Source organism: Myotis myotis, unplaced genomic scaffold, assembly GCF_014108235.1.
Source record: "Myotis myotis isolate mMyoMyo1 unplaced genomic scaffold, mMyoMyo1.p scaffold_m19_p_9, whole genome shotgun sequence".
NCBI lineage: Eukaryota > Metazoa > Chordata > Mammalia > Chiroptera > Vespertilionidae > Myotis > Myotis myotis.
In genome coordinates this window covers 55,916,142-55,978,674 of record NW_023416401.1, presented here as the reverse complement: position 1 = coordinate 55,978,674, position 62,533 = coordinate 55,916,142, and the positions used below count along the sequence as shown (strand labels likewise).

The 62,533-nt window shown below is 49.6% G+C and overlaps 2 protein-coding genes across 5 annotated transcripts in view; both read left to right on the top strand.

Annotated features, from left to right (window-relative positions):
• Positions 1-23,037, top strand: part of BPI (bactericidal permeability increasing protein) — a 30,804-nt gene extending 7,767 nt beyond the window's left edge. Inside the window, exons 4-15 of the mRNA XM_036322947.1 lie at positions 1-88; positions 1,321-1,384; positions 6,294-6,357; positions 7,667-7,758; positions 9,794-9,970; positions 11,063-11,122; positions 12,404-12,571; positions 13,562-13,629; positions 15,732-15,774; positions 19,534-19,597; positions 20,553-20,629; positions 22,158-23,037. The exon at positions 1-88 is cut by the window's left edge and continues 74 nt beyond it. Coding sequence (XP_036178840.1) covers positions 1-88; positions 1,321-1,384; positions 6,294-6,357; positions 7,667-7,758; positions 9,794-9,970; positions 11,063-11,122; positions 12,404-12,571; positions 13,562-13,629; positions 15,732-15,774; positions 19,534-19,597; positions 20,553-20,629; positions 22,158-22,196 — 1,004 coding nt within the window. The 3' untranslated portion in view covers positions 22,197-23,037. The remainder of the gene's footprint in view (positions 89-1,320; positions 1,385-6,293; positions 6,358-7,666; positions 7,759-9,793; positions 9,971-11,062; positions 11,123-12,403; positions 12,572-13,561; positions 13,630-15,731; positions 15,775-19,533; positions 19,598-20,552; positions 20,630-22,157) is intronic.
• An 8,677-nt stretch (positions 23,038-31,714) lies between these two features.
• LOC118663569 (lipopolysaccharide binding protein) lies at positions 31,715-54,556 on the top strand. 4 transcript variants are annotated; one of them, XM_036323336.1, is made up of 15 exons: positions 31,728-32,020; positions 33,829-33,943; positions 35,307-35,435; positions 38,374-38,529; positions 39,142-39,205; positions 40,452-40,515; positions 42,324-42,415; positions 42,957-43,133; positions 44,434-44,493; positions 45,295-45,462; positions 46,690-46,757; positions 47,292-47,334; positions 49,366-49,429; positions 50,229-50,305; positions 52,450-54,556. In XM_036323336.1, exons 1-15 carry the CDS (start codon positions 31,897-31,899, stop codon positions 52,492-52,494), a joined length of 1,446 nt encoding a protein of 481 aa, XP_036179229.1. In that variant the 5' UTR covers positions 31,728-31,896; the 3' UTR covers positions 52,495-54,556. The 4 variants fall into 4 exon arrangements, with proteins under 4 accessions (XP_036179233.1, XP_036179230.1, XP_036179232.1 ...); XM_036323337.1 differs by lacking the exons at positions 47,292-47,334; positions 49,366-49,429; positions 50,229-50,305; positions 52,450-54,556 and adding an exon at positions 46,239-46,271 and having other exon boundaries at positions 31,722-32,020; positions 46,690-46,740; XM_036323339.1 differs by lacking the exons at positions 46,690-46,757; positions 47,292-47,334; positions 49,366-49,429; positions 50,229-50,305; positions 52,450-54,556 and adding exons at positions 46,239-46,271; positions 46,616-46,681 and having other exon boundaries at positions 31,722-32,020.
• Positions 54,557-62,533: the final 7,977 nt, after the last annotated feature.

The following is a 62,533-nucleotide window of genomic DNA, read 5'->3' as shown; positions in this document are numbered from 1 at the left end:
CCGCTTCAGGCCACTCCACCGTCACCTGCTCCGGCTGCAGCAACCACATTGACAGCATCCACGTGCACGTCTCAGGCAGCCACCTGGGGTATGGCCTCCTGGGGCTGTGGGTGGCAGGGGGACGTCAAGGAGGACTGTCCTAATCATCCCTGAGTTTAGAAAACATGCCCTGAGTGTCACCGCCCTGCCAGGCCTTGTTTAGAGGCCTCGGGTGTAGGGGAGAGGACAGGAGCCCTCTGAGGGAGCAGACACCGTCCCTGCCTCCGGGGGGCACTTGCTCACTGAGCATGCATTCAGCAGACTTGCTGAGCTCATGCTGTTGCCCCAGGCTCTGTGCTGACCGCTGGATGTGCAGCGCGTTATACAATCCTCACCACAAAGCTGCAGGCATGTAGCCAGCCAGCCAGCCAGCCAACACATATCTGCTAAGAATCCTGTGCACCAGGCTTATGCAATGTGCTCAAGAAACAGCAGTGGCCAATACCAATGTAGCAATAGCCACCTAGCTAGCAGCGATTGGAAGCTCACCGTAGTTGGCGCTGTTTGAAGCACCTGCATCCCCTCATTCAGTCCACGCAATGACACTGAGGTTAATCCATTTTCAGGGGAGACACCCCAGGCTCAGAAAGGATAGGAAATAACCTGAGTTTTCATACCTAGTGATGATAGAGAAGGGATTCGGCCCAAGACTCTCTGGCCCCAGATTCTTAGCCACACAGTCCCTGTTCTCTTGAAGCCTCCAGCCCAGTGGGGAAGACAAACATTAATCAGATCATTACATTAATGAGTAGCTCACGGAGAATTGCAAAAAGAATTGAGAAAAAAAAAAAGAGGTACAGAGTGAGCAAACACATGGAACAGGAGGATCTGACTAGTCTGGGGGTTGGCCAGTCCTTCCTTGATGAAATGACATTTGAGTTGAGATGAAAAGAATAAGTAGGAGTTAATGAGGTCATTGCTGGGGACAGGGATGTGTTAGCAGAGGGAACAGCACGTGCGAAGGCCCTGAAGTGGGAGGAAGCACAGGACACAAGAGGATCTGGCAGAGCCGTGTGGCTGGAGTGCAGAGGGGAAGGGGAGTGGCCAGGAATGAGGCTGAGACGGGGCAGGGGCCCGGCCACGCCCCTATTGAGGAAATAACCTTATCAACAGGCCCCTGCCCACAGGGGCAGAGGTGTGTAATGGGTGAGTGCATCCCAGGGACCAGGGTGCCTATGCCTTATGGAGGGGGGAGGAAGGCTTCCCAGATGAGGCAACCTTCTCGGGGCGGCCCAGGGACACCTGGGAACCCTCATGCATGTCCCACATGTCAATCTCCAGGTGGCTGATCCAACTCTTCCACAAAAAAATCGAGTCTTCGCTCCAAAAGGCCTTGAACGACAAGGTAGGAGGGGCTCCGGTCAGAGCGGGAGGGGCCCTCCGTGTCCACACACTTCATGCATCACTGGACACTTCTGCCCTCACCAGACCCCCTGCAGTCCTTCCAGCCCTGTGAAACCACAACTCCAGCTCTAAAAACCAGGCATGTCTCTTTTTCTGAGGAGTCCAGTGAGAGGCGAAGAAAGGGTCATCGCCCCCACCCACAGCAAACCGCCACCTCGGCGTGGATTACCTCTGTTCTCCCCCAACATTCGTCCCTGCAAAGAAACTGCCATCCTCTCCCCACCAGCCCTCTCCTCTCTTAGCCCTCTGGCCTCCTTCCCCATCCCCGGCCCACTTCGAACCCCCTTCCTGGTGTTTCCCCCCCGAAAGATGTGCAATTGCTGAGGTGGCCAAGCTATTCTCTGAGGCTGGAACTGGTATGAACGGCAGGCACTGGCCAGTCCTCCAAACCTGCCTTCACCCCAATTCTCCTGGCCCCACACAACTTCTACAGCAGAGAAAGGGGCCCTTCATTGGGCTGGTTTTCCATTAATAAGCCATCAGCTTCCAGGACACCCCGAGCCTGTTGCACAAGCCAAGTAAGCTGGGCTTCAGGGCACTGGAGAGCCAGGGAAGGTTCCACCTGCCTGACCTGTGCTTTAGAACAACCTCTCTGACTGCGTGGGAATGGCTGGAGAGGCCAGAGTGGGGGCAGGAGTTTCGGGGAGGCTGAGGAGGCTGTGCAGTCTTCAGGTAGGAGACGTTGGTTTCTCAGTCAAAGGCACGACAATGAGATCATTTACCTGAAGGCATGGTCAAAAGTTGTGTTTTGTTTTGTTTTTTTAAATCAATGCATGGTTACCAAAATATGTAACCGTGGATTATACAATGGCTTTTAGAGTCAAACTTTTTGGCTTTTAATTCTGGCTCTACGGCTGGATGAGGTGTATGAACTTGAGCAAAGTACTTGACCTTTCTGAGCCTCAGTTTCACCATCTGTAAAAAACCTTCGTCAGCAAGGAAGCAAGGATTACTGAGACAATGCAGGCAGTGTGCTTCCCACCAGCCTTGCAGACCCATCATTCAACTCTCTTTGCAATTAAGTGATAGTATGAGGGGAGTGTTGGCATGTATTCAATATTCAGAACTATTAAAACAGATTATTTCTTGGTAACACCTTAAGAGTGGCCCCTTGATAGCAGCCAAGCTCAAAAGCAATAATACTGCTGCTGCTGGTGAAGATGATAGTGGGGAAGATGGTGATAGTGAAGATGGTGGTAAAGATGTGGAGGTGAAGGTGGTGGTGGTGAAGGTGAAGGTGAAGGTGGTGGTGGTGAAGGTGGTGGTGAAGGTGGTGGTGAAGGTGAAGGTGAAGGTGGTGGTGAAGGTGAAGGTGAAGGTGGTGGTGAAGGTGAAGGTGGTGGTGGTGAAGGTGAAGGTGAAGGTGATGGTGGTGAAGGTGAAGGTGGTGGTGGTGAAGGTGAAGGTGGTGGTGGTGAAGGTGAAGGTGGTGGTGGTGAAGGTGGTGGTGAAGGTGAAGGTGGTGGTGAAGGTGAAGGTGGTGGTGGTGAAGGTGAAGGTGAAGGTGATGGTGGTGAAGGTGAAGGTGGTGGTGGTGAAGGTGAAGGTGGTGGTGGTGAAGGTGGTGGTGAAGGTGAAGGTGGTGGTGAAGGTGAAGGTGGTGGTGGTGAAGGTGAAGGTGAAGGTGGTGGTGGTGAAGGTGAAGGTGGTGGTGGTGAAGGTGAAGGTGGTGGTGGTGAAGGTGGTGGTGAAGGTGAAGGTGGTGGTGGTGAAGGTGGTGGTGAAGGTGAAGGTGGTGGTGTTGAAGGTGGTGGTGGTGAAGTTGATGGTGGTGATGGTGAGGAGGATGGCCTACATAGGCAGCATGCTTTCAATGGGCTTGGAACTATGCAGAGAACTCTGTACAAGAATTAGCATTTAATCCATACAAAATCCTTACAAGGGGGTGTATGTCATGATTATCCCATTTTAGAGATGAGTAAACTGAGACACACAGAGAAGAAGTGATAGTGTGGAATGCAAGCCCAAGCCACCCCACCTCAGAGGCAAAGTTCTTAATCATAACAAGAGATTGTTTAGAAGAGGGTACTGGCCTGAATGAATGGACAGATGGACGAAAGAATAAATGAGGGGCCAGGCTGTCCATGATGCCAGGAAGGGCTGGAAAGGGGGAAGAGTGAGCTGGGGAATGGAATTCCAAGAAATCCAGAGTGAAGGGTGGTACAGGAGGGAAGAACAAGTCTGTCAGGTTTGGGGGGGGGGGGGGGCGGTGGAGCCAGGGAAGAGGGGCAGCAGCAGGGAGCCAGGCTGCAGCTGTGATGTGATTTGCTGTGGTTTGGAGCCATCTGGAGGCACATGGGCGAGCAGCACTGGAAGCCAGCGGCCTTGGGCAAGCAGCCCAGGTGTCCAGTCGGCCCCAGTTACCAGATTTGCTGTCCTTCCCACCCCTGGGCCACTTGGAGAAGAGGCACAGATTCCTCAGAGAATGAAGTTCCAAGTCCTCTTGGGACACGCAGTCTTAGGTGATAGAAACACACTTCAGGAAACCAAGTTTCCTCCCTCCTTTATCCCTTTCCTTTTCTCTCCTGATTCCCTCCCACCTTGCCCAGATAAAATAATTTGATTGACTAAGGCAGCGGTTCTAAACCTGTGGGTCGCGACTCCTTTGGTGGGTCAAACGACCCTCTCACAGGGGTCGCCTAAGACCATCGGAAAACACATATATAATTACATATTGTTTTTGTGACTAATCACTATGCTTTAATTATGTTCAATTTGTAACAATGAAATTGGGGGTCACCACAACATGCGGAACTGTATTAAAGGGTCACGGCATTAGGAAGGTTGAGAACCACTGGACTAAGGGGAAGAAGAGGAGTGTGAATGCACTCTGGACAGATGGCGGTGGGGACAGCCCTGAGGAGGAGTGAGAACCTGAGGGGCTTGGCTGGGACAAGGTGGCCTTGGGGGCCTGTGGCCAGGAGGCAGCTGGGCCCTCAGGCTGGCGCTCCGGGGAGAGGTGTGGGCAGCTCACCCTGGACTTGGGCACATGCTGGGAGCAGGGAGGAGGTGACTGCTTGGGTCCCCTGCCCCAGGCAGGTGCTGAGACAGAGATTCGGGTGCAAGACATTAATTGGGAGGGGACCCCACACAGAACAGTGAGGGGGTAGAAGGGGCTGGGCATTTTGAGTGGACTAGCGCTGGGGTTGGGGACACTGGGGCTCAGTCCTGTGGGCGATTCTCAGAAACCGCGGGGCACACACCTCAGAACCGCCCCTAAGGGGAGAGGAAGGTGGGGTATTTAGCCACCAACCCTCAGCCCTCTTTGGTTGGGGCTGTTTCTGGCACTGTGACTCCTTGGCGCTTGGGAGCAAGGCCAGGAGAGTTGAGGGGTGTGGGGAGCTGTTCAAACAGGTGAAGGGGACGCGGTGGGCCTAGCAGCGGCCTGGGTGTTCCTGGCAGGGCTCCGGGGAACCTGTGAGCGGACACAGGGAGCCCAGGAGGAAGGAGCTCCGATATGCAAGAGGGAAGAGGAGCTCACAGGGTGTCCGGGGAAGAGCGAGGGAAGGCACAGGCGGAGAGTGGGGGGAGTCCTGGGTCCTGGGACGCTAGGAGGGCATTTCTGGGAGACAGTGACCCACCTGCCAGGGGCTGCCCAACAGTCAAGAAAGGCGAGGACCAGGGAGACTGAGGCAAAAGTCACCAGACACTTGGGGCAAATCCCAAACGTGAAGGTGGGGGCTCATCTGACCCCAGCCTGCCCCCAGCCCCTATGCCTTCAGTTAGGGAAGCCCGAGACTTTTATCCTGTTTCCAGCTATGTCTGGCTTGGAAATAAAGAGCCCCAAATATGATGTCATAAAGCAACTGCCACTTTATATAATCCTCACAGGTCAGGGAATCAACAGGCTCGGCAAGGCGGCTTAGCTCGTCTCTCCTTGCTGACTGGGTCCCATCAGCGGAGACCCAAAGCTCAGGGCTTGGTGCCTGGGCTGGAGACCCTTGAAGGCTCCGCTCAGCTGGGACTGCTGAGCCGAGCAACTACCCTTGGCCTCTCCATGCAGCTAAACAGCATGTCCCTGGGTTCCCGGAGGAAGCGACCAGAGAGGCAGCATTTCAAGAGGCCAAAGTGGAAGCTGCACAGCCGTTTATGGCTGGTTTCTGAAGTTACACAATGTCACTTCTGCTACCACGCCCCCCCCTGTCCCCCCCAGATTCCAGCGGGGAATTCACAGATCTCACCTCCTGATGGGGGGCGGGGTGGGGGGGGTGGCAAGAATGGAAAATAGAAGCTGTCACGCTCCATTTTACAGATGGGAAAATACAGGTCTAGAGAAATGAAGTTACTCCCTCGGTGGCAAAATCAGCATGTGACCCAGGACTTTTCTGACTTGTGCTTATTTCCTTGAGAGTCATGTGAGGGGCAGGGAGGTCAGGGAGTGTCCGTCTGGCCACACTCAGCAAAGGTGAGTGTGCCCAGGCTTGAGCAGAGGTCTGTCCCCTGCTCCCAGAAGCACAGACCGGAGAAGGCTGACACTGACCACCTCCTGTTTCTCACCACCTCATTCCACAAAGGATCTGAGGCAGCAAAAACAAATGGATAAATACAAACAAACAAAAAAGTCCCACGTTAAAATAGAGAAAACATAAATACCCAATAAGAAAGTTCCACACTTGAGTAGTCAATAAAATGCAGACATGCAGGTCATCCAGTCATATACAGTTACTATTTCCAAGCTACATGGTGGACTCTGAGCTTCCTGGTGGCCAAAGAGAAAAGGGAAACTGGATTAGTTACATGATTTTCAAGGAAACATTCCAGGAAAGCAAGGCATGTCCAGATCATTATTCTCAAAGAACGTTTTTACACTATGGGAAGTCCTCCCTGATCACTTCTTTTGTTCTCGCCAGATCTGCCAGGTAGTGACCAAGTCTGTGTCCTCCAAGCTGAAACCTTTTTTCCAGACAATGCCAGGTGAGTGCTATATGGGGTCGAGGAGACCGAGGTAGAAGGGGTTGAGGGGTAGGGAGACAGGAAGAATGTGATGGAGCCTGGGCCTGGGTGTGAAGGGGCAGAACAGATTAATTTCACATGGCAATTGACACTGGATCCCTATTGGGCCAGGTCCTGTGGCAAGTCCAGAAGGGAGGTGGAAAAACACCCACTCATTCTCCTATCCCCACAACCAAACGCCCTCAGCTCTCTGAGGCCAGACACACATACTGTCCTGAGATCTGAGACTGATCACTTTGCCTCTCTGGGCCTTAGTTTCCGTATCTTTAAAACAGAGACAATTCTGTCTGTCACCAAGTGCTTGGCAAACTGTGAAGGCCACAGTAGGTGGGGGAGGACTCCCCTGGCCGAGTGCTCACCGTGTGCCTTGCACCGGGTAGAATTGTCTCTCCATGTCCTCACCACACCCCACAGAGTTTGCATATTCTCCCAATTTTACCACGAGGAAACTGAGACTCAGAAAGGAGCCGTGACTTGCCCTGGACCCCCTCCCTGGAAGCCTGGTGTGGCAGACACATGGTTTATGCCCACTGATGATGCTTTACCTTGCTCCAGGCACCACCCAGCCCCTCCAGGGACAGAGCCCATCATGGGGATGTTCAGTGCAGTTGCAATGTCCAAGGATTGGCCTCGCCAGGCAGGAAAAATATGTTGGGTTTGAGTCCCAGTTCCGTGCCATCTTGCCTTGGACAGGCTGCCATTTCTGAGCCTCTAACATAGGAATAACCGGCTAAAGGAGAGACCGGTGTTTATTTAATTTGTACTGTTTGCTGCTGGGAAACAGAGAAACCTTTCAGACCTGAGCCAGCCGGGGATCAGCCTGGGATATTGATGCTAATATCGGTGCCTTCTGGTGTTTGAGCCCCAACATGTACAGGGCACAGGGCATGCACCTTCTTCTCATTTAGTCCTCAGCACCATGAGCCACTGCTATCACCCCACTCTACAAATGACAAAAAGTGACTCAACAACAGGACATGGCCAGGGTCTTATAGAGTTTGATGCAAGCCCAAGTCTCTCTGCTCCTTTACCCTGTGTTTTAGCTTCGTAGAGGGGCTGTTGGAAGAAGGGGGGAAGATGATGGCTGTGAATGTGGGGTGTGGATTCATTTTCTTTTAAAGGGAGCTCCGGGTGGGCTCCCTGGAGGAGGTGGAAACGGAACAAGCACTACAGTTCTTAATTCAACTTTAGGGGATAATGACCCTGCATCAAAGGCCCCAAAGACACTGCCATAGGGAGCCAGCTCATGGTCTCTCTTCTTTCCCTCTAGTGACAGCCAAAATAGATAATGTGGCCGGGATCGATTACTCACTGTTGGCACCACCGACAGCCACGACTGAGACCCTGGATGGGCAGCTGAAGGTGAGACTTATACCAACAATCATATACCTTCACTCCTGGGGCTCCCCATCATCCTGGGAAACAAAGACTCCACCCTTTCCTCTCTTCCTCAACCACCTGCACCCGAATCTTCTTCCTGCTCAGGCACACGGTCCTCCTGTCATTCCTGGAACACACTCGGCCTGCTCTATCCCTGACTTTGGTCCTGGCCACTCCTTCTGCCCAGAGACACCCCCCCGCCCCCCGGCTCTCCCTTCCTTCCTTCAAGTCTCTACTCAAATACCCTCCCTCCCTGGAGACACCTCCTCAGACCAGTGTCACTAAATAGCTCCTCCTCCTGCCCCATATCTGCTTTATTTCTCTCAGCAGCATTTATTACTAACACGCACGTACAAACACACACAGTCACTCAATTGGATTGAAAGAGAAGGGGCTGTGACTGCTTTGTTCTTTACTGTATGTGCAGCACCTAGAACTGTGCTTGGCATATAGTAGGTGCTCAATAAATGTTTATTGAATGGGTGGATGCTGTGGAAGACACCCATTGATGTTCTCTCACATTGTTGTTCCCTCTCTCCCCTTCCCCTCTTTCTAAGATCAAGGAGCATATCCTCAGGTGAGGATTTAAGAAAACAAAAATAAATATGACCATTTTGTCATATTTGCCTCTGACTTTTTAAAAATGAAACACTGTAGACATGAATAGCTCAGGCCCTCTTGGGCCCCCTCTCCAAACCTGCCATCCCACCCTCCTGAATTAATCACACTGAGGATGTTGGTGCGTGTCCTTCTTGCCTACATGTGTCTGTAATTCTTACACAGTTGTTTTGTAGGCCTTTACATTTTACATAAATAGTATCTGACCATATGTATTCAACTACAATTTGCTTCTTTATAATGCAATATTATTATTTTTTAGCTAAATAGATTATTTGCTTTTGCAGTGTGTGGCTAAATTGCTCTTCAGAACATATCCTAGCTAATAAAAGGGTAATGTGCAAATTAACCATCACTCCGTCACAAAGATGGCGGTGCCCAGTCCTCTCAGCCCCACCAGAGTCCCCCAGTCCTGGGCAGCATAAGCGGCCTGGTGGAATGCTTGCTTCGTTGCCATGATGATGAGGCAAGTGTTCCACCCTGGCCACAGAGGGCCTCTGGGCAGCGGGCATGGAGAGGCGGGGGGAGGGTTGGGGAGGGAACGCTTGCGTCATCGCCCTGGCAACGAGGCAAGTGTTCCACACCTGGCTGCAGATGGGCCTCTGAGCCACGGAGAGCCTCTGGGCAGTGGGTGTGGAGCGGCCAGGCCCCACAGAGAGCTATTGGCGCACGGATTCATGCACAGGGCTACTAGTAAAAATATATTCTCTAAGCCTGTGAATGCTTTTACCATAAACTGGATAGGGTGGGTTTAAAGTACAAGTATACTGCCTCGCCAGCATGGCTCAGTGGTTGAGCATCGACCTATGAACCAGAAGGGGTGTGCAGGAGTCAGCCAATCAATGATTCTCTCTCATCACTGATGTTTCTATCTCTCTCTCCCTCTCCCTTCCTCTCTGAAATCAATAAAAATATATTACAAATAAAATAAAGTACAAGTATACTCACAAAAGTTCACCTCTCTCTTTGAAATTGCTGCTAACTTGATGGATGAAAAAACAAACAGAACTCATTGTTCGTTTAGTAGAATTTCTGTGCTTCCTGGCAAGGTTAAGGCAGAGCCAATGGGATGGTGGGGAGTGTGCTGCTGGGCCCCTGGTGCCCGGGGTTCCATTCCGGCTCTGCCACTTACCCGAGTGACCTGGGCCAGCTTCTTCACCTCCCTGTGCCTCAGTGTGGGCTCCTGTGAAATGAGCATGATCGCACCTATCTCACAGGGCTGGTGGGAAGAGCACGTGGACCGTGGCACCCAGGAGACGTTTGGTGCTATTGTTAGTTTCTGGCCACGGCTTCTCCTCTGTGAACGCATGATTGGTATCCTCAATGCATTTTTCCTGGAATGAACATGTTGAATGATAATGAAGGATGCCCAGGCTCACTCTGCTGCCTCCACCTCCAGGGGGAGTTCTTCAGCCTGGCCCACCGCAGCCCCCCTCCCTTCGCCCCACCAGCGCTGGCCATACCCATGGACCATGACCACATGGTGTACCTGGGCATCTCCGACTATTTCTTCAATACGGCTGGGCTTGTGTACCAACAGGCTGGAGTTCTGAACCTGACCCTCAAGGATGACATGGTACGTCCGGGCCCGGGGTGGGTGTGGGAAGAGCAGCAGACGGTCTGGATTTGAGTCTGTTCACTCTGGGGAGACCAAGGTCTGGACCTGAGTCAGCCAGACCTGAGTTCGAATATTGATTGGCCCCTCTTTTCCTGCTGGGTCACCTTCGGCCGGTTCCTCCACCTCTCAGAATCTCAGTTTCCTCATCTGTAAAACACCAATAACCGTATCTGCCTCCAAAGGGGGTGATGAGGATTAAATGAGATAGAAACGCACGGGAAGCGCTCAGCGCAGGCTTGGCAGTGGGAGCACTCGGCGAGTGCTCCTAGTGACAGCCAGCACTGACTGAGTCCTTGCTTTATGCCAGGCTCTGTAATCCAGTCTCAGCATCATGTCACCATGATTGTCCTCCTCCTCATTGTCTCTATATAGTCATGGCTGAGTCCTGCTCTAGGACTCAGTTTACCCATCTGTAAAATGAAGAGATGGCCATCGTCTCCAGAGTCTAGGTGCAACCTGATCCAACCCAGTCACCAACCACATGGGATTCCTCCTGTGCCTCTCCTGGAAGAGATGTCATATTCTCCCTCCCCGCAGAGGTACCACAGGGATGCTGAGGCCCCGCCCACCCCTGTGGAAATAAATGAAGACCACCCGAATGAGAACTCTGTAGGGCAACGGGGTCAGCCACCACTTGCATTTGGCAAAGACTCAAAGGCAGGCAGGGGCGTGGGAAAGCTTCCTAGTGAGAGAAAGGGAGGGCTTCAATACATGAATTTGGGGATGAGGGGGACACGAAGGTGTGCGCTTTCGGAGCTTGTCGGGTGGGGAAGCTGGATGTGGGTTAATAGAAGCTGGGCATCCTATATGATTGGTTTAAGAGCATATTTGACTTTGGGGGGCAAAAAACATTGGGCAGCTGGCAGTCACGGAGCCGGTCCTGACTGTCCTGGGTTGGTTGCTGCAGAAGCCCTGGATCATTGTTCCACTGTCCTATAGGTCTGGCCATTGTGTTTGTATATTCTGTTTCTTGCCCTCATATGGAATTTGCCCCCTAATCTAGAATGTAATTCCCCAGAATCTTTTTTTTCTTCTCTTTTCTTGCTACAGATTCCAAAGAAATCCAAATTCCGACTGACAACCAAGTACTTTGGAACCCTCATACCTCAGGTAAGAAAAGGCCTGTCCCCTCCCACCCCCCCCCCACCCCCCCGCTGTAGTCAGCTCATGCGTCAGCCCGGGGGTGCTGGGAGAGCCCCCTCCAGATCCAGGGGTAGTCCAGCCTGAAAGGGTAGCAGTAATTTGCAAAGTCCATCCCCAAACAGAAAGGCTCAGGTGTGGGAGTGGCTGTGTGCTGGGGGCCCTGGGCTGTGTATCCAGCCAGAAAGACCATATCCCTGCCTTCCCAGGGCTCCAGTCTAGTGGAGAGAGAAAACGATTAGTCAGGCACCCAACACAATAAAAAAAGGAATGCAGACTGTGATAAGTGAAGCCAACAGGTTGATAAGGTCATTAGACAAGGCGGCTAAAGAAAGCCTCTGTTCAAACAGCTCAGCTGCCGTAACCAAACGCCAGACTGGGTGGCTTAAACATCAGGGATTTACCTCTCACAGTTCTGGTCCAAGATCGAGGTGGCAGCTGGTTCGGTTTCTGGTGAAGGCTCTCTTCCTGGCTGGTAGATGGCTGCCTTCTGGCAGTGTCCTCAGATGGCCTTTCCTGTGAGCACTTCCGGAGAGGGGGAGCTCTCTGGGGCCTCTTCTTACAGGACACTAATCCTATCAGAGCAAGGCCCCACCCTGAAGACTTCATTCAATTGCAATTACTTCCTTAAGGCCACATCTCCAAACACAGCCACACTGGGGATTAGGAATTCAATATATGAATTTGGGGATGAGGGGGACACAAGTATTTAGTCCTAACAGCCTCTTCAGTAGTGATACTTGAAGGTGTGACTGATAGGGTAGCTAAGGGAATTGTCTTGAAGCTTAATTTGCATAACAATCGCATTATTTTTACTCAGACTTTGAGTTTACCTGGGGAGGATTGCAGGCCAACAGAGATGGGGTGTCACCAAATCCCTCCTCATTCCCCCTTGAAGCCACCACTGCTTTCTGAGGAGGTGCCATTTGAACTAAGACCTGAGGGAAGGGAAAGAGCCAAGCTGGGAAAGAATGGAGGGACAAGCATTCAGGGAGAGGGAACAGAGAGTGCAAAGGGTCTTGGGAAAACAGCAGGTCCTATTTGCACAACAGGAGTCCCAGGTGGCTGGCACTGGAGGCGTGTAGAGTGGGGTTGGCAGGGTGTCAGCTGCCAGATCATGCGGTCTCAGGGTTTAGTCAAAATGCAATGGGAAGACATTGGAGGTGTTTATGCAGGGCCAGGACGAGACAGGATTTAGAAACATTTAAGTAAAAGTGTCCCTTTTGTTGGTTGTCCCCACGGGGGCTGCAGTTGGCCAAGATGTTCCCCAACATGAGCATGCAGTTCCTCATCAGAGTCTCTTCCCCACCGCACCTCACCGTGTCCCCCGCTGGCCTTGCCTGCACTCCGGTCCTGGAGGCCCAGGCCTTCGCTGTCCTCCCGAACTCCTCCTTGGCCCCTCTCTTCCTGCTTGGCATGGTAAGCTGTTCCAGGGTGTGGGCAGATGTGGGGCCCCGGACAGGGCTGAGAGCACGCCCTCGGGGTCAGGGGACCGTGTGAATCCTTCCTAGATTCAAACCTGGACTCTGTAGCTGCAGGGCTGTGACCAGAGCCATTACACTAACTGCTTTGGGCTCCTGCAGGCGCTCATTCATTCAATGATTCATTCGTCATTGGTTTGAAGTATGTGTACTGTTTCTGATTCATTCACTCATATCTTCAGTCTTTTATGCATTTGTGTATTGTTCATTCATTTATTCATTCAATTATTCATTAGATTGCTAACTTGAAATATGCTATATCTCTTCTGGTTTATACATGCATTATTATTCATTTATTCATTTACTTATACCCTTGTCCAATTGATCATTCATTTGTATATTTGTTCTTTCATTCATTATGTATTCATCCACACATATCTTTGTTTATGCCTTCAGTGGTATGTTCAGTCTCTCACTTATTCAAGTTTTTATTCCACTGTGGATTTGTGCACTCACTCATGTGATCACTGTGCCGCGCCGTGAACTTTCAGAGGCACCCACTCTGGCCGCTGGGAGTGAGGCCAGACTTTCTCCCACCAGGAGGCACTCACAGGCCGCAGGCAGGTCTGCGCAGTCTCAAGCTGAGACCCATTTTCCCCACTTTGCAGATTAAATGGGTTCTCACAGAGTCGCTGAGGCAGGAAGCTCGGTTTTCTAACTCACCAAATATTTGTTGAATGAATAAATGAATGAATGGCTGTGGGAATAGGGCTGGCCTATGGCCTGACTCACAAGTAGCTTGGGAACTCAGACATGGACTCAGAAGCTGGGGAGAAAATGGTACTTGGTCCCAGCCTATGACTCATCAACAAGGAGGAAGTAAAAGGGAGGTCACGCCCCACCCCAAGCTGACCCTCCCAGCAGTGGAGGCCTTCCAGAGCCCCCAGGCCTTGAGCCAGCACCTCACCTCCTGGGTGTTGTTTTGCAGAGCTCGAACGCTTCTGTGGAGGTTGGTGCCGTGTCCGACAGGCTTGTGGGAGAGCTCAGCTTGGACAAGTAAGTGGACCTGTGGGTCAAGGGGAGGGAGCTGCCCATTCATTCGTGGGGTCCATGGGCTAGCAATGACCTTACAGTGTGCCAAGTACTATGCCATTGCTTTCCCGTTCACCCATCACATCGAAGCTTCAAACAGTGTGCAGAGGGCACAATGTTCCCATTTCACAGACAGTGAAACCAACACTCAGAGACGAAGGGACTTGCCCAAGGCCACACGTCGTAGGGTAACCAGCCATCTCAGTTTGCCCGGAGTGTCCCAGTTGGGGCGCCTCTCAGTCATGGGCCAACTCATGGCTGATGCCACTCCACACTGAACCACAGCAGCCCCCTGCCTCCCCACACCCCCGGCCTTCCTTGGCACTTGGAAAACCCACTTCACCCCCATCCTTGGGACCCTGTCAGCCCTCCCCTGCTGGGAGACTGGGGTCCATGTGCTGGGTTGAATCCCAGCAGAGGAGGTGTGGGAGCGTGGTGTCTGACTTCCAGGCACCTGCATTGGAAGCATAGGTCGCTGTGGTAAGCAACAAACTTTCCAAACTTCGGCGTCCCTGGCTGTAAAATAGGCCCAGGAATTGCGCTTTCACAGCAGCATTGTCCTGAGGATGAAATGAGGCACTAAGATGTGTTGTTGTGTTTGGAGCACTTCAAGGGATAAAAATAAGTGCTCAATAAGTAAAAGGAAAAGAGAGACACAGAAAAAGAGAAACGCAGAAATTGCAGGAGAGACAGAGAAGAGAGACATTCAGAGAGAGGGACACACACACAAAGGAAGGAAGAGACGTCAAGAAAGAGAGACGGAGCGTGAGAGACAGAGAGACAGGCAGATGGGGAGACACATAAGAGAGAGACACAAAAGGAGGAAGAGGGAGGATAGAGGTGACACAAAGAAAAAGAAAGACACCCGGAGAGAGTAGATGCCGTGGCCCCAACATTTAGACCTGGCATCTACCTCTTACTCACACTCACGCTGGTTAAACGGAGTCTTGCTTGACCCAGGCTCCTGCCCATGTCCTCCTTCGCCCTGGCACGGAGGCATCCTTCTTCACCTTGACATGGGTCCCTGAGGCCTCTATGCTGCTCATTTCTGTGACACCCTTCTGAGAAGTGTTACTGCTTTGGGAACAGATGGATTTTAATGTTCCTTGAAGCTCCCGTGGGCCTCTCAGATAGAGGAGCCGGAGAGGACGCAGCTGGGTGGTGGCTGAGCACAGACTTTCTGAAATAACCCACAGGGCTGGGGTCCTGGGGCTCCTAAGTCTTGGTGAACAAGACTGAGTTTTTAAACTTTGTAGGTAATGGAGACAAGAGTGTTGGCCTCCGGGGGACTTATTAGAAATCCTGCTTTGCTCATTGTTGGCTGTGTGGCCTCAGGCAGGTTGTTTGACCTCTCTGAGTGTCAGTTTTCTCCTCTGCAACATGCCAGTGCGATGGCCCTTGCCTCGTGGAGTCTTGCAGGAATTCATTGGGACAAAGTACTCAAGACGGTGATGATAGGGGTTTTAATAAACGGCCTTTTATTTCTCCCTTTCTCTGAGATCACATTTAAAATGCCATAAAGGCTGTAAAGAGGAGATAGTTGATTGGCTCAGGCAATTGAAAAGTCCAAGGGTTTCTGAAGGCCAGGGTGGATCCAGGTGCTTAAGTAATGTCCTTGGGACTCTGACTCCCTCATCTCTTGGCTCTGCTGTCCCCGACGCTGGCTTCATTTTCCAGAAGGCTATCGCCAAGTAGTGACAGAAATGGTCACCTGCAGCTTCCTGATTTCCCTGGAGAAAAAAGAGCATCTCATTGCCAATATTTCCAGCTGAGACCACCTCTCCTTGGGCCAGCCATGAGCCACAGGGCCAACCCTGAAGCAATCACTGTGGCCAGGGAGGTGGAACCTGCCCCTTGGCCAGCCCACCCGCAGCTCAGCACTGACAGTGTAGAGAATGGGTGGTTTCCCCAAAGGAAAAATCGGGGGCCTGTGACCAGAAGACGGGGGATGACTACTGGGAGGGGAAACCAAGCAGCCTTCACCAGAGTGTCCCGTCCTCCCCAGTAACTGAATTCTCATATGAATCAGGAAAATGGTGTCTCAGCCGCCCCTCCCCTTCTCACAGGCTGCTCCTGGAACTGAAGCACTCAGACATCGGCCCCTTCTCGGTGAGTCTGAGGCCCTTGGAGGCTCCTTCCTTCCCCTGATCTTGAGGTAATGGTCCTGAAGACCCCTGGGCTCATGGCATCATTTCAGGAGGCCACTGGTCATTTGCATACAATTTGCATGTGAGGAAATGATGGGAGGAGCTTTGTGGGCCTTGGGCAAGTCACTTTCCTTTCAGAACTTCAGCCCTTCCCCACAAGTCAGGGACAATCCTTCCCATTTGAGCTAATATGGCGAGGCTTCATTGGTGTTAAATGTGCACAATCTGGTATAGAAAATCTGCCCCGTAAATGTTTGTTGAGTGAACAAGTGAACTACTTTGCTGAGCACCTGCTCTATGGCAGGCGCTGCTCCAGGAGTTGGGATATGCTCATGAAGAAGACAGGGAAGCCACCCCTTCTGGAGCTTCACATCATAGCGGGAAAGAGCACAATACGAAAGGAAGATTGCTTCAGTCAAGATCAGTGCTATGAAAAACAAAACGGAAGTGGGGTAGACAGTGATGAGAAGGTTGAGGGTTAGACAGTGTGACCAGGGAAAGCCTCTCTGAGGAGGTGATATCTGGGCCGAGGGAGGCAGCAGGGGGAAGATCTGCCGCAGGCAGAAGAAATAGCAGGGACAAAGGCCCCGGGGCTGGCTCACCCGGGCCTTCTGGGCTAGAGCAGATGATGTTTGAAGGGCAGTGAGGAGCAGTGAACTGTTTCATACAGAGTGACATGACCTGAGTTGTACCTTGCTGAAAGTTGCCCCAGGCTGGGATTAGGGGAATGGAGTTTGGGGACAAGGTTAGACCACATTAATAAATGGGGAGGTGGGCACATTTGTCCATGTGAGAGACGAGGCCAGGAAGAAAGAGAAAGATGATAGATTGGGGACATGTACTTTGGAAGTGAGGTCAGACAAAACCTTTTTTTAAATTTTGTAAAATATGTTTTATTGACTTTAGAGAGAGAGAGGAAGGGAGAGATAGGTAGAAACATAAATATTGATTGGCTGCCTCCTGCACGCCCCTCACTGGGGATCCAGCCTGCAACCTGTGACCTCTTGGTTCATGGGTCGTCACTCAACCACTGAGCCACACTGGCCAGGACAGGCAAAGCTTATTGAGAGATATGATGTATGGGGTGAGGGAAAGGGCATTGAAGAATGACATCTAGATTTTTGGCTTGAGCAGCTGGGTGAGTGGCAAAGTCACTGAGATGGAGAAGGGCAGGTGGGAGGGAGAGGACCAGGGTTCTCACCAGCCCAGGTAGATGATGCCACTACCTGGAATCCCTGACCATCATTAAGTAGACTCACCCCTGCCTCCCTCGCCCAAGGAGGGCCCTGCTGGTGAGCTGCCCACGTAAGAAGTAGCTCAAATGCTCTTCAACAGCTGCCCTGAGTGAGCATCACCCTGGTGACTCCCTTTAGACGCCACAGTATGCGGATTCTGCCCACAGCGCCTTACTGCAGTGGCCTCTTGGTGAACCCCTGGAGAAAATTTCCTTGGATCTCCTGCCCTGCTGGGGTTCTTGTCCCAGCATCAAGAAGGGTTCAGGAATCTGGAAAAGGGGCTGCGCGTAGATAACATAGGAATCCAGAGACTAATAAAGAGTCCGGAGACGAGATATAATTTTGAAAGGCATTGGGGGTCAGAGGACCTTTAGCTAAAGAACTGAAGACTCCTTCCTTGTCTAGGACCCTTGCTTTTATTCACACAATTTGTCCTAAGGCAAGGTGGAGATAATACACTTCAAAGGGTAAGGTTTCAAAGGGTACAGAAGCATTGTCAGTTTGGGGGAATTAGCCTAGGACTGTACAGGTGTTTGGCCAGTAGGAGGCAATAACATGTAGATTAAGATGCCCCTTAACTGTCTGGCAGCCACAATCAGTTTCCTATTCAGGTTTGGGGAAATGCCTTTAGCCATTCCCAACAGGTGACTATATGTGTGACTCAACCCTGTTGAGTCCCCAAGTTTCATCAACCTTGATGAAACTCTTAAAATTATGACATGCTGGAATTGGTCTATGGCACTGGCCCAGTACCCCCACCAAGTGGGTGCAACCCCAAAGTCAGACCGTCCCAGTGTCCCTCCAAATCCGATGGAACTCCAACCAGCCCTTTCCATCTGATGAGAGATTACAACAACAACAACAAAAGCTCAAAGCTACCGCTCTGTATTCTCATGGCATCACTGGTGCTAAGGCACCACAGTGTGACGACTCAGTGGGTAACCAACTGCTGCTTCTGCAGAAAATAAAAATGTTAAGTTCCTAGATTCATGGGAAGAAGGGCACCATATTTGATGAGCCCAGAGAATTACAGCCTGGGAGAGGAGACTCAATTGTTCCAGAAACAAAATGTGCATAATTACAAGTTGTAAATGTCACCGCTGCAGGCAATGCTCTTGAGGGTGTTACATTATAGTTGACTTTTTTTTTTTCATTGCAAAAGCAAAACATATACATTACAGAACAATCAGAACCTACAGGTTTACAAAATAAAAACCATTTCCTAATTTCCCCATTAGCTAATAATTTGAAGTATATCCTTCCTCATCTTTTGCTATGAGTATTCAATAACAAAATGCAATTCTGTGGTTTCCACAGCCCACTTTCCTTACTCGAAAAATATCATAAATATGTGATTATAATTATACTTCTACACTGTCATGCATAACAATTGTGTAGTTTCCTAGCATCAAAGCGCCACCATGTCCTCCAGATGGCTCCCCAAGTGTGGACATGTAGGCTGCTTTTTAAACAATTGTTATTACAGTATAGTTGACATGCAATATTATATTAGTTTTCAGGTGTACAACACAGCGACTTGACATTTATATTCCTTACAATGTGATCACCACACTAAGTCCAGTAACCATCTGTCACCGTGCCAACTTAGCACACTATAAGTGACTATATCCCCCTTCCCCATTTCCCCCCACCCTTCCATCCCCCTCCTCTCTGGCAACCACACATATAAGTGAAATCATGCTGTATTGTCTTCATCTGTCTGAGTTATTTACCCTCCGGGCCCATCCATGTTGTCACAAATGGCAGAATTTCATTTTTTTTTTTTTTTTACTGCTGAGTAGTATTCCATTGTTTTTGTTACATTCATCACTCTTTGAGCATCCTTGCATCTGTTTCTGCCCACATCCTGGTCACTTCCTCAGGATAAATGCCTTAGAGGCATGTTTGCAGCCCACCAAACACACACGTTTTTAAGGCTTTTGATGAACATCGATGAATAACCCTGGGACAGGTTGAGCCAGTGTGCCCTCTAGCCCGCATTTTCACATTTAAATACTCTCTGCCTTGCACCTTATAGTCCAGAACAGTGATGGCGAACCTTTTGAGCTCGGCGTGTCAGCATTTTGAAAAACCCTAACTTAACTCTGGTGCCATGTCACATATAGAAATTTTTTGATATTTGCAACCATAGTAAAACAAAGACTTATATTTTTGATATTTATTTTGTATATTTAAATGCCATTTAACAAAGAAAAATCAACCAAAAAAATGAGTTCACATGTCACCTCTGACATGCACGTCATAGGTTCGCCATCACTGCTCTAGAACTTGCGTTGCCACTGGAACCTTTAGAGTTAGAGACCACTTCCACTTCCGTGACCTTGACCGAGCTGCAGAGTTTTCACATCACTGGGGTCCATCTCTCAGCCTTTTCCAGCTGGGAGGTGCCCTGCGTGGGAGGGAGGGTGATGGAAGACCGCGCTGCCTGCATGCCTGACGTGGGTCCGTCCTCCTCTGGTTTCCAGGTTGAGCTGCTACAGGCCATCATGAACTACATTGTGCCCACGACTGTGCTTCCCAAGGTTAACGGTAAGGAGCTTTGCAGAAACACCTGAGCTTTAGTCCTGGGAGAAGTAGTAGGGATGGTTCTTAGAGCCACCTAACACCTGGCTCCAGGTGTGGGGGCTGAGGGGTGGTCACCTCAGGTGGCACCTGGCCCAGATTCGGGATGAAGAAAACGGAACTCTGCGTGGGTGGCATTCTTATTAAGGCCCATCTGATCCTTATGAGGTGGGGGATTATTAATATCTCCTGCTTTCATGGGAGGAGGTCAGAGAAGTTGAATGACCAGGCCACAGAGCAGGTGAAAGATGGAGCTTGGGTTTCATCTCACCTCTGAAGCCAGAGCCCTTGGCCTTTCTCCAACTCTGGGAGGAAGGCCAGGGGAGAAGGGTCCCAGCTAAGGTCTTATGCTCACCACACTGGTGAGCCTGCCGCTAACGTTGGCATAGCCAGGGGCGACGGTACACAGAGGCCCACATAGCATGTGGCTAGACTATTAAAAATAATAAATGAAGGCAACCAATTATCATATAGAGTCTGACTCATCCTCCCACCTTGACACATGTAGCTTCATAATGACCTAGGAGACCAGGTTTGAATTTAGCATCATCCTGAGTTCCAATTCAGAACGTGGTGGTGTCGGAGAGCTGATCCCTGGCCACCGCCCATCTCTGATTTCATCCTAAACATGGAGGGGCTTCCTGCAACCACAAGTAGATACCCCCAATCACGTGTCCACAGGCCGTCCACACCCGTGTGAGCAGCGCCCCCTGGTTGCCACCCAGGCCTGGTGTCCACCAGCAGGGTGCTCACCCTCAGCAGGTGATCGTGGTCAGGAGGCCTGCTCAGGTCCTGGACGTGAGCTTGGGTGATGGGGCGGGAATGCGAGGGTCCCAGGTTTCTCTCCAGTCCAGGGAGGCCGCCCACCTGGCCCCATCTCCTCCCGTCTCCTCCCTGATCCTTTCCTGAACCTCCATTGCAGAGAGGCTGCAGAAAGGCTACCCTCTCCCGCTGCCCACCCACGTCCAGCTCTTCAACCTGGTGCTTCAGTCTTACCAGGTGAGTCCCAAAGGCCTCTTTTCACCCGGTCTCCACCACAACCGCAACTGGTGCTGAAAGGCTTTCCCTATGCAAGCCCCGTGCCAAGCACTTTCTACCCTTACAGCACCCCTGGAAGGTGGGCACTCTTGATAAACAGAGAGGGAAGCCCAAGACTCAGAAATGCCACGTGGCTATTTAATGAAGTTCAGATCCAAAGCCAGGCCCCTGCATATATTTTTTAATTGATTTTCTTAGAGAGGGAGAGAGAGAGAGAGAGTGAGGGAGGGACATGGATGTGAGAAACATTGATTGGTTGCCTCCCATATGCACCCCAACCAGGGAGCCAATCTGCAACCTGGGCATGTGTCCTGACCAGGAATCGAACCAGCGACTTTTCGAACCAACTGAGCCACACCGGCCAGGGCCAGGTCCCTGCTTGTAACTGTTGGCTGCATCATTCGCACCTGACACCTGGTAAAAATGGAACTCCCTCGGTGCCATAGAGGCAGCTGCATTTAATTATTGTTGCATGCCTCTTCTTTTGCATCGGCGTCATTCCACGCCTGTGGGTATGAAGCCTGGTTAGTGGCTGGCAAATTCAGATACCAGTCCGGCCCACCTCCTCCTGCCCTTCTCCCAGCCCGACCCCCAGCAGCATCGGGCACTCTTTACCCCTTTCTTGGGAGCAGTCTTCTTAGCTTCAAAGAGCCCCCTCTCCCTGTTTGCCAGCTGCCTCTCCCTGGGGCCTTTCAGTCCCCTTTGCTGCTTCCTGCTTCCCCTTCCTTCCCAGAGGGAGCTCCCCGGGTTCCTGCCCAGGCTCTGCCTTCCCCACTATGGGCTTTCCCTGGTCACGGCCATCGGCTCAGGCTCAGCAGCCACCGTTATGCCACCCCGAGGCCCGAGCCTGTCCCAGCGAAGCTGATCGCTCTGCAACAAACCATCGCCTCCTGTTGCCCTCCTTACCTTAGTCATTGTCTTTCCTGATAACCTCATGGCCCCATGGGAACCCCCACCACCCAGATTCCTTGCCCTCCCTCATTCCCAACATCCAAGCAACCCCCAACTCTTTAGACTAGGGAACTAATAGGGCGAAGAGACTGGAGAAAAGTAGATGAGAGAGCAGAGAAAACACATCTCCTATTTGCCCACCTTTTCCCAAGTTCATCCTTAAAAGAAATAATGACCCCACGGCACCATTTTATTTCTTCATCTGTGAAAGTTCTGAGTAAAGGGCAGGCAGGAGCAGGGAAGTGGGTTGGCAACCTTGGCTGGAACAAGGGCTCCCTTGAGCTGCCATGAGGCCGGGGTGACAAATGAAGGCCCTGGAGCTGCCCGGGGGTCTGCACATCTGAGAGCGGCCGAGACATTCAGGGGCGCTGTGATGTGCAGACCCCAGAGATGCGACCCGAGTGCCCACTCACTCCGCCTTTCCGTCAGTGGACAGCACCACTCTGCCCTCTCCCAAAGTTCTCTTCTAACAACCCGGCAGCCCCACCCTCACCACGGGGGTGCGCTTCCAGCTGTTGACAGCATTGTCTTTTCCTAGAACTTCCTGCTGTTTGGAGCAGATGTTCTCTACAACTGAAGTCGCCACCGGTGCGGGGCTGTCAGCACACCAGCGGCTGAGGGGTTGTCAACACTGTTCCCTACAGGCCCGCGGGCCACCTTTCTCCAGGCGCCCCCTCTAGCTCTTGACCCAGAGACCCTTGCGAACGTCTCTAAACTCAGGTTTAGAAATGACCTAAGCATGGAGAGCCTTGTTGCTTGGGAGAGTATGTGCTGTGTATTTTAGGGATTATGAGCTTCTTTCAAAAGCTAAGCCTGCCCAGACATTTCCGCCAGGAATTGCATTTCAGTTGCGTGACCACAATATGTCTCTTTGTGCTTCACACACACACACACACACACACACACATGAACAAAAAAGAGAAACACCTGGGTTTTTTTTAAAATGTGGAATGCTGTGTGATGGTATTGTTTCTTGTTTTATGTCCATTCATTCATTCATTGGCTGTACCCAGCCTGGGCATCAGTGCACAGCACAGATACAGTCACCTCTTCATTTTTCTAGTTACTACCTTGGGCCCCCACATGCCTCTGTTAGCAAGAAGCGCCATTGCTCCCCTTTGGACACTGACTAAGAGTCCAAAGGGAGTCTTGCTTTCTCATGTCAGAGTGCTGTGTAGATGGGCCCGCTGGGCTGTTGTTCCTGCCACTGCCACCTGGTGTCGCTGTTGAACAGTTATCCTGCAAAGCCCGTTTTCCCTGCCCCACGCTTGGGCCCAAGGATGATGGTTCCCTTAATCCAGTGGTTCTCAACCTTCCTAATGCCGCGACCCTTTAATGCGGTTCCTCATGTTGTGGTGACCCCCAATTTCATTGTTACCAAATGAACATAATTAAAGCACAGTGATTAATCACAAAAACAATATGTAATTATATATATATGTTTTCCGATGGTCTTAGGCGACCCCTGTGAAAGGGTAGTCTGACCCCCAAAGGGGTCGCGACCCACAGGTTGAGAACCGCTGCCTGTGCTCTCCTCTCCTGCCCAGCCCTTGGGCCCAAAGCAGAACTGGGCCAGGGGACAGAGGCCATTGCAGGTTTCAGTCGATCGCATTTTCAGCTGCAATTAGCCCTTCCCCATGACTTTCCAGGCTGGCGTGGAAGCCGGGTCACCAGTCCAGACCGTCCTTGAACTCTTAGTGAGCCTCCTCTGGGGCTTCAGGATAGTTCCAGCCATAGAACAGCAGGTGTGGCAGTCTCAGGCCATTAGATGGGCTCTAACAGCATTTTATTTCAAATTGATTGAGCATTTCTGGAAGGCCTCTTTGAGCTGCTGACATCTGGTCTGAGACCAGAGGGGTGAGGAAGAGTTTGAAGCAGTCAGTGGGGTGTGAGGTGACATGACCAGGGTTAGCTTTTAAAATGTTTTGTTGTGACTTCTGAAAGCATTGGAGGGGCAAGAGTGGAAGGGGGTGTGCATAAGTTAGGAATCTGTTGTTCAGACTTCATCCAGGCAGGCGATAATAAAAATAGACAAAAGCGTTTGTCGTGATGAAAAAGCGGATAAAAGGTGTTTTTAAAGAAAAACGTACACACTTCTGCTAACACCATCAATCCTCTGACAAATGGAGGTGGAGGCTCTGGGGCCACAGGGGAAGGGAGGGTCATTAATCAAGCACAGCACATGAACGATTTTATTTAATCCCGAGGCACTCTCACCTCCCAAAGTGGGAAGTGGCCAGTCCTCTTAGATTGAGTCACTTTCCCTGGGTCCACAGCTTGCAAGTGGCAGAGCTGAATTCCCACCCTCTCTGCCCTCACAGCCCATGGTCTTTCCACTCCTCCCAGGTGTCAAAGTGTTGTGTGTCTGATGCTTGGGACGGGCAAGGCAGAACTACCAAGTTCAGTTGTACTGGTTTGCACTGTAGACAGGTGTCAGGCTGGGGGAACAAAATCCTTTCTCTAGTTTGCCCACCAAGAGGATGCGCCTTTTCCTACTTGCCTAGCGGAGGCTCTGAAATAAAACAGAAAAGGGGCCAGTGGGGCTGGAAGGAAGAGCATGAGTGGGGACACAACACGGATGAGCAGGGGATGACACAATCCAATCCTCGTTTTCAAAAGACCCCTCTGGTTGGAATCGGGAGCAGAGCTGGTAAGTACAGGGACACAGCCCTGCCTCCCGCACCTTCACCTCATCTCCCACCTTCTCTTTGGACATAGCTGCCTCCCCGCCCCCATCCTCTACTCTCCGAAACACTCAGGCAGCCCCCGTTCCACTCTATAGAAAAAGAAAAGGCAGTATTTCTTGAGCCTGAGGACTGGTGAGTGGAACACACTGTGCCCTGGGGACCGCTCTCTAGTGGCTGAGAAACAGGCAGTTGTTTGGGGGTGTGATCTGAGGACTCCCCAAGACAACCCAACTCAGCTGCCAGGCTGCCTACAAACTGCTGTCAGGGCGGCTTCTCCCTTAGGCGGTGCCGCTCCGAGGCCTGCTGACGGCTGGTTTCCTTGGGGAGTGCTGAAAGCGCTCTCAGATTAGATGACTGGGATAGTTGCACACGTCTGTAAATACAGCAAAAACCACTGAACTGTACCCTTTACATGGGCGAGTGCTACGGTATGTGAAATATATGTCGATAAAGCTGTTAAAAAGCAGAAAGAATTGCCTACTCCAGCCTTCCTAAAAGCTCTCCATTTAATCAGCTTCCTTTGGGGGTCAAGCATTGCCCTCTGGGGTTCCTTTTGGAAATGGAGATATTAAATATGATGGAGGGGTGCCCTCTGTGGGGAGACGAGGGGAGGGCCGTGCGGAGACTAACGCTGTGCTTAGCATTTTTGCCACATCCCCTCAGAGGCCATGAGTGCCCCAGCCCTGGGCTAGTCTCTTCACATCTGTTATCTCATCTAATCCTCACGACTCTGAAAGCAGAAAAGGGGTCCCCATTTTCCAGATGCAGAGTCTGAGGTTTGGGGAGGTGCTGTGGCCCGCTCGAGGTCACTCAGAGCTTGGGCTAGGGAGCACCGGGCCCTAGTTTCAAAAGTCAGCCCAGCTATGCACGGCTGCACAACTGTCCAGATGGTACTTACCCTCTCCAATCCTCTATTTCTTCCTCTGAACGTAGAGGGAAAACCTCGCCCTTGTGTTTGGCGTGAGGTTGTTGGGAGGAGCCGGTGGTATCATTAATAAGCTCATGGCATGGTGGTTCTGAGCATGGGCGGTGCTCCCGGACACTCTGGGCTCAAATCCCAGCCCTGCTATTTATCAGCTGTGTGAACCTGGGCAATTAACTCTCTGGGCTTGGATTTTTCTTATCTGAATCATAAGAATACCAACCTCACAGGGTTGTTATGAGAATCAAATATATGTGCAACCTGTGGGCCTAGGACCTGACACATAGCAATCAAAGTTAGCTCTAAATATCAGTAAATCCAGTAAATCCTTCTCTCTATACTATAAGGACTTGCCATAGTTGCAGTCCCAATGCCTGGCATATAATAGGCGCTCAGTAAATATTTACTTTCAGAATCATCTAGGATTTGAATTCATGTCTGAATTCATAGTGATTCAAAGCCACTATGTCGGTGATTCTCAAAGTATAATCCTGAGCTGCCTGCCCGGAGAGGCCTGAGCCCAAGAATCGGAACCGCGGGCTGGCCAGAAAGCAGGGTTCAGGGCTGGCCCACAGTGTGATGTGGGCCAGTCTTCTCCCCCTCTCGGTTTCAGCTTCACCATCTGTAAAAGCAGGGGCCCTCTGGAATTCCGGGAAAGGAATCCAATAAAGCGAGCTCTGGCAAATATTAAAGAAGTTCTGGCTGAGAAGTTTTCATTTTAACAGAAGCTCCTTAGGGTCCCCAAAGCTATCAAGACCCAGTGAAATGAGGCCACTGCTGGGATTTTAGATGCTGCCAATTGCAGAGGCAAAGGGAATGGGAGGGAGAGATGGGAGGGCTCTCAGGTTCCTCGGGGTCCCCTTGGGGTGAGGGGTGGTGTATCCATTTGGCCAGCCCTGCTCCAGGGGGTCTCCTGGCATCTCAAGTAGGTGATACACAAGCTTCAAACCACACTGGATTGTCACTGACATTCCTATTTTTCTTCTGTACATCCCCATGCCTCAGGGCTCGTGTGTGTGTGTGTGTGTGTGTGTGTGTGTGTGTGTGTGTGTGTGTGAGAGAGAGAGGGGGGTGGGGGGCCTAGGAGAGGGGCTGCCAACAATATTAAAGCCTGGAATTCAAAGTACCCTACAGAGATCCAGAACCGCAGGTCTTCATAACATCTTTGTCTTCCAGCGAGAGCTGATGCTCTCAGGAGTGTGGGCACCGCCAGGGGAAAGTGCACTGAAAACAGAAGTGAACAGAGACACAGAACTGCGAACGTGGAGCTCATTTTGCCCCTGTACTTGAAGCGTGGTCCAACATCAGCACCACCTGGGAGCTTGTTAGAAATGCAGAGTCCTGGCCCCCAAGGGAATCTCCTGACTCAGAATTTGCATTTAAACAAGATCCCTGGCATATATATATACCACATTCTTTAAAATATATATATATATTATTGATTTTTTACAGAGAGGAAGGGAGAGGGATAGTTAGAAACATCGATGAGAGAGAAACATCGATCAGCTGCCTCGTGCACACTCCCCACTGGGTATGTGCCCACAACCAAGGTACATGCCCTTGACTGGAATCAAACCTGGGACCCTTGAGTCCGCAAGCCGATGCTCCATCCACTGAGCCAAACCATTATCCATTCATCCATCCATGGGCACTTAGGTTGTTTCTCGATCTTATTGTGAATAATGCTGTAATGAACATGGGGGTGCCGCTATCTCATCCATATCCTGTTTTCATTTCCTTTGGCTAAATACCCAGCCCTGGAATGGCTGTATCGCATGGTAGTTCTATTGTTAACTGTTTAAGGAACCTCCATACTGTTTTGCATAGTGGCTGCACCAATGTACAGTCCCACCAACAGTTCACGGGGGTTTCCTTTTCTCGCATGCAGAAGCTGTGTGGTATGTGTATACAACGAGTGCTATGCAGCCACGAGGGAGCAGGAGACCCTGCCATGTGCAACACATGGATGAAAGTTGAGAGCATTATGCTAAGGGAGATAAGTCAGACAGAGAAAGACAAAGACTGTATGATCTCACTTACATATGGAATTTTAAGTAGCCAAGCTCATAAAAACAGAGAGTAGGCTGATGGTTACAAGGACGAGGGGTGGGGCAGTAGGAGAGATGGTGTTCAGGGCGACTTAGAACCAGTGGATAAATAAGTCCTGGAAATCTAATACATGGCAGAGTGATCGGAGACAGCACCACTGTATTATGGATGTTAAAGTTGCCAAGAGACTAGATTTTAATTGTTTCCACCCCCAAAACCAAAATGATAATTATGTGACAGATAGAGGTGTTGGTTCATGCTATAGCGGCCATCACATTACAACTAGAGGCCTGATGCATGAAATTCGTGCATGGGTAGGGTCCCTAGACTTGGCCAATGATCAGGGCCTATCTGCAAGGAGACTGGCGGGGTGATTGGGGGAGCCCTCCCCCCGCCACCCCGCACTGGCACCCACCTTGGCTGGCCTGGGGACTGCAGGCTGGGGGCAGCTCCTGTGTTGAGCGTCTGCCTCCTGGTGGTCAGTGTGCATCATAGCAACCAGTTGTTCCACCAATTGTCCTGCCGTTTGGTCAATCTGCATATTAGGCTTTTATTATATAGGATTATATAGGACAGTGATGGCGAACCTATGGCACGCGTGTCAGAGGTGACACGAGAACTCATTTTTTTTGGTTGATTTTTCTTTGTTAAATTGCATTTAAATATATAAAATAAATATCAAAAATATAAGTCTTTGTTTTACTATGGTTGCAAATATCAAAAAATTTCTATATGTGACACAGCACCAGAGTTAAGTTAGGGTTTTTCAAAATGCTGACACGCAAAGCTCAAAAGGTTCGCCATCACTGACATAGGATATACTAGTATAAATATATCAAATCAACACGTGATATACCTTACCCTTATAGGTCAATTATATTGCAATAAAAATACATTTAAAAATAAATAAACAGGAGCCCTGGAGGATTCAAGAAATGCTGTCCTGGTCCAACACCGTCATCGGTACTTGGAGGGAAAGTGAGGGTCGGAGAGGGGCATGGCTTGCCCCATGTCACACAGCCCATCAGGCGAGGAGCCCAGACAAAGACCCAGGTTTCTCTGCTGTCAGTGCTTCCCACTTCAAGCAGTTCCCTCCCCCACACAACCTCCGTGTGACCTTCCAGATCCAGCAGAATGTTGGCTCTCCACAAAGGCTTTCTCAGTGGCCGCCCGAGACTCCCTTGGTGGCATTCATCTCTGTGTATTTTCAGTTCTCTCTCTCCCAGCCCACTGTCCCCACACAAGACCTGCAGACTCTGGAAAAGAATTCAGAGCTCTCCACAAGAGGAAGGCGCCTGCTACAAAAGATCCATGAGCTGATTGTGCCCCTCAGGGTCCAGGCAGGAAACCGGAATCCAGCTCAGATGGCTCTTGGGATTCAAATGAAGAGGCTGGGAGAAAGGCTTAAGGAAACTGGGGAAGGAAGTTGCAGCCCCAGGAACTAGCATCTCTAAACTTGAAGGGCAAAAATGGAGTCGGGGCATCCACGCCCAGTGAGGGCTGGAGACTGGTGAGGGGCTCAGGGGTGACACGATCATAGCCAGAACTCTCTGCCCACCTGTGGCTGAACCCAACTACAGGTGGGGAAGCTGAGTCACGGAGTGCCCAAAGTACCCAGTGAGCGAGTTAGGGTTCACACCCAGGCCATCTGTCCCCAGAGTCCACACTCTTCACCTTACACTATGTTCTGCTTTATGTTCATTCACTCTTTAAACCAGCGGTTCTCAACCTGTGGGTCGCGACCCCTTTGGGGGTCGAACGGCCCTTTCACAGGGGTTGCCTAAATACATCCTGCATATCAGATATTTACATTATGATTTATAACAGTAGCAAAATTACAGTTATGAAGTAGCAACGAAAATAATTTTATGGTTGGGGTCACCACAACATGAGGAACTGTATTAAACGGTCGCGCAATGGGAAGGTTGAAAATCACTGCAAAAACAATTACCTCCTACATCCACTCAGCATTCTGAGCACTGTGGTTTCCAAATTCTGGGTTTTCTAAATTCTTTTCAACCTTTGTAATCAGAACACAGTAAATATTGTTCTTTTGAAAGGGGGAGCATGTTCACTGCTGTGGGACTTCCTGGTGACAGGGTGGTGGCAGCTGTGGCTTTCATAGAAGTGAGTGGACAGCCTGGTAGGAGAAAGGCCTGGGGGTTCTGACCAGCACTGGGGTCACACTGTTGCTGGGGCCCCTGCTGGGTCACCAAGGCACCTTGAGCAGGGGGAGCCCCTATAGCAGTGGAGGCCTGGCCTGAGGCCACAGGGCACGCCGGCCAGGGCAGATCTAAGGTCCAATGTTTGCCGCCGTGGGAATTCCCCCAGCACCCACAAATGGCGCTCAGCCTGGGACATCCTCCAACTGCCACCAGAAGACAAACCTCTGTGTCCCCATGATGTCCTCACTCTCACACTCTCCAAGGGTGAAAGGGCCCATGGGAGTCACCTGCTCTGTCCTCATTTTACAGAAAGAAACTGGGGCACTGGAGGACACAAGGCTTGCTGAGGGTCACAGGCCAGGCAGGGCTGAGCCAGGTTGGGACACTGGTTTCCTGATTCCCAGCAAAGGACCGGTCCCCACCCCGGCAGGCTGAGCCCAGGAAGCAGAAGCCCCCAGGATGGCTGAGTCCTCTCAATCCTGCCTTCAGGAGCACCTGGGCTGCTAGGGCGACAGCCAGGACCTCAGGAACCACAGCCCGAGGACAGAGGAGCTGAGAGGCCTGGGCTGTGTGCTCCGTGTGGGGAGTCCCCAATTCTAGTGCCTTTTGTGACCCGCGGGGGAGACACTGTCACCCCACCCCGTTTGATTGGTTGAGGCAGTCACCATGACCTCCCAGTTTCAAGGGCGGGCACCCAGACTGCAGCTTTTGATGGGAGGAGTAGCAAAGAATTTTTGTCCGTATTTTTAAAGGACCACAATTAGGAAACAGCAGAGAATGGATAATGCTGTGGTGGAGAAAGTGCAGAGGACTCTGGGACCGCAGAGAGGGCCTTTCTCTAATCCAGGAAAACCTGGGGGAGACTAGGGAAGGCTTCCCGGAGGTGAGGGTAGAACAAAACTCACAAATATAGGGAGTCCTTGGGGACCCCAATGAGTTTAGCACAACCCCTACTATAGATTTTGTTTTCCCAAATGAAATTTCATCATCTTTACTTGCTGCAAATACAATATTACCCAGAACCATGCCCCCCCAAAAAATTTTAAATACCAGCAAGCAAACAGATTTTTATTATTTTTATTTACTTATATTTTTTTTGATTAATCCTCAGCCGAAGATATTGTTTCCATTGATTTTTGTTTGTTTGTTTTTTAGAGAGTGGAAGGGAGGGCGGGAGGGAGGAGTAGAGAAACATCCATATGGGAAAGACACAATTGGTTGCTTCCTGCATGCGCCCTGACCAGGGATCAAACCTGCAACCCAGGTACGTGCCCTTGAGTGGGAATCAGACCCAAGACCCTTCGGTGCACGGACCGACGCTCTAACCACGTAGCAACACCAGCCAGGGCAAAAGTATTTTTTTAAAATACCTATAATCCTGCCCATCCAACCAGAGACAATCTCTCATAACTCCTTGCTAAGAATTCTTCTGATTGGCAAACATGGAAATAGAACAAAGAACAGAACCTCACCCGATGGTGCCATGAGAAACCGACCCCTCCTGGCTCTCCTTCCTTATCAAGAAACTCACTGATTGCTGCAGCCTCACTTTCCATGGCTGTCTCAGCGTTAGCTTCACCCGTGCCCCTTGGTGGGACACCTTAGGTCGGTCCCCCTCCTTCTTGTTTCACGTAGCGCAGCAACGGGCACCTTGGAGCAGCGACAGGTTTGCACGCTGACTTAGCTCTGTAACGCTGGGTCAGGTGGCTGGTGTTTACTGACTTGCCGTTGTTACTCACCTTCCTGAAATGTTACTACCACCCTGTTTTCCCAGGGCGGGGTGGGCATGGGGGTGGGGACGGTTCTTTGTTAAACAGAGTGGAGTATAAAGAGGAGAGAATCTGGAGGCGCCAGGCTGGCTTTGAGTCCCAGCTCTGCCCTTTCCTGGGTATAAATCTTTAAAAAAATATATATTTTTTTTTATTGATTTTTTTACAGAGAGGAATAGAGAGTTAGAAACATCGATGAGAGAGAAACATCGATCAGCTGCCTCCTACACATCTCCCACTGGGGACGTGCCTGCAAACCAAGGTACATGCCCTTGACTGGAATAGAACCTGGGACCTTTCAGTCCGCAGGCCAATGCTCTATCCACTGAGCCAAACCGGGTAGGGCCTGGGTGTAAATCTTGAGCATGTGCCAGCCTCTCTGAGCGTCATTCAGCCTTCCTAGCAATGCTCATGGGGTTTTGTGTGAGCGGGGTGGACAGATGTTGTCACCTGGGGCCGGGCCGACCTACCCTCTGACCCTGGGGCAGCAGCAACTGGCATCTAAGTCTGACCCATGACCCCGGCTGTGTCGCAAGCAGGTTCCAGACCCTGTGCCTCCCCCTCCTGTCCTGATTCCAGGAACCTGTCCCCACACAGGAGCTGCCCCAGCCAGCGCAGCTGCTACTTAAGGAAGCTGGGCCCCGCCTGCACTTGCGCAGTCCTGCCCATCCACCCGGACTCCAGGATGGGGGCCCCGGCCAGGGTCCTGCCCTCTCTGCTGCTGGGGCTGCTGCTCGCGTCCTCCCCGGGGGCCCCGGGGGCCAACCCCGGCCTGGTCGCCAGGATCACCGACCAGGGCCTGCAGTATGGTAAGGAGCGCTGGCTGTGGGCTGGACTGGCTGACCCGCTTGGCACCAGGCTGCTCTGGGTTCGCGGTGCACAGACAGGGCACTCTTCCTCCGGGCATGTGGCCTTCCGGCCAGGTGGCCCTGGCTGGAACTCTGGCCTCATCACCCTACCGCTGAGTCGCTCAGGCACTTCCTTGTCTTAGCTGGGTTCCCGCCAGTCAACAGACACAAGGATTTGGGTGCAAGTAGTTGATTTGGGAGTTGATTTCAGGACACACCGTAGGGGAGAGGCAACGGGAGATGGGAGAGGGCAGGAGGGCAGGAGGGGGATGTTATTAAACCAGCTCCCACCCAGGGACTGCAGCAATTCCACTGGGGAAATTCTTGGTAAAGTTTGAAAATATGTGCCTGAGAACTAGAAGTCAGAACGGTGGTTACCTCTGGCCAGTGGAGACCGGGAGGCGTACGAGGGAGCCTGCAGGGTGCTGGGAAGGTGCTGCCTACCTCTCAGCTGGGGTGGTGGTTACAGGTGTGTATCGAAGCTTTAAAATTACCTGGCAATTTCTTACGATTGGTGCCCTTTGGGTATTTACGTATTTTATGCCTCCATTTTAAAGAATAGGCAAAAGTAGGAGTATTTTTTAAAAGATGCTAAACCAATGCATCAGAATTCATCCATCCATGGGGGCAAGGGATCGGGGGTATTTATACACTGCTCCCCACAGAACTGATCAAGGGCAGCTCCTCATATTCAGGGAGCCTCGATTGCCTTATCTATTAAATGGGGTAATAACATTCCCTCAGGAAAGGTTGCTGGGAGCCCAGACTGGCTGGGGGCAGAGAAGGAAGTCAGGGAAGTCTTCCCGGGGAGGGGAGGTAGAACAGGTAAGGGGAGTTAGCCAGAGGCAAGGGGTGGCACTCCGCACAGGGACTGGCTCATGCTTTTGCTGAGGAAGGAATGCATGTTGAAAAGAGGCAGACCGCTGGTCAGCGGCGTAGGCATGTCCTCCTTGAGGGCAGAGTCCTGGCTCCCTCATATTTCAGAACAAGCAGAAGGTCCTGTTTATACTGAAACCCTAAATCAAGCAAAATTTGCCTTTGTCCCTTCCGCGTGTGACTGTGCCATGTTTATTTAACCCGCTCTCTGGCGTTGGGCTTTTTGGTCCTCCCAGTGTTTTTACTGTGTAAACCCGCCTGGCCGTTCCCGGCATTGCCGAGTGCCTGCTGTGCGCCAGGCACCTTGCCAGGGCTGCCTTTGATCCTCCCAGCCCCTGTGTGCTCTGCGGGGGTTTCCTTTCATCCTCGCGCACCCCAAGGAGGAAAGTATCATCACTGCGTTTTGACAGATGGAGAAAGTGAAGGCTGAGGACTTGTTCAAGGTCACCCAGCTAGAATGATGCCAAAGCCTGGATTCTATCCCTAAAATCCTCACAGTTTCTTCTGCTCAGGCTAGAAGGCACGTAGCTGGGTTCCCAGGAGCCAACAGACACAAGGATGCAAGTAGTTGATTTGGGGGTGAATGGGAACCACCCATGAAGGGACGAGAACCGCCCACACAAGCACGCGGCCGGCCCTTCTCCCCTCGTGGAGTTGCTGACACGGGCATTCTGTTTGCGCACCATGAAATGGGCACGTAACCCATGTAATGCCGTGATATCCCCAGTGTTTCTCAAGCCACCTGGCATGCAGAAGGGCTCCATAACCCGTAACTGGAGTGAGCGTTAATAAGGAAGTCGGCGTCTCTCCCTGGGTGGTGGGAGCCTCTGAAGGGATTGGAGGGGAGGGAGGCAGGCTGACTAGGTTGACTCTCAGCTTCTTCCTGTCCACAGTGGCCAAGGAGGGGCTGGTGGCCCTGCAGAGGGAGCTGCATAGAATTACGCTGCCTGACTTCACTGGGGACTTCAAGATCAAGCATGTTGGGCGTGGGCACTACGAGTTCCACAGGTGGGGCCCCGAGCGGGCTGGGCAGGGGTGGGAGCCTGGAGAGGGAGGGGGAGCCCGAGGAGTGGGTCGGAGCCCTCTGGGACAGACAGTGGCATAGTTTCTCACCGAGTTCAGAAGGAAGTTCCGGGAGGGAACTGGCTCAGCTATTTGCTCATGAAACAAATATAAATGAGGACATACTGACTGTGGACCTGAGCCTCAGTTTCCTTACCTGTGAAATGGGGATGACTCTGCTACCTCCTTTGGGTAATAATAATCCAGGCTCTCCAGTCTGACCCCTTGGATATAGTCCGGAAGGGAAGATAGACCTTAAACTTTAGACACAGTAGCCCAAGGGTTAGAGCTGAGGTTTGAACATCTGGAAGAGTCAAGGAAGGCTTCCCAGAGGAGGTGGCATTTGAGCTGAGTCTTCAAAGGGTTATTATATACTAGAGGCGCGATGCACGAAATTCATGTACAGGTAGGGTCCCTAGGCTGGCCGGCGATCAGGGCCGATCAGGGCCTCCGGCTGCCAGCCGGGGCCTGCCTTCCTTCTGTGCCCTGGTGGTCAGTGCACATCATAGTGATCAAACTCCCAAGGGGACACTTTGCATATTAGCCTTTTATATATATAGCTGAGCAGCTGATGCTAAAACAAAGAAAAGACATGAGGCAGTGTTTGAGGGGCAGACAGTGAAAGGAGGGGAATTGAGCCCACAGCTCCTCACTCCCTCCCTGCTCATGACCATTGTTTCCTTCCTTCCTTCTTTTATTCAGTCCACCAGCAAGCGTTTATTGAGCACCTACTCGTTACCAGGCAGATAAAATGGAACGTGGCCATTCTTTTCCCACTGATGGCCCACAACAGTGTGTCATCTTGGTTTGCTGCCCTCGGCCCTTTTGGCGTCTGTATTCCAGCTGCCCTTGGACTTCCCTGAATCTGATCCTCACTCCCCCCACGCACACACACCTGAATGTATTAAGGGAGGGGATGGCAGGGGGAAGGAGGTGCAAACCCAGAGGGGTGTGTCCACGACCGTACTCAGATCCCACCCCCCCCCCGCCCCCCACCCCCCCCACCCCCATGCATGAGATCTGTAGGCTTGATCCTGAGTATGTGACTTTGGGCAAACGCCCCTCTTCTGTGAGTTTCTATCTCCTTCTCTGTGAAAGGGAACAAGGATAGTCCTGACCCCTCTGTGAGTGCGAGGTGCTTGCCTGGCGGTGTGGTTGGTGTGGGGCGCACAGCAGGCACTTGGTACGTGGGGGGAACCAGACACCTGCCTGAAGCAGCCCTGCTGGTCCAGTTCCCACTGCGGGGAGGTACAAGGCGAGATCAAGGCCCCGGCCAGGGCTGATGCTCCCTCCGTGTCTCTCTCCCCAGCCTGCACATCCACAGCTGTGAGCTGCTGAGCTCTGCTTTGACACCCCTTCCTGGCCAGGGCCTGAGCCTGTCCATCTCCGACGCCTCCATCCGGGTCCAGGGCGACTGGAAGGTGCGCAAGTCATTCCTGTAAGTTTGCTCGGCTCCCAGGCTCTCGGGCCCTTGGCCTTGGTCCCATTCTTCTCGGGTCCAAGTAGCTCCTCCCTCTTCAGAAGGCCACATGGTGGATTCCACAGCCAGAGACCCCCAGGTTCCAAGTCCTGGCTCTTGGGCCAATTTCTTCCCATCTTCTGCCTCCCTGGTGGGGTGTCCGTGAGAAAAGTGAGATAATCCCGTGCTTTCTCGGTTTGCTTCCCCCGACAGCAGACCCCAAGGCTTCACGTGAAGGTACCTTATCTGGGAAATGATCTAAGGAGGCACCCGTAGCCGTTGGGGGAAGGGAGGCAGGAAGGGAAGGAAGACACTCTGAGACCCTCTGGGGACAGTGTGGGTGGGGCACGCCTTTGAGTTACCCCAACGCAGACGGGCGACCGTCTTCCTATTTGCCATTGGTCAAGGGAGGCTCCCCAGGCACTTGGACCCTCCAGGGTCCTTGGATGGAAGGTGGGTTTGTCTGCCGTTACGAAATACCCCAGACTCCCAGTTGAAGCATCAGAATTTTATTTTTCTTGCACGTCTGGAGGCTAGGGGTCCGAGATGAAGGTGTCAGAAGGTCTAGTTTCTTCTGAGTCCCCTCTCCTTGGCTTGCAGATGGCCGCCCCCTGTGTGTCCTCACATGGTCACCCCTCTGTGCATGCACCCGGGCCTCTCTGCGTGGGTCCTAACTCCTCTTCTCACAAGGTCACCAGTCAGATGGATTAGGGCCCATCCTAGGGGGCTTGTTTTAACTTAATCACCCCTTTAAGGCTCCGTTTTCAGTACAGTCACATTCCGAGTCCTGGAGTTTAGGCCCTCTACGTATGGGCTGGGGGCGGGGCCCAATTCAGTCCGTAAAAGAGGGCTGCCCAGTCTCTTCTGGGGAACCTGGCCTGTTCACTTTAGACCTGCACTGTCTGTGTAGCAGCTGCTGCCACATGCCGTCACTGAGGATGTGAAAAGAGGCTGGGATGACTGTGTGAAACCCCCGATTTGAAGATTTTAGCACAAAAAGAACACAAGAAACCTCATTAATAATTTTTAGATTGATTACATGTGGAAATGATAATTATAATGAATTACTCTTTTTGCCTTTCTTAACATGGCTACTAGAAAATTTTAATGACCAATGTGGCTCACAATTATACTTCTGTTGGACAGTGATGCTTTAGCAAGATGTTCAGTGTGTGTGTGTGTGTGTGTGTGTGTGTGTGTGTGTGTGTGTCAACTATCTATGCACATTCCTTCAATTCCATGAAAGAAATCAGACCACACTCTTCTGCCCTGGCTTTTTTCACTGAAGTATATTCAAGATCTCTTTATAGGAGAATGTAAAGGTTTACCTCATTTTTTTAAACCTTTATTCCAATGTAAAATTTTTATTGAGGTGAAATCCACAGAATATAACATTAACCATTTTAAAGTATATACTGGTAAGTCAGTGGTGTTGGTACATTCACAATATTGTGCAACCACTACCTGTGTCTAGTTCTAAAACATTTTGTCACCCCAAGACATAAATGACCCCATACCCATTAATCAGTCACTGCCCATTTCCCCCTCCTCTACCCTGAGGTAACCACCAGTCTGCCTTCTGTCTGTGGATTGCCTGTTCTGGACATTTCATATCAATGGAATCATACAGTATGTGACATTTCGTGTCTGGCTTCTTCACTTAGCATCATATTTTTGAGATTCATCACATTATAGCATACATCAGGACTTTATCCCTTTTTGACCTTTTTCTAAAAAAATCCTCATCCGAGGATATGTTCATTGATTTTAGAGAGAGAGGAAGGGGGGGAGGGGAGAAACATTGATGTGAGAAACATCGACTGGTTGCCTCCCATACATGCAACTTAGTTATGTGCCCTGACTGAGAATCGAACCCTCGACCTTTTCGTTTATGGGACAATGATCCAACCAACTGAGCCGCACCAGCCAGGGCTGGCCTGATTCTTTTAAACGGCTGCATAGCATTGATGCCCACAACTCACTGAACTGTCCCTGCTGGTTGACCTCTAGGTGGTTTTCTCTGTTTTTGCTATTACTCGTGACACTTCAGTGAACTGCCCACACATATATCTTGGCCAGAAGAGCCGCAGAGTAAAGGCTTAGAGGTCAGGTTACTGGGCCAAAGATGTGTGTGTCATTAGGAGGGACCCCACAAATCTGTATTCCAGAGGTGTTCGCCCAGCCACAGCGCCTGGGGCTTCTGTGGCCCCTACCTTCACAAGCACTGGCCTTTAAAACTTCAGAAGTTTTATCAACCTGATCGGTGGAAGCTGGCATCGTAGTGATTTTTATTTTTAATAACTTTCACATGCTCATTTGCAGTCAAACTTCCTGTTCCTGCCTTTGATCTCTTTTCTGTTTGGTTGGTTTGTCCTTTCCTTATTAATTAGTGTAAGCTTGTTCTTTGTGTATTAAGGAAATGAGCTCATATTCGAAGGAAATTAGCTCTGGCTCGCTCGTGGTGCAGTTTTGTGTTGTTGTTTTTACTTTGCATGTGGCACTTTTTGTTCACTGAAGTTTTAATTTTCTGTGCTGGCAAGGGTACGACCATTTCCTTTGTGGCTTCTGAGAGCTGGATCCTTCCTAGAAGGGCCTTTGCCCATCCCTGACTATAAACAAGCGAACGCAGGCTTTCTTATAGACCAAGTATGTCAAACTCAAAGGCTAACACGGGCCAAATAAACAAGGCATGCGGCCTGCGGGCTGCGAGTTGGATATGCTTGTTATAGATATTTTTATGGACTTCTTTGTAATAAATCTTTGCTTTGTAATAGTATTTGTAAAATTTTTTGTAATTAAATTTTTGCTCCAGCTCCACTTATTTTGGGGTGAGAACTGGGCTTCAGATTTCATATTTCCCCCCACACGGTGGCTGACCTAGCCTAGGAATCCACCATTCTTCTCTCATCTCCTCCAGGAGGCTACATGGCTCCTTTGACGTGCACATCAAGGGCATGACCATTTCCGTCAACCTGGTCCTGGGCAGTGAGTCCTCGGGGAGGCCCACGGTCACTACCTCCAGCTGCAGCACCCACATCCGTGATGTGGAGGTGGACATGTCGGGAAATTTGGGGTAGGTCACCACAGGGGCAGTGCCAGCTGGACCCCTGGCTGCAGCCCGAGGTCCAGCCAGCCAGCCAGCCGGCGACCTGGCCTCTGACAAGCACAAAGGTCCAGGCGTAATGCACGAGCCCGTCACAGGCACTTGGAGGTTGTTATTGGGGACACTGCTGAGATGGACAGATTAACAGACGCACATTCCAGCCAGGAGTCCTGGGGAGCCATTTCCACCAGGCGTTTTCAGGAACTACCTCAGGCCAATGAAATGTGCCTGTTGGAGGAACACCAGGGCTTTTGGCCAAAGGAGAGTTTATGAAAAACATACAAGCCCTTGGGCAAGTGTCTTTGAGTGGAGTGTCCTTGATTAGGGAAATGTGGGTCCTTGAGCCCCTCCCCCAAATCGACTGAATTCGCTTGGGGCGCAGCAGGGGCTGGGATGCCAGATGCCCTGAATCAGTGAGTGTGCCGGAGCTGGGACTCAGGGTCACAGCAGGTACCACACCGGGGCAGGGAGGGCTCCCTCGGGAACCGGCCTGCCGGAGGCCAGGGCCTGGCTTTCCCGGGGCCCCGCCGGCACTGTGCTCAGTGGCACACAGCTGACCTTGCCCTGTGCTCCATTCCCCAGGTGGCTGCTGAGTCTCTTCCACAACCAGATCGAATCCAGATTACGAGAAATACTGGAGAGCAAGGTAAGAATGTCAGAGCCACGCAAGGGCTGGACTCAAGTCATACGTGGGCCAAGGCCCAGAGAGAACAAGTCACCTGCCGCAGGTGGCAGAGCTGGTGGGTCAGCTGGGCCAGCACGTAGGTCTCTGGACTCTGCATCTGTCCTGTAAAGCAGAGAATGGGTAGATGCTTGGCCAAGGGTCGGAAGCAGGGGCCAGCAGACTCCCGCCCCACCCTCCGCTTGGTCTTGCTCACTGGCCCCCACTACCCCACAAAGGCCAAAAGGAAAAGCAGCACTTAGATGCCTGCAGCACCCAGGCAGGAAACTTCAAGAGCGTGTGAGCCGGGTGAGAACCCGCTTCCTACCTGGGCAAGCACATGAGCACCTGCCTTGGGAGGGCAGGCAGTGATAGTGTCAGCTTTTCCCATTTAAAAAATTATGTGAAATCTCCAAATTGTTATATCTCTGGCCAAAACAAAAACATTTCACTCCCATTTCGGAGGTATCACACACCTGGAGCTGTGTCTGCAGCAGTGTGTGCCGGGGGAGGGAGAAAGTATGGAGGAGGAAAGAGAGAAATACACGCTCTTATGTCCCTGCGCCTTGGTCCAAGGTCTGCTTTGGCTCTGAGTGCCCCCTGGTGGTTGAATCGGAATAGCGGGCATCCCCACAAACTGGTGTGGCAAGCTGCATTCTGTGCCTTATGTTCTGGGGTCCTGGGGTCTAGGTGAGTGTGGGAAACATGCAAATCTGCTTCTCCAGCACCTCACTGCCATGTTGTACTGAGTCGGAGGACACAGAGAGCAATGAGCACTCCAGCCAGCCTGTTAAGTGATGACATTTGGAAATACCTACTTTAAATACACACTTATGTGGATGGCAGATCTACGTACTATCCCGTTCTGCTCTTCCCCTCTACATTCCAGGAGCCCGGGGCGGCTCAAAAGAACTGTCCGCAATGGGGGAGCTCAGGGCAGTGCCTCTGGCCAGTGTCCACTCATCAGGCTGTGTAGGCGGCTCCCTAACTCAGATGTCCAGCCCTGGGATCGACTTGGGAAGGTCTGATTGGTCCCTCTTGGGGTCCATGTAGGGACCTAAGTGTCTCTGATTATTTCTGTTTGTTCAGTGCCTGGCACATAGTAAGTACTTATACGTTTTTATAAAATCAATGAGCAATGAGCAAATATGTGAAATGTGACTAAAGCAATTAGCACAGCGCTAGCCCAAAGCCAGGGAACTCCCTCAAGCTTTCTCTCCCATCCTTTCAGGTTTGCGAAATTATCCAGAAATCGGTGACCTCTGACCTACAGCCTTACCTCCAAACTCTTCCAGGTAGGGTGCCCCCCCCCCACCAGACAGTTTATTTCTATTAATTCTCATAAGAGCATATATGTATCCTACAAAATCTTAAGTGGGACAGAAGTATAGAAAGTAAAAATTAAAATTCCCTTTTTCTCCTCAAATTTTCTTCCAAGAGGTAATCTCTGTGTTGGGTGTATCCTCTTCAATATTTTCTTTGCATATACAAATATGCATATACATATACATACACATGTGCATATGAACATACATTCATATATATATTCCTTTGTTCACGAATATAGATGCATATCCATAATTGTGAGTAATATTAATGTACACAGGATAGACATTGTCCTTGTGTAACTTGTATATGTTGAAGATATTTCTATATCAGTGCATATAAATTGATCTCATTTAAAAAAATCTCTTTGTGGAAGTCAATACTTAGAGAAAAGTGCTCCCATTATAAGTGAACAGCTTGAAGAATTTTTACAAACTGAACACATATATACCAGCTCCCAGATCAATATACAGAATATGATTGCTCTCTCGGGTGTCCTTCTGTCACTATCCACCTCTCCACGGTAACCACTACCCCAACTTCTACCAGCAAAAGCTAGTTTTGCATTTTGTCCATGGATGGAACCTTGCAGCACTTAAAGTCTTTTACCAAAAGCAAAGCCTTTCTTTGTTCAACCTTAAAATGAATTTGACCCGTGTTGTTGTAAACCGTGAGCTCATTCATTCTCCTTGCTGTGTAGTATTCCACTGAGTCAAAGTCCCTCCATTCTACTGTTGAAGGTCATTTGGGTAGTTTCAGTTTTAGACCATTATGCATAGCATTGCTATGAATATTCTAGCTCATGTAACGCATGTCTTTGGGTTACACTAGGAGTGAAATTGCAGGCTCACCTGGTATGCATAGTTTCAACGTGATCGGATCCTGACAAACAGCTTTCCAACAGAGTTGTAACAGACCTCATTTTAGTAGCTGTGTAGTAGTCCCTCCGATGGCTGTGTCCTCATTTATTTATTAAGTCCCCAGGCTCTGGGCGTGCAGGCTTGGTGCCTTCCTTTGCTATCGCCCATATGGGGAAGGCAGCACCTCGCCCAACCTCCTTGCCTGCACATGTGAGTGTATCATAGCACAGTCCTCAAAAGTGGAGACCCTGGGTTCAGGATGCACAGGTAAAGTTTGTGGTTCGCTCCCTGACAAATAGCCTGAGGTGTCCTCTGATAGCATGGCCCCTACGCTCCCCTGTGGGCATGCCCCTCCAGTGGAGGCCCAGGCGGGCACAGACCACCCTGTGTGAGATACAGATCCCCTGTTCCTCCAGGGCGTTAGCGGGGAGAGTCTGAGCCCTCTGCACATGCCGACCTTCCTGGCTAATTGGTTTGTGTTGATAGGAGGTCAGTTTCCCCTCAGTTATAAATTTGGGGAGCAATACCCTTGGTCAGAGAATTCTCCCCATTGTGTAGCTTCCTTGGCATGAAGCTCCTGGTGTGAATGGGCTGGCAGACCTGGGCTCCTCTCGCCCTCAGGGTGTGTGTGTGTGTGTGTGTGTGTGTGTTCGCGCACGTGTGCGTGCGTGTCCCTGGAACCTACTCACGCTCAGGCAGAGCACACCCCTCCCCCGATGGCTAATCCACTAGCGGGACAAAAGACCCAGCTGGTCTCTCTCTTACGAAGCAGCTCTTTGCCCAGGGCTGGGCTGGGTGGAGGGTCTGGAGGCAGAGGGGCAGGGGCTCTGAAGAAAGTCACTGGAGTGTAGGTCAGTCAGAGCCCTCACCCCTTCTCCTCGTCTGGCTCCTGATTCTGCCCCTGCCCCGGTTCGCAGTCACAACAGAGATCGACCGTCTCGCTGGCATTGATTACAGCCTAATGGAGGCCCCTCGGGCAGCGGCCCAAATGCTGGACGTGATGTTGAAGGTGAGGGTCCTGGAGCAGGGGCTTGGGTGGGTCCTGCCTCAGCGAGGCATTCATCCCTCAAGATCAGCTCTTTCTTGGAGCCTCCTGTCTGCCTGGCTCAGCTCTGTCCTCCTCTCCCCTGGTTCCAGCTGTGTTGAGGGCGGGGCAACCGGGAGTGGTGGGGAGTGTTCCCGGGGTAGGCTCCTCTCACAAGGGTCTGGTCTGAAAACTCCTAGGCTTGTAGCTTCCCCTCCTTCCCTTCCTCTCCTTCACCTTGCCCTCCATGCAGATGAGCTCAATCAGGAGGTCTGGCCAATAGGTCTTGTGGGTTAACACACCAAAGCTGGTGAGTGTTTTATTAAGGGATTCCGGACATGCACCACTTTAGGAAAGGAAAGACACAAAGGAAAACATCTTTAATGGTGGAGTCTCAGGCAGTGTCTCTAGCCGATGTCCCCCCGCCCCCACCTCCCTATCAACATGTATAGTGACTACCTAGCTCAGAAGTCCAGTCCTGAGGTAAACTTTGAAAATTCAAATGGACCTTATTTTCTCTCTCCAGGCTGAAATTTTTAACCGTGAACATCGCACCCCAGTTGCTTTCCTTGCTCCTGTCATGAGCCTTCCTGAGGAACACACCCGAATGGTCTACTTTGCCATCTCTGATTATGTCTTCAACACAGCCAGCCTGGTATATCATGAGGCAGGGTACCTGAACTTCTCCATCACAGATGATGTGGTGAGGCTGGCGACAGAATAATGCTTACAAATGATGATGTAACCTGGCTTCTCTTCCTTCTTTCCTTTCTGCCTGATTTACATCAGCGAAGTAATAAATTATGACTAAGAAAAAAGATCGGGACCAGGAAAAATATGTCAGTACAATTTCCCTTTTCACTTTGGCTGCCAGGAAGCTCAAAATCAAAGTTCTTTCTTATAACAACTGTAGAAGATTCTGTGGCTTGCTTGCCTGTGTTTTATTCTCTCCCCCTTCCCTCAGTCTAGATCTGTTATTCTAATTCATAATTTCTCTCATTCTGATAGTTTGTAGGTTTTTTTGTTGTTGTTTGTTTGTTTAAAAAAAAAGATTTTAGAGAATGAAATGCATTAAGTTACATAGAATACTAAATAAAGACCAAGTTAAAAGTAAAGCACAATTATGAAAACACTGGACCCATAAATATCTGTCTGGGAGCTTCCTTGTAGCCAAAGTAAAAAGGAACATGATTTAGTGATTCGTGGTAAAAAGCAGAAACAAAGTTCCCCTAGCACATACCTCTAAAACAACGTTCTCAAATGTGGCTTTGTATAAGGAATACTAAATCTTAGAGTGGATCACATCTTTAACCCTTTGCGCTCCAATTTTATTTTTGGAATTCAAACAGTCTGGTCCGAATTGGAAGTCCTTCCTCTCTTGGTTGCAGTAGTTCCCTGGCGGAAATTGCCAGTTAGCTCAATCACCAACTCAGACCTGCTACTAGCGCCTGGTCTGTCAAGTCAGCCTCGATGTTGGAGCGCAAAAGGTTAATATGTCTGGGTTTCAGAAGGTTATTTCTAGTAGCTCTTGTAGCCTGTGAACAATGTCAGGATGGTGGAGAAAACACAGGGTGGTCCAATTTGGATGATCCAGTTTCCCTGGTGATAAATCAGGGACCACCTGGTGAACGACTGGGTGACTTTTCCTTCCATCATCACATCTGATTCCCCCATCCCACCCGTGCTGCAGTCCTTTCTCTTGCAGACAGGATCACATAACTATGTTTTACCGAGTGCCCACTATATGCTAGGCCTTGTGCCAGATGTGTTGTACCCACCATTTCACTGAACCCTCACGATGCCATGATAGGTGGGGACTATTGTTAACCAATTTCACAGGTGAGGGAGTCGAAGCTCAGAGAGGTGAAGGGAGTGGCCCGAGACCGGTAACCGCAGGCATTCGAGAAGTTCCAGTCCGAAACACCCCCCACCTCTCCCTCTCTGTTCAGACCTTCAGTTCTGGAAGGAGCACCCTAAAACTTCTTTGTGTCTCTTCACTGCAGGTTCCACCGACCTCCAACATCCGACTGACCACCAAGTCCTTCCGCGCCTTCGTCCCCCGGGTAAGGCTCCCCTCGGCCCTCGGTGGTGCAGGCCAGCCTTCAGGGGTCTCTCCTTAAAACCCACAGGCTCCTCTCAGCTTGACCAAGAGTCAGAAGACAGCAATGAGCCCCTCAGTGAAGGCCAGAGTGCTGCAGGCTTTGGGACTTTCCTCCCTTCAAAGCCCCAATAGCACTGGCCTGAGCCCCGGGTCTCCTGGGACCACAGGTTGCCCAGCCTTACAGGTGCCATCTGAGAATCCCAAGGAATGCCATCATGACCCATGCACAACGGAATACAATGCTTGGCGACTGTCACCGATCTAACCCCACTGGGCATTAAGTTGTCTGTAAGGTTTTGTGTGTGTGTGTGTGTGTGTGTGTGTGTGTGTGTGTGTGTGTATGCGTTTTAAATATTTCTTTATTAATTTCAGAGAGGAAGGAAGGAGAGATAGAAACATCAATGATGAGAGAGAATCATTGATTGGCTGCCTCCTGCACGCCCCCTACTGGGGATCGAGCCCGCAACCCAGGCATGTGCCCTTGGCCGGAATCAAACCTGGGACCCTTCAGTCCACAGGCCGACGCTCTCTCCACTGAGCCAAACTGGCTAGGGCTGTCTGTAAGGTTTTGCCATGATAATGTCCACTCCCTGTGTCCATGGAACGGTGTCCTATGACACCGCTAAGAGAAAAAGGCACAGAGCATTTTATGGGAGTCAAACCCACCAGAAAGCACGCTCAGAGTTACCTGTCGCCCTCCAGGCTCTCCCGGCAAACCCGTACGTTTCCTTCTCTTGACATAATCTCCTCATTCTGCCCCCAGCTGGCCAAACGCTACCCCAACATGAACTTGGAGCTCCAGGGAAGAGTGGTCTCTGCCCCCGTCCTGAACTTCAGCCCTGGGAACCTGTCCTTGTCCCCCCAGATGGAGGTTGAGGGCTTTGTGCTCCTGCCTAACTCTGCCAGGGAGCTTATCTTCCAGCTCGGTGTGGTAAGGTTTGCTTTTGCAAATGCTGTTCCTTTTTCCCCGTGTGCTTCCCCCACTCACCACAGGTCCAGTTCCTTCAGATTTCAACTTGAACACCACTTCCTCAAAGAGGCCTTTCTCGATTGCTCTTACCCCAGTGCACCTTAGGCTCCTTGTCATTTTTCTCTTGTAGCACCCTATTCATTTACTTCATTACATTTATTATGAATAGACTTAGGCAGCTGATGGCAGGTTTATTTGTTTAATGTAGTTGTCTCCCAGCAAGTGAGTCTGGGCTGCTGTGGGAAGGAAGGCATAGGGGTCTTTGACCTGTTGGCTCTGCATCTATAGCTGACCCCTGAAGACTACATTTCCCAGGATCCCTGGCAGCACTCTGACATCAGCTAGGTCAGCCAATCGAAGGCACTATCAAGAGAATGGCGGGCAGGAGGAAGGAAGAAGCGGAGTATTTTTCCCTCTCTTGTCTAGGACAGAGACAGGGGGAGTGACCGTCTCCTCCACGGTGGCTCCCATAACCCCAGCTCTCTCTGTTCTTCTGGCCTTGAGGTGAAGTAGCTTCCTGCCTCTGTTAATCCCTGAGTGGCCACTTCAACTCTCTTTAGTTTTTGGCTTTTCAGCAATTCCATCTCTTGTATCACCAAGTCCCTGGGTTACATTCCCTCTGAGTTAAACACCGAGAGAGCCCCCCCTCCCCAGGGGACCCTGTCTTCTAGGGAAGGGATTTGGAGCCTTTGGGGACTCTTGCTCACTGGGCGGAGAACTTTGTTCTTTTCTTTTAGGTTTGAAACCCAACAAGACACATTTCTGGAAGGGTAATTGCGCCCACGTGCTATATCTATAACTTGATGTTGTTATGAGAATTTTTGCCACCAATATATTTTAAATGAAAATATAATCTATTATTACTATCATGGCTATTGTTATTCCCAGGGCTGAATCGTAGTCCTGACATAGCGAGAAGTGAGCCCTTTGAGATCTCGGGGACAGGCACTCTACACTTGCTCTCAGTAGCCTGTTCAAAGTTTAGTGTACTCATAGTCAACCATTTCAAGTAAAAATGGCTCAAGTTCAAACATCAAGCACCTACAGTGAGCCTTCTGGGAGTCTATAGTCTACTAGCAGGTTCCTGCTTTAATTCATCGAGCTGTTTATTTAGAGAAGACAGCTGGTCCTTGCAGTACGTGACAGCCTCCCTCACTCAGACCTGTTCCCTTCTCCTGGAATCTCCAGACCACTAACCTGTCGGCCACGTTGACCTTCAACGCCAGCAAGATCACTGGGTTCCTGAAGCCAGAAAAGTAAGTCAGCCTCCCACCCACATGGGGGCGCTCAACCAGGCTTGCTCCATCTGGCTGGCACTCGCCGATTCTCTGTAACTGGAGGTGGGGATGTGACCAGGTCCTCCTGTCAATGTTAAGGGCCCAACATTTAAGAGGGAAACTTAAATCTTGCCCCAGTTAGCCAAATTCTTTTGCCCTTCTGGCCCCACTTCCACCAACTTCCTTTCCACCTAAGCCCCATTACTTCCAGTCTTCTACAGAATGTAGCAATACTGCTTTTTCTTAATCTACGAATTTTAGACATCGGCTGTCCTGACTTCCTGAAGTGATAAAGATTGAGCTCTTGTACACTACCCACCTCCCCTCTTTGAGTCTTCCCAATAAGGTGATATCATTGTTTTTAGCTAGTCATCTTTTTCACTCCCGCCCGTACCCCACCCGTGGCCATGTGCCTTCTCAAGCCAGTGCCTCCTTCTTTCCAGGGAACGCCACCTGGCTTAGGTACCATGGGCATAGTACCCACATCTCTGAGTCATTTCTGATCTGTTGTAGGGTACAAGTGGAACTGAAAGAATCTAAAGTTGGACTATTCAATGTAAGTTATTATTGCTTTTTATCAATATTAGTGTTTTGGTTGGGGTATTGATTAATTCAGAGTCTTTACTAAGCAATGCTACACGGTGCCTAAGAGTAGAAACTGGAAAAGGAGAAGAGCTGTTCTCTGCCCTAGAAAAGTATAGAAGCTCTCAAGGACATAAAACCCAGGGCGAAGCAAAAGTTACATCCCAATGTAAGGCAGTCTATCATTAAATCTCCTGTTGGACCAATTTTTTTAAACTGCAAGGAATAGAAAGCCAACTAAAAATGTCTTAAGCATACGAGAGGAATATATAGAATCATGGGATTAAAAAACAACCACAAAACAAAAACAATGAAGACTACTAAGGCTAGAGATTCCAGGCATAGCTGGACCCAGGTGCTCAAATTAATGCACCAAGAATCTCCATCTCTCTGTTTGCTTTTATCAGTGTTGGCTTTATTCTTGGGCAGGTTATTCCCATTGGTGAAAACCCCCTAAATTTCCTGTGGTTTCATTAAAAAAAAAACAACACCAAAATCCCTGTGCTAGCTCTCATTAGATCAACCTTAGCCACGTGCCCATTCTTTAGCCAATCACTATGGCCAGAAATACGACAAGGCCAGTCAGCCAAGTTTCCTGGAGCCAGAATTTGCAATCCCCAGTAGTATGGACTGAAATTGGAAAGGGGTTTCCCAGGAGGAAAATAGGGACTTGTATTAAAACAAGAGAAATTAATTGCTGGGCACACAAAATGAAGAGATGATTTTCACAAAGAGGAAAAAAAGTGGTGAAATAGTCCCCTATTAAAGGAGGAAAGAGAATGGGAAGATGGGTGTGGGCTGAAGCAATCATGGGGAAATTTCTGAAAAGAGAGAAGGTGGGGTGATGGCAGCTGCTCCTCACAGGCCGAGGAGATGGGAAGACTTGAACTTGTGGTAGTTGTTTTCCTCTTCAGCGTCCCAAGGATACTGACCTCTGACCACACTCACCTGTCCTCCTCTCCCAGGCTTTCCCTTAAGTACTTATGAAGAGGAAAGAAACACATGAAGTGTGGAGAGACACTGTGCACAGGGTCCCCAAAGAATGACTCCTTTCAGAGAACAAAGTGGATAATGACACACTAACATTGTGTCTGGGCACAGCATGTAAATGTTCTAAAACATTTGTAAAACTTATGTAAAGATTCACACAAAGGAGTATTCATTAAGTTTTTGGAACATGTGATAAAAAAAAAGCCAGAGCTATAGAATCAGATAAATTTGGATTCAGATTCTGACCCTGCAGCCCAGTGTCTAACAGGCCACTTTCATTCTGATGGCCTCAGTTTTCTTATCCATGATATGGGGACATTGATGTCAACTTAAAGGGGTTATTGTAAAGACTAAAGCAGATATATGCGATGCTCTGGGTCCTACACCTGGCACATAGTGGATGTTTAAACTTGTGTATCTTGCCCTGACTGGTTTGGCTCAGTGGATAGAGTGTCGGCCTGCGGACTGAAGGGTCCCAGGTTAGATTCTGGTCAAGGGTGTGTACCTTGGTTGCGGGGTGTGCAGGAGACAGCTAGTCGATGTTTCTCTCTCATCGATGTTTCTAACTCTCTATCCCTCTCCCTTCCTCTCTGTAAAAAATCAATAAAATATATTAAAGAAAAAAACTTGTGTATCTTAAATTTTGTTTGTTACACAAGTAATTCAGGAAAAAATTCTCACTGTAAAAAACTGTTTTTGAATATTTAAGACAATGCTAAGCCAAACTTCGATGTTCTTCCTAGAGGAAAGATGGTTGGGTGTGTAGTCTTCCAACATTTTTCTCTTTTGCACACATATAAGTATACATCTTGATGTAGGTGTCTATCTGAAATTTGCTTTTTCCAAGTCTTTTGCCATGTCAGCACATACCATACCATGTCACCTCCAGGGTGGCTGTGTGGAGGTTTATCGGTGGGCAATATGGTGCATGTGGTCACAGTGTTCTCTGCCAGGTGGAGAATGCTGTGACCAGGTGAACAGTGGCCACATGTGCCATTCTCCTGTTCTCCACCAGGTGGAGCTGTTAGAGGCGCTGCTCAACTACTACATTCTCAACACCCTCTATTCGGAGGTCAATGGTAAGTATCACTATGGATTTTTCCAAGTCAAGAGTGGACACTGGTTTTGGGGGGAAAGAGAGCTGGACTTGGAGTTGGGAGACAGGGTTCTCCTGCAGGCTATGAGACCTGGGCGAGTCACTTCCCTATGAGCGCCAGGGGCTGTCTTCGCAATGGGAGTGTTGAAGGCCACCTCATCTCCCTCCAGGGCTTAATGAAGGCTGGGGCCTGGGGCAACAATTCAGAGCACAGGAAACTCCTTCTAAGAGAAGAAGAGACTCACAGAGGTGCCCCCAGCCCTCTGAAGTGGCAAGGGAAAGACTAAAGACCTAGTTCATATAGAGAGCACAAGACAGCCCCCTCTAAATTCACATTTCTGATTCGGTTGCCAACACCCTTTAAACATTTAAGCATAAAGACCTAAGCCCTATTTCATTTGGCTGCAATAGAAAGCAACATAGGAGGGCAGATGCCCACGGCTTCTTATCATGAGTGCATTCCACCCCATGCCTACCACTCCTTCCAAATAGCCTCATGGTGGCAAGCTCAGGCTCCTGTAGCAGCCTTCCTGGGGTTAAATCCCAGTTCGACCCCTTTCTGGTGTGTGAGCAAGGATAAGTTACTCGGCCACTCTGTGGCTCAATTGCCTTATCTGTAAAATGAGAATAATAATCCTATCTACTTCACAGTCTTTGGTGATAATTAAATGAGACTATGCTGTGTATAGAGTTTGCACAGAGGCCTTTTTTTTAAAAAAAAAAATTCTTTGTCTATAATTGCTATTAACAAATTTCTCTCAATGTTGTGCCTCGACCTCCAGCTAAACTGGCATCAGGCTTCCCCCTTCCTCTGCTAAAACATATTCAGCTCTATGACCCTGTTGTCCAGATCCACAAGGTGAGTGGGTTCAGGGGGCTCAGGCGGTTTGGGGAGGGGACTGTTGAGCTTTCCAGGTTCAGAGGCCAAAGCTCAGAGGGTGAGGTCCAGCCCATCCCTGCAGCCGGGAAAGCCTGGCCTGGGGTGGGATGGTAACGGCCACGAAGCCATCCACCTGTCCTTCCAAAGTGGCGCTTCTGTGGGAGCGGAAGGTAGTTGACACGGTCAGGGTTAAACTGCCTTCTACCCCTCACCGTGAGTGACCAGGGGCGGCCGCAACACCAGCTCATTTTTAAATACTGTAATCCTAGATATGCCAACAGGCCACGTTCTAAAAGCCATTTGTAGCTTTTTAAAATGTCTTCTAAATTCTTAAGTGGAAGAGCTTTATTATAAACTAGTGGCCCAGTGCATGAAATTCGTGCCCAGGGGGCAGGGGCGGTACGTGTCTTCAGCCTGTCTTGCACCCTCTCCAATGGGATTGGGCCTAAACCAGCAGTCAGACAAACCTCTTGCAATCTGGGACCGCTGCATGCCTGCATGCCTGATCGCCCCTAACCACTCTGCCTGCCAGCCTGCTCACCCTCAACTGCCCCCCCCCCACTGGCCTTCTCACCCCCATCTGCCCCTCCTTGCTGGCCTGATCACCCCCAACTGCCTTCCCCTCCTGGCCTGATTGCCCCAACCACCTCTGCCTCGGCTCTGCCACTATGGCTTTGTCTGGGCAGCGGCCACGGAGCCGGCTGGGGCAACCAAGAAAGCCAAGCCTCCCACGCTCGCTCTCTGGCTGGCTTGGCTCCATGGCTCCCACCGGCGCCATCTTTGTCACATAAATTTGCATATTCCCTCCTTATTGGCTGTGGGCGCCGCCATCTTTATCGTGAAGTGATGGTTAATTTGCATATTACTTGTTTATTAGATAGGATATGTGTTTGGTGTGCTCCCCCTCATAGACCCATTACTCCCACATACACCCACAGTTTGAATTTTAATATACTTCCTTCAGTATTTTTTATCTCGCTAAGCATTTGAAAAAATTGTGTTTTCAATAGTTGCATTGCTAGTGCTCATACATGTATTCTTTTTGTTGCAATCTAGTCCCCCACGCGCGTCCCCCCCCTCCCCCCCGTGTTAAGTACTGCCTCATCCATCAGATGGACCATAATTTACTGAACTATTTTAGGACCAAGGAACATATCTAATTCTTCACTATTCTCTCCACTGCTCAATCGAGCATTTTATGGTCCATCTGTGCCTCACAGCCCAGGGTATCTTTCTAGGGCAGCGTCCGTGAGGTGGGGTGACTGGGATGGTGGGCACTGAAGGAGAGGCTGCATTGTGCCCGGCACAGCATCAACATCCAGCAAACAACAGCTGCGAGGAGAGCGAAGGGCAGCGGTGTGGCCAGGACGGTTGAAACACTGGCCACCTGATATATTTGAAAGTCAAATTTCCAAAAGTCTTTTGGGCGCTGAGATACTCAACACCCAACTTCGGTTGGGCGTTTACAAGGAATCAGACGGATTGTTGTTCCGAGCAAAGACTGAGTGACAGTTCATGCAGCTGGCCCCAGTTTTCTCCTCTGTAAAATGGGGTGTAGCCCGTAGCCTACTGGGCTCCTGGGACAGTAAGAGGCCAAGCACGGAAGCGTCTCGCTCAGTGTGGCTCGTGGGAAGTCATTGGAAGATGTATGACATGCTTGTATTCATTAGAATTGTGAGCTCCATTCTGTCCATTCGTTTGACACCCAAAGGCAGGGGATGTCTCGCCGGGGGAAAGACTAGGACTTTGCCTTGAGTGCAGAATTCCTGCCCCTTTGGGTGATGGAAACCTACGAGGAAGTGGGAGCGGAAACCCTGGCGGCTCACAGTTTTGTATTGTTTGCCAAGGAGAGAACATTCAGGTGACACAGAGGACATTTATGAGGCCTGCCCGGAAGCAGCAGCTTGGGAAATGGCAGATAAATCGCCGCCTTAGAGCAGGTCGCTGGCAAAAGCAGTGCTTTATGGAGACCTTGGGGACGGAGGCACACTGCGATTTATGTACTGACCTGGTTTCTGGAAGAGCTTGTGTCTCCACAGACGTGGGCCCCCTTTCAAATCGGAGAAGCATCTCTTCGAAGCAGAGGATGCGTTTACCATCCTGTTCTGTCTTGTCTCTCCTAGGACTTCCTGTTCTTAGGTGCCAACGTCCAGTACCTGAGAGTTTGAGGGCGAGGAGACAGACGGGCATGGAGGCCGCAGCGGGGTCAGCAGGGTGCAGCTTCAGATCTGCAGGCTATTCCCGGAGATTCTGGGAGGATGAAGACTTTCCTGTTCTCTCTGCGGGGAGGTCTGCCTGGCCTCTGCCCCCCACTCCTCTTCGGGAAGTGTGCCCAGGCACTCTTCAACTCCAGACTTTACTTTCTCCGCCAGGATGGACCATCGTCCTCACTGGCCTGTAGATCGTCAAGGGCAGGCACCATCGTTTTCATTCACCGCCTGATCCCCATGCACAGTGCTGGCACGTAGTGGGTCCTCAATAAATACGTACTGAATGATTCACTGAAGGAACCACCTGGTCCTCCCTATTGCCCACGGGATCTTTAGATGGTCAGTCCCATCTGTGGTCTCCAGTGCCTGGCCCTGACCACACTCCCCTTTCCCATCCGCTGCTGCTGTGGGAACCTCAGTGAGAGAAGAAGGGATTCTGCTCCCCGCTCAGCCCTGGACCTGGCACTGGTGCCCGCTCTCTTAAGGGGCTTGTCCATCTTGGTTTATGGGGAATTCGTGGGCTCATTTTAATACATGCCTCTCAACCCCCTCACCTCCTGCCTGCTGCAGACATGGAGCCAATGGGTCTCCCAGAGCAAACACTCAGCCTCCAACTGCTTTCCCCATTGACACGGGTGTAAATTAGGAGGAAATTGACCCGTCTCGGGTTTTGGTCCGACCCAAATAGAAAGCTCATCCCCCTGCTGTTTATGAGCCGCCAGCCTGGAGGAAGAGGCCTTGGTTTCTAATCATCGCGCAACCAGACTTTGATCAGACTAAAGAGCCGCTTCCAACCTATGTGGTTGGTTACCCCAGGACTGGGAATCACCAGGATCGTTTGGTATTTTTTTATTGTGCTCGCGAGCAGATGGATGGCGCTGCCCGCTAGCAGGTAGGTCACAGGGAATAGACGGATTTACCGTGTGTGACAGATGCGGTCCAAGATGGGACAATGGCTGTGTGAGCCGTGGCTGCCCCTCCCTCTCCTAGCTCCTTTGGCTCACTTGTCCGCCACCATCATCCATCGCTGTGGTGGATGGGGGAAGGGCCCAGGCTTCTTCCAGTGCTAGCCATGTGGTCTTGAGCAGTCCCTCTCCCCTTGGGGTCCCCACCTATGAAATAGGGGTGATAGTAATAGTAGCTACTTCCCAGGGCTGTGATGATGATGAGGTTAGGTAACCTGTATAAAAGGATTTATTTAGCCATAGTGAGGACTCAATAGGTATTGGCCAGACCTGCTTACCAAGCATCTCCCGTTTGCGGGCACTGGGTCGCTCAGCATGGGGTACGGAGAGGCAGCTTAGACCCAGTGCCAGCCCTGCTCTTAAGAGCATTGCCTCGGATGTGGTGGAAGAGCCAGCCTTGTTTCCGGTGTACTTGCTTTGGGCTCCTGGCAAGGCCTCGCTGAGCCTCGGTGTCCTCACATGTCCAGTGTGGCCAGGGACCCCTCCTTTCAGGGTGACTAGGGTCGCGATGGGTTCATGTCAGGCTTCTGGGGATGCCCCGGGCACAGCCAGGTCCTGGTAAACGGCTGGTGCTACTTCACCTGCCTCACTTTGGGGTCCCCGGGAGCAGACCCTGCGACAAGGAGGAGAGGTTTCCAGTGGAGAGAAAATGAGATGGGGCAGGGGAGGGAGCCTACGAAAGGTATGTGATCAACCAGTTAAGGGCCACAGGTGCTGGGGTATGTATACACCCTCCCCTCTCGGTCACTGTTTGAGGGGAGCTCTTGGCTCCAGTCTGGGCAGAGCGGGCGCTAGCAGCCACAGAAACTTCTCATCAAAGAACAGCAAGTGTGCGATGCGCCTCTTCCCTTGGCCGACTTTAGTTGGCATCCTTTCCCTTCAATAAGCGGTTACTGTGAGTGTAACAGCTTTCTGTGAGACCCGTGAGACTTTCCAGTGAGTTATAGAACTACGGGTGGCCCTGGCCAGTTTGGCTCAGTGGATAGAGCGTCAGCCTGTGGACTCAGTGGTCCCAGGTTCGATTCCGGTCAAAGGCATGTACCTTGGTTGCGGGCCCATCCTCGGTGGGGAGTGTGCGGGAGGCAGCTGATCGATGTTTCTCTCTCATCGATGTTTCTAAGTCTCTATCCCTCCCCTTTCCTCTCTGTAAAAAATCAATAAAATATATTTTAAAAAAAAGAACTGACAGGTGGTCGGGTGGTCGTGGGGACCTTCAAACGCGCACCTGGTGGCAGAGTGAGGGTGGCCTGTGGACTGGGCCACATCTCCCTTCACAGGGGGGTCTCCTGTTGTCCGGCTCCTCAGGACACGCTGCTGCTTCAGACGCTGAGCCCGAGGAGAAGACACTTGGAACCTGTTCTCTGTAGCCTGGCTGAGCCTGGAGGGCCCCCACCTCCTGCCCCCAGCTGACTCATCCTCAGCTCTGCTCTCGTAGCTGCTACAAGCCCTGTATTGGTCGGGCTCCCTAACTGCACACTTCATAATCCACTGTGGTTAGCAGAAGCAGGAAGTCCGTCAGGCCAGCAGTGGCTGCACTCACCCTCATGCACAGTAAGTCCTCAATGTCTTCAATAGGTTCTGTGACTTTAAGTGAAGAGACATAATGAAACCAATTTTACCACTGACATAAACAAGAATTAAGTTCCTATGGCATCTCATCAACATTATAATGAAATGACACTGAATGAAAGAACAGTGTTCAAGGACCTGCTATATACACTTTTGGTCCAGACCTCTCTTCTGTCCCCTAACGACAGGCTTGACATCCCCTCGGGCGGACTGGCTGTGAGGGCTGCGCCTGGCTCCTGTGACAAGGGAATCTGTAAAGGCGTCCTGAGGCTTTTCCCTGGAGTCTGGTGCATAAATCCCTCCACCCTCCCGCCCTCAGCACATCTGCCTGGGCCCGCTTCTCCCAGGCCGCAGAGGAACGCTGGCAGTAAAACACAGCAACACAGACGGCTGCTTTATGGGCCGAAGAAATGATTTTCCACCTGGGGCCACTAAAGAATCCAGAGCTGAATCTCCACTTCCCTGAGCGAAGGCTTTCTCTCGCCACAAGTGATCTCACAGGGCCCGTAGGCTGTTTCTAAAGGGATGCTTTCACCACTACCACCTCGTCTTGGGTGCAGGGGTAGGCCCGAGCCATCACCTGCACCCCCGAGACCCACTCAAGCCCAGCTAGATTTCAGCCCACCCAGCCCACCCCCAGAAAGCTTTCTAGACCTGCAGTCCAATCAAGAATGGTTCTCTAAGAACTGCTCCTGCACAGAATCATTTTAAGAGTCAGTATAGCCCAGCCGGCATGGCTCAGTGGTTGAGCGTCGACCTATGAACCAGGAGGTCCTGGTTTGGTTCCTGGTCAGGGCATGTGCCCAGGATGCGGACTTGATCCCCAGTGTGGGGGATGCGAGAGGCAGCTGATCTGTATGTGATTCTCTCTCATCATTGATGTTTCTATCTCTCTCTCTCTCCCTCTCCCTTCCTCCCTGAATCAATAAAAAATATATATATATTTTTAAAGGGTCAATATAAAATAGCTAAAATGAAAAACACAGACAAAATCTAAGCATTGGCAAGCATGTGGACGGAGTAGCTCGAACACTTGCCTGTTGCTGGTGGGAGTGTAAAATGGGTACATCCAGTGGAAGGATCTGCTAACGTTGAACATGCATGTCCCTATGACCAGCAATTCCATTCCTCAAGGACTGGCTGCATATGTTCAACAAAAGACACGTGCTGGTATGTTTATGAAGCACTCTTCATAACAAACCCTCACTGCAAATACCTCCCATGCCCCTCAGGAGTGGACAGGCGAACTGTGGAGGAGTCGCACATGGAATAGTAACAGCACTGAGCCAAAATGAACGTCACCTGCACGCAGTGACAGACGAATCCTGCAAACAGGATGCTGAGCGAAAGAGACTGGACACAAAAGGGTACGTACTGTTTGGTTCCGTTGATGCAAAGTTCAAATACAGGCAAAAGGAATTCGTGGAAGTCAAAGTTGGGAGGGCGCTCATGCTGCCAGGAAGGAGTAACCGGCAAAGGCCAGGAGGATCTCCTGGGGTTTTGATACTGTTCTGCTTCTTGACACGTGTGTGAGTTCACTTGGTCAGCATCCATCTATGTGTACACTTATTATTTGCACACTTTTCTGCACATGTTATACTTCAAAGAAGTACATATAAGACACGCCTGTATTTATGAGACTTTTTATAATGTCTTTGATTAATTAGGCTCCCAATAAATTTCCATTTCTCCAGGTTTTTCCATCCAATAAAACAGAAGCACAATTTGCGTAGGCTGTTTATCACGGCACTGTTTATAACAGCAAAAGAATAACAAAGCACAACATAACAAAAACCAAAAGCCACCTGTGGCCTTGATAAGAACCGGTAGGTAAAGTGTGGGGCATACAAGCAAAGGGAGACTATGCAGTCTAAGAAGAATGACCCTATGAGCAAACATAAAAAGCCGGCAAAGGCATTATCAGGTGAAAAGAGTAAGCTAGGCAGATACGGTGTTATCTCCTTTAACTGAAAGCGCTGTAGACACATACACATAAGCTTATAAGTATACAGGAAATTTCTAGGGGGTTATCCAAAATGCTGGGAACGAAGTCAGTTCTGAAGATTGGAAATGAAGGGTTTGTAAAGTTAGGAAGCTTTTACTTTCCTTCTTATACCTGTTTGGTTTTCTTTTCTTTCTTTCTTTCTTTTTTTTTTTTTTACACAAAATATTACTTAAAAAAAAAAAATGTAAAGATGTAAATCAAAGTAATTTAGGCACATGCTTAAAAAATCAAATGTGCAAAAGGGCTTATAATAAGAAGCCACAGTCTTAAAGGGAATATTAGCTCCTTGCTAATATTTTAAAAGTATAAATCATAATGAATTCTCTTAGAAGCATTATACTTGTGTACTCTGTTGCTTTATGTCTCATTTTTAATTGGACATTAAGGGAATGCAGTATTTTAATTGTAACTCCGCCAATATCTTCATCTAGAGACGTGTTGCCATTTTTGTCTGTTATGAAATTTCTGTTGCCAAGAAAGTCAGGATTACATTATTTTCTTTCAGATTGCATTGGTGTAGTGCATTCTTGGTTACCAAAATACTCAGATAGCTTAGGGGCTATGAAATGGTAAATATTCATGATGTGTGAGAGAGCATGATACATAACCGTACAATCCCAATTCCAAAAGAAAGGGAAGCTTAGCTGTGTAGAGACACAGGAGACTGAGAAGGACACGTCAGACTACAAACTGCTTGTGATTATGGATGGCTTGTTCTTCGCTTCTTGTGTTTTTCAGTTTCCTACTATATGCACATGTTAACTTAAAAAAATAATGTTATTTTTTTAAAAAAAAAACAACAAACTAAAAACGGTCTCATTTTATTATTTTGCATCTAGATACCTAGCTTCCCCACCATCATTGGTTAAAGATAATATGTTTGTATGGGAAATAAAGCAACAATTAATAATCAATAATACAAGAATAAACTCTATGTTTCAAGTACTCACAACTGAAAACCTACTTTTGCCCCACCCTGTACTTTACCCTCCCCCCCACCACCACCACTGTGCAGTCTGGCACCCTTGTCGAAGATCATTTTGCCATACATGTGTAGGTTTATTTCTGAGCTCTCTATTCTCTTCCATTGGCTTATATGTCTGTCTTTATGTCAGTACTGTTTTTATTTCTGTAGCTTTGTAATATGTTTTTAAGTCAGGAATTGTGAAGCCTCCAGCTTTATTTTTCTTTCCTGAGAATGTTTTGGCTATTCAGGACCCTTTTTGGATCCATATAAATTATAGGATTGTTTTTCTACTTCTGTAAAAATATGTCATTTAGCCTGGCCAGTGTTGTTCAGTGGTTGAGCGTCGACCTATGAACCAGGAGGTCACAGTTTGATTCCCGGTCAGGGCACATGCCTGGGTTATGGACTTGATCCCCAGTGTGGAGCATGCAGGAGACAGCCAATTAATGATTCTCTCTCATCATTGATGTTTCTCTCTCCCTCTCCCTTTCTCTATAAAATCAATAAAAATATATGTATTTTTAAATGTCATTTAGATATGGATAGGGATTGCACTGAATCTGCAGGTCACTTGGAGGAGTATGGACATTTTGACAGTAGTATTAAATCTTCCAACCCATGAACATAGGATGTCTTTCCATTTATCTGTGTCTTCTCTAATTTCTTTCAGCAATGTTTTTTAGTTTTCAGGGAACAAAGCCTTCTTTCTTAGTTAAACTTATTCCTAAGTAGCTTATTCTTCTTAATGCTACCATAAATGGGATTACTTTCTTAATTTCCTTTTCAGATTTTTCACTTCTCATGTGTAGAAATGCAACTAATTTTTATATGTTGATTTTGTATCCTGCAATTTTGTTGAATTTGTTTATTAATTCTAATGGTTTTATTGTGGAATCTTAATGCTTTATACATAAAAATCATGTCATCTTTGAACAGAGATAATTTTGCCTCTTCCTTTCTGATTTGGATGCCTTTTTTTCTTTCTCTTGCCTAATTGCTCTAGCTAGGACTTCCAGTACTATGTCAAATAGAAGTGGTTATAGTGGACACCCTTGCCTTGCCTTCTTCCTAAAATCAGAGTATAAGTTTTCAGTATTTCCCCATTGAGTATGATGTTAGCTGTGGGCTTTTCATATATGGGCTTTATTATGTTGAGTTAGTTTCCTTCTTTTCCTCATTTGTTGAGTATTTCTTATCACGAAAGGTGTTGAATTTTGTTGAATGCTTTTTCTGCATCTATTGAGATGATTATGTGATGTTTATCCTTCATTCTGTTAAGGTGGTATTTGATTTGTGTATGTGGACCCATCTTTGCATCCCACGGATAAATCCTATTTAGACATGGTGTATGATCATTTTAATGAGCTGTTGAATTCAATTTGTTATCATTTTGTTCAGGATTTTTCTCATCTAGAGTCATCAGAGATATTGACCTAGTACTTTTCTTTTCTTGTACTGTCTTTGTTTGGCTTTGGCATCGGGGTAACACAAGCTTCATAAAATGAGTTTGGATGTATTCCCTCCTCTACAGTATTTTGGAAGAGTTTGAGAAGAATTGGCATTAATTCTTTTTTAAAATGTTTGGTAGCATTCTCAGTGAAGCCATCTGGTTCTGGGCTTTTCTTTGTTGAGTGATTTTTAATTACTGATTTAATCTTCTTACTAGTTATAGGTCTGCTCAAATTTTCTATTTCTTCATGATTCAATCTTGACTAGTTTTATGTTTCTAGGAATGTATCCATTTCTTCTAGCTTATCCAATTTGTTGCATATAATTGTTCATAGCAGTCTATTGTAATCCTTTTTATTTCTGGCATCAGTTATAATGTCTCCTCTTTCATTTCTGATTTTGAGTCTTTGCTCTTTTTTCTTATTCTAGCTAAAGGCTTATCAATTTAAGGCTTATCTCCGATGCACTGTGCAGAAGATCAGATGGTGAGGTGGCTGCTGATGTTCGGCGTCCAATTATTCGGAAAAATCCTCATTGTTTCCATTAGAATATTCAGTTTCCTCAATCTATGTGCCAGTGTGGGCAGGAAAGGAAATTCACTCATAAGTTGATCTCTGTAAAAAAAATGAAACAACTCTAAATTTTATTGATTGTCCTTGCTCAGTTAACCCTTCCTTTCCTCCAGGAAGAACATATGCACCTGTCTAGACAATAAATAACTAAATGATCACTTCTGGTTCAGAATTTTAGAAGCCTGTTTTCAGCTCTACAGTTCATCTGGCAATTGATCATGGGGTACTGTAACCTGCTATTTAATATTTTGTTATCTAACTTCTGAATCGCATGTCTAACCTCCCTAAGAAGATTATAATTTCCTTGAGGGCAGGAAACAGGTATTATGTCTTTGTGTCACCCACAGCTCATTGCAGTGCTCAGTTGGGTACTTAATATGTATCTGGTGGTTTAATTTGAAGTCTTTTGTCACTTAGCCTAACATTCCTATGTTTTCCCCAGTTACCGGCAGCCTTAGGAACCTTATCACACAGCTCCTCCAATCTACAGTCAGCTGTTCATTGTCTCCATGTCCTCTGCGTGTGCCGCACATGCTCAGTTGCCCTGCACTCCTGTTCAGATCACAGGGCTCCCCAAAGGCTATCTCACCCTGTTCTCACTCTTTCTGATGATTCCAAGCTGTCTGCTGGGGCTCCAGAGGGCACTCGGAAGGTGGATGAGCTGCGAAATGTTAAGTCAGGAGGGTGGAAACCCGGGGCAGCAGGACACAGAGGCCTACATTTTGGAGCGTGGTCAAGAGCAACAGGGATGGGAGGCCTGGTAAACTGAGACAATTTTTGCCACAGTTAGTATTTGGGTGAATTTCCATGACAACTTCCCTTTCAGGAGAGCCTGGGCATGGTTAAGGTCATGCAGAGAAGGAGTATAGGCTGTGTGGGGAGGAGCCTCCAAGAAAAAGTCCCTTTTAGCTCTAACATTCCATAAGTTGAAGTTGCTTACTGTTATGGGCTGAATTGTGTCCCCAAGAACCTATGCTGAAGTCCTAACCCCCAGTCCCTCAAACTGTGACCTTATTTGGAAACAGGGTCTTGACAGAGGTAGTCAAGTTAAAATGAGGTCACTATGGTGGGCCTTGTCCAATCTGACTGGTGTCCTTATAAAAAGAGCGGATTTGGACAGAGACAGACACATACCCAGGCAAGATGCTGGAAAGGCAGCCCTGCGATGACAGAGGCAGAGATTGCACTGATACCGTTGCTAAGGAGCACTTGAAGCTACCATAAGCGAGGAAGAGGCAAACAACGTTTCTCCTCAAAGTCCGAGGGAGCCTGGCCCCTCTGTGGGTCCCTGGGTTTCAGACTTCTGGCCTCCAGAACTGTGAGACAATAAATATGTGTTGTTTTAAGCCACCCTAGCAAACTAATACACTTACCTTGTCCACATTTCCTTTCTCTTGTCCATAAAATGAGCACTTAAGGTCAACGTCCCGAGAGGGGGAGGGTTCCCCTTGAGATAAAGACTCCAATGGGCTTACTTAGCCATGCAGAAGTCAGCTTTCTCACCCAGGTTGCAAACTCACCACAGCTGTTTCAAGTATTCTCATGAGAGGAAAATCTCCCGAAGTGTTCCCTGGGAAAAGGGCTCCCAGGTTGGCATGTTCTTTCCTGGGCGGGGGGGGGGGGGGGGGGGGGGGGGGCGGTTGTCCTAGCTGCTCAGCGCCCTCAGGACCGCTCCTGCCCGCCGTGTGAATCTCCGATGCACTGTGCAGAGGATCAGATGGTGAGGTGGCTGCTGATGTTCGGCGTCCAATTATTTGGAAAAATCCTCGTTGTTTCCATTAGAATATTCAGTTTCCTCAATCTCTGTGCCAGTGTGGGGAGGAGAGGAAATTCACTCATTCCGCAAATATTTACCGAGTCTGCACTGTATGCCAGGTGTTAAGGTACTTGGGATATAGCCGTAAACAAACACCTCTGCAAAGCTCTTATTCTAGTGGGAGAGAGGGGCAATAAACAAAATCATAAGTTAATTATATAGTAGGTTAAGGGATGATCATGGTTATGGGAGAAAATTGAACAGGGTTATAATCCAATCTTTACTTTGTTGCTCAGATAATCTCAGCTTTCAGCCCTCAGCAATGACTGCAGGTTGGTTCCTGGGTCCTTTCACAATAAACCCATCATTTTCTGAGCACTTCCTTACTCTCCAGCACCAGGGTATCTTCCAGACTCATGTTTTACTTTCTCTACCCAAGCTCTGGAATTAAACATCTATACAAGAAACTTTAGTTTTGTAAAATAGGAAAATGGTGTCCTGGCTAGCGTGGCTCAGTTGGTTGAGTGTCCTCCCATGCACCGAAAGTTTGCCGGTTCAATTCCCGGTCAGGGCACATACCCAGGTGTGGGCTCGATCCTCAGTTGGGGGTGTGCAGGAGGCAGTTGATCAATGATTCTCTCTCATCATTGATGTTTCTATCTCTCCCACTCTCTTCCTCTATGAAATCAATATAAGTATAAAAAATAAAAATAA

Excerpts from the sequence above, each read along its gene's own strand:
- LOC118663569 (XM_036323336.1), top strand. The coding sequence starts at position 31,897 with ATGGGGGCCCCGGCCAGGGTCCTGCCCTCTCTGCTGCTGGGGCTGCTG. Across the intron at positions 33,944-35,306 it reads GGGCACTACGAGTTCCACAG|CCTGCACATCCACAGCTGTG; the intron begins GTGGGGCCCCGA and ends CTCTCTCCCCAG. Across the intron at positions 50,306-52,449 it reads CTGTTGTCCAGATCCACAAG|GACTTCCTGTTCTTAGGTGC; the intron begins GTGAGTGGGTTC and ends TGTCTCTCCTAG.